The 55,542-nt window shown below is 40.2% G+C and overlaps 3 protein-coding genes across 5 annotated transcripts; 2 read left to right on the forward strand and 1 right to left on the reverse strand.

Moving 5' to 3' along the window:
* Nucleotides 1-600: 600 nt before the first annotated feature.
* LOC120733742 (cytokine receptor common subunit gamma-like) lies at nucleotides 601-22,753 on the reverse strand. Of its 3 annotated transcripts, none has more exons than XM_040032127.1 (12): nucleotides 22,675-22,753; nucleotides 14,681-14,771; nucleotides 12,327-12,493; nucleotides 11,992-12,134; nucleotides 11,724-11,889; nucleotides 5,622-5,712; nucleotides 4,829-4,995; nucleotides 4,494-4,636; nucleotides 4,233-4,398; nucleotides 3,838-3,934; nucleotides 1,952-2,012; nucleotides 601-1,487 (listed from the first exon to the last, which is right to left on the reverse strand). In XM_040032127.1, exons 1-12 carry the CDS (start codon nucleotides 22,739-22,741, stop codon nucleotides 1,245-1,247), a joined length of 1,602 nt encoding a protein of 533 aa, XP_039888061.1. In that variant the 5' UTR covers nucleotides 22,742-22,753; the 3' UTR covers nucleotides 601-1,244. The 3 variants fall into 3 exon arrangements, with proteins under 3 accessions (XP_039888061.1, XP_039888060.1, XP_039888059.1); XM_040032126.1 differs by lacking the exon at nucleotides 22,675-22,753 and adding an exon at nucleotides 15,838-16,002; XM_040032125.1 differs by lacking the exon at nucleotides 22,675-22,753 and adding an exon at nucleotides 14,881-15,806.
* Nucleotides 22,754-23,917: 1,164 nt separating this feature from the next.
* On the forward strand, nucleotides 23,918-36,894 carry LOC120733739 (sodium/hydrogen exchanger 6-like). The gene is made up of 16 exons (XM_040032117.1): nucleotides 23,918-24,348; nucleotides 24,773-24,972; nucleotides 25,128-25,205; nucleotides 25,366-25,442; nucleotides 26,048-26,160; nucleotides 26,271-26,376; nucleotides 27,626-27,767; nucleotides 27,920-28,025; nucleotides 28,985-29,073; nucleotides 30,410-30,523; nucleotides 30,820-30,931; nucleotides 32,042-32,195; nucleotides 32,290-32,320; nucleotides 32,412-32,500; nucleotides 32,860-32,965; nucleotides 34,469-36,894. The coding sequence occupies exons 1-16, from the start codon at nucleotides 24,072-24,074 to the stop codon at nucleotides 34,796-34,798; spliced, it is 2,124 nt and encodes a 707-aa protein (XP_039888051.1). The 5' UTR covers nucleotides 23,918-24,071; the 3' UTR covers nucleotides 34,799-36,894.
* Nucleotides 36,895-39,704: 2,810 nt separating this feature from the next.
* On the forward strand, nucleotides 39,705-54,668 carry LOC120733747 (four and a half LIM domains protein 1-like). Its single transcript, XM_040032132.1, has 6 exons — nucleotides 39,705-39,836; nucleotides 51,406-51,580; nucleotides 51,699-51,873; nucleotides 52,161-52,330; nucleotides 52,966-53,152; nucleotides 54,016-54,668. The coding sequence occupies exons 2-6, from the start codon at nucleotides 51,425-51,427 to the stop codon at nucleotides 54,165-54,167; spliced, it is 840 nt and encodes a 279-aa protein (XP_039888066.1). The 5' UTR covers nucleotides 39,705-39,836; nucleotides 51,406-51,424; the 3' UTR covers nucleotides 54,168-54,668.
* The last annotated feature ends 874 nt before the right edge of the window (nucleotides 54,669-55,542 follow it).

The raw sequence follows: 55,542 nt of genomic DNA on the forward strand, positions 1-55,542 counted from the left end.
TTTCTTAACAACTAGATGCCACGTTGCCATATCATTTTTGATTGGTTGACATGGTACTTTTTTGGACGAATAGGAAAGGCAGAGGGGAGTGGGGTTTGTTTTTGCTCACAGGTGGAGAGCGCTTTCGAGCCTTTTTTCTTATAAAACGCCGATTTAACCGTTTCTTCCTGCAGTAAATATAAACAATGACAGTATTCAGGAAGAAAACCAAACATTTCATATTTTTTTTTATCACAACTCTGGTTTTATGCGGCCTATCAACACAATTTAAAAACTGCTATAAAGTCCCCAATTTTTCCGTCAATTGTTCCGTCTGTCCTGCTCACATCTCCAATGGTTGTACACGTTGTCATTAACGTGGCTTCTCTCCACATCAGCCACGCCGCTTTGCTAGTTAAAACACCGGTGTCGGCACATAAGGACGCTGTCACAGCCTGTCAACCACGTTGATTGGCTGCGCATATACGCATTATTGGCTGGACTATGGGATAAGGTGGCATCGTTTCCATATGGGAGCAGCCAGTCACTTACTGACTAACACTGCGAAACAGAATTGCTAAAGTATTAATTTTAATTTCAATTCAGGTTAGATTTTTTTTGTGCCCAATGCAGAATTTCTGTGCGAAGAGACCGTGCCAGCAGTGCGCAATTGCGCATGTGCACAGCTTAGAGGGAACATTGCTGCTTAAGTTAAACTCCTTGGTTTTTTCTGAGTAAAGTTTGGCTTGTATGTATTAATATGTAATTACTTTCAGCCCAGTTTACAGGATACAATACTGCGTCTCTCCAAATTAACACTTCAACAATCGTTCTTGCTTTAAAAAGAAAACAAAAATTTAAAAAAAGATTTAAAAAAAAAAAACCCATTTGAGGGATTGGATATGAGAACAGTTCCTGGTGCTCATTTCGGAAGTCAACAAAGGATTATACGTACGTCAAAGCCTCAATTAGTCAAATATTTAGAGTCTAAACAATGTTTTCAAGAGTAACCATAAATTCTTCTGAGCTCAAGGATTTTAGAAACATATTAAAGTCTTTATGAACTTTATTAACTTCTAAAATTTAATCGGATGCTTTGGTTTTACCTGTATAATAGGCATTGTTCAAATTAAATTCCTGAACCAATTATTGGGGTTATTCTGATAGTAACTATTGGGCTACCATTTATTTGGTCAAATTAAGGTATCTCTTGCAGTCATGCAGGAGGTTTGTTGATTCATGTTTGTGAAATCCAAACATGGCTCCTAAACAGAAGCCTTTTGCACCTCCTCATATGAAACTGGGTTAGAGGGAAAGGGGGCGGACAGGTCTTCTGGATCGTGTTCGATGGAGCAGTCGGTTTGGTCGGTGGTGACAGAGCAGGTGGAGCCGTCGGAGCTCACCACATCAGACTGGGAGACATAGTTGTACTCACGCACAGGGCAGGCACGCTCGTTGTAGTCCGGTTTAAAATTGTCTTTCAGGCCTTTGGAGAACTGAAACCAATCCTTAAAAAAGAGAGAGAAAAAAACCTCACTTGTAACGAATAATTGCTTCCCCAGATTTTGATGACCAAAATCACTCAAACACAAGAGTATTTCTATTTTTAGCCATTAAGTGGCACTATTGTCAGACTTTTCGTCCAACTCTTGATCCAGCTCTTGATCCAGAGATATTAAAATCTGTTAAACTGACTGCCTGAACATCTACAGACATTCAAGGTATCCAGAAGATGTAAACCAAGCTGTTCTTTAGTCCAATCAATGACATAAATCAACAGCTACTGAACTAATTGTCATGAATCTTGATGTAAGTGTTAACATTAAAGCTACTAAAATCCATGTAGAAGCTCATCTGCCATTTAATTCTTCCAGTAACTTCAATAGCTTTCCAAATTCATATTAACAACTATATAAAACCCTTGTAAGACTGGGAATTTCAGGGAGTGGACAGAACTCTGGATGCCACTGACCTCGATGTTATGCAGGAATGGAGATGGCTTGGGAACCACAGGGACGAGAATGATTCTGAGCCTGTATGGGAGGTAAGGAAATCTTTAGCATTCACATTATCATCAAACAGCAACAACTGCATTAGACTTTGTTGGTTTCAGAGCTCCAACTGAGCGTGGCTGGCAGACAGCTTTTGACATTAAGGTCAGGATCATCCGATATAAAGGTGCAAAATGCTCCAGATCCAGTCCCCCCCATAGATGGATGATAACTGTGATCTTTAGAAATAAAATATTAATATCCCATAACACATACATAGCTTTTGATTAATTAACAATGCAATCTGTCTCTCCAACCATTGTTAAAAATAATTAATGGTAGTCATGTGGAAGCTAATAATCCCCCATACTTCACAAGTAATCGCCACAGCAGGGAGCTCTACGTGTTTGGCACATTTTTACACTGTGTCCTTACTGATGTAATGATATTCTGATGTTCTGACAGGCCTAAACAACAGAGTGGCCTCAGATCTAGTCAAATTGCTGATCTAAAATATTCTTTGAGTCTGCCGCTGTCCGTGTCACATATACTTTGGGAACTTTATGAATGAATGAAGTCAATTTGGAAAAGTTTCCAAAATGCACAGCGTGTAACACATTGCGTTATCTGTAAAGTCTGTTCTTTGATTGCTTTGCTGGTTAATTTGTTTCAGTGTTTCTGGAAGGAAACTTTGTGGGCTTAGCTTATTTCACAGGTGTGTTTAACATCAAGCATTTTCCTTTTCGTATTATTTGAAGGTTATTTAAGGTCAGACTTTTATAGATCAAATAACGAATGTGTAATTTTGAAGAAAGTAAGAGTTTCAAAGCTAGACCTTGGTTATCAGCATCCATATTATAAAATTTAGCCACAGTAAAGTTCCCTGTGTATGCATTTATTGTTGTAGGTATATATTGTTGTTAATTTGTTTAGAGAAGCAGTCATAGAGTTATAAAATACATCCAAATGATCTATGAGCTGATCCTAATACATCGTGGGATAACCAGGGGCGTGATGAAGGTGATTCAGGGTAGCAATTTATGATGAATGTATAGTGAATAATGTGTAATGGTTTGATGTCTGTACTGACAACTGAGAAAAATCTGGGTTACCATCAGCAATGGTAACAGTAATTAAAAAAGGAATGTTTGTAACTTTGCATGATTGCAGATCATTTAGAAGGGATCTTTGGTCAAAACACATCTTCCTGTACCAGAATTTAGTCTTGTAGGCATCTCTGTGTACTGTGGTCTTCTTCCTTCAGAAATGTTGTGTGTTTCCTGGGTTGTGTGAGATCTGTCAGATGTTGTGCAATGGAAACTTTCCACAAGACAACAAGCCTTTGATACCATCTAAAAACGATCTTTAATCTTTTCTTTGGGTCACTCGTTTGCACTCGTTTTGGACAAGTGATCTGCATTTGTGTTTGGTTGATGGTTTTTTTGCAGCCTAGATTTTATACACTAGTGCACAGTGGATATATTAATTGTTAATTATTTGTTTACATTTGCTGTACTGATACAGTAAGTCCGGGGTGTCAAACCTAAGGCTTGAGTGCCCGAATCGGCCAGGCAAAGGCTCCAATATGGCCCACTGGATGATTTTGAAAAATGTGAAGAAGGGCATACATTTTTGACTTTTAACTGTGTTTTCACAAGTTCAAAACAGATAAAAGATAAATATTTAAATGACAGAAAAGTAAGTATAAAAGTGCGTAGGTATATATAAAAGTATACAAGTTAACAACAACTTTATGTGCTATTGTACACTGCAATTATAGTCTGTGGCTGTCACAAAATCACATTGCACACCACCTGGATCTGTGATCTGATCATAGAGCAATCATTTGAGTTATGGAAAAACCCACCTGTCATGGTGCAGTAATATCATGGCCAGCAGGATGACAGTGATTACACCCACCACATATATCACCGGCGTCCACGGAGACATCAAATCTTTAGAGTCTTTGAAGAAGAAAAAAGAAGGAAGTTATTTGTATGAATGCTTAATTCTAATGATTTGTGCAGTGTGGAAGCAACATTAGAGCCACTTAAGTTTTAATAATTGTTTGAATCCCAGTTTGAAAGTTGTTGAATAAGAAACAAAATCTACCTATGATTTCTTTGCAGTGTTCAAACATTTTAACTGATCATTATTATTAGTGTTTTGTTGCAAAGCTAATTGTCCCCCCAAGATGACCCTATATTCACTGGCAGACATCGTTTCACCATGCCACTAAGAATATCTATGAAGTAGTTTTACATGTGCTGTTGTTGGATCCCCAGACCACAGGCTCACTCCAGTCACTCCAGAATATGGACTCTCCACAATAATCATCTATTCTGTTCCGCACTTGCAGCTCATATCGGGAACTGCTTGAGGGCAAGTTGATGCAGTATTTCTGTATCCCGGCGCTAACTTTAGAGAGCTGGAAAATCAGATGGAGTTGAGAAAACATTAGACTGGGAGAGAACAAAGAGAGATGAAAAAATAAATGAATTAAAAAGGATGAAAGAAACCTACATCCCAGTTATTGTTGTTTGTCCTGAAGCGGACCTCACCCTCCACACAGTGTAAGGGAGCAGGAGAAGTGTGGTTCCAGTAAAACCACAGATTAAAGTCCGACCCATTCAGGACAGTCAGGTTGGTTGGTGGGTTTAACTTGACTGGAGAAGTATACAAATAGGCAATAACATGAGGAGGCATGCCAATTTACTTTTATGACAGAACACTAACAGCAATTTTCCTTTAAGTTACTGTGTAAAGTGTAAAAAATGTCCCATTAATTCTAATAATGATCCCTTCATTAATTGATTTATTGTTTTAAACTCAAAGTTAATACCAGGTTATATGCATACCTTGTTTTTTAAGCTCGTGACCCTTCTCAAAATTTTCGCTCCCATTTGTCAGTCGAGTTCGAAATGTTTTGAATCTATCTCTCGAATCTACCTGCTGGTTACATCCAATGTTCATGTTGTTCTCTGTCAAATAGTGGTTGCATATTTTCCATTGGTCATTGCCCAACCTGTAGATGAATCAAAAACATAACTATTCCAACAAAGAAAAGCATGCAGACGTATCATATTTAGATACAATCAATATGATCTTAAATATGATGTAATCTAAAGTTTAATACTTTATTAGTTCTAGTTCTAATTGCTCAACAGTCCAAACTATTTGCCATATTTCTCATTTCATGATGTTCTAAATATTTTCAGTTGTTGAAAAGGTCTGGACTGCAGGCAGGCCGCTTCAACACCCGGACTCTTCTACTATGAACTTCTTTTATGCCTAATAAATATTCCAGGTCTGTTACCCAAGTAGTTGATATTTTTCTTAATAATTTCTTAATATTTTCTTAAAATGAAACTTTTTTCTCAGTTTTTTCTATGGTCTATTGTGAATAAAATATAGTGCTTATGAGACCACTCTATTCTGTTTTTCTTTTCATGTCACATACTGTAGCATCCCAACATTTTTGGAATTGGGGTTGTAGTTCAGAAAAGGTAGAAAATGTCTTCTACTGTTAATGCTGAGAGTAAAATAGATTTTCATCACATCTTTCACTCAAGTACAACATTTAATTATAGTCTGATTAATTTTAGAAGACATTACAAAGATGTGTTGGTGCTATTATCAACAACTACGCACTTGCTGTAGAAGGTGTAGTTGACCTCAGGAGTCCCAGTCTTATTCCATTTGCAGGAAACACAATCCAGATTCACCACCAAGCAATCCACATCTGTTAAAAAACATGATAGATTTGAGATCAATGAAAGATAAAACCTAAAACGATGAATGATGGTTAGGCATATATATGAAACCTACACAAAGGGCAACAGACTGATGGTAGTACAGTCATACACTCAAAGACAAGGAAGTAAGAGCCCCGTGCTCTGGAGGGGAAATTCTCACAAAACGTGCTTAATAAAGGAAGGCTCTGCATTAACCTGAATTTAATTCATTTTGATAGTGTTCATTCATATCTCAAGGTACAAATAACTTCTCAAATATACATTGAGTGATAGTGTTTGGGATATAAGTTAATATAATATAACAAAAGTAGAGCGATCGACTTTCAAAGATGTCGACACAGGTTTACGACACTTCCTACCGATGTTGCGAATGTCTTGTATTTTTTTTAAAACGTATTCGATCATCTTCATATGCTCTTACCTTGTGATTTTTTGGCAAATACGTGTCCAGTCAAATAAAGAAGTAGAAGTAATCTTGTCGACATCATGGCGAATAGAAACAGGATGTAAGCCCGCATCGACACTGAAATATCACCGTGTCTTGTGGGGTTTTTTTTTTTCTTCTCTTCCTGTCAATGTATTGGTGCCTGTAGCACGGCTATGTCACTATATGGCAGATACACAGTCTTCATACTTTCATAGTTCATAAAGTTAATAGTTAATAAACTCTAGTTAAGAGGTTAAATCAAGTTTTTGGATGTCATGATTACTTAATGTATATAAGCTGTCTTAATCATTTTAGCAGGAGAAAGACAAAGTAGAGAGAAGGTAAAATCTCTGTTAATATTTTTGTTTTTTTAAGGGTGTTTTTTATATCACAGGTATTATCTGTTGGATGTAAATGCAATAGCTTCAACTCAAAGACATCTGATGTTTTTTTACCACAATGAGACAAAAGTGAAAACAAACCCATTCTGGTCATTTAACACAGGTGTGACACTAAACTGTTGCAGTTTACTTTTATGTTCCTTCTTATTTGGACAAATCTGTCAATTATTAATACAAAAGAATATTAAAGAATCCCGACCCTTTTAACAGGTCAAATTAGCTGAATTACTACTCATCTGTAGCACGAGATGTCATAACATTCGATCAGTGTCACTTTCAGAGTTTTGTGGGTTTCCTGTCAGAGGAAACTGCTTTCAAAAATATAGACTGAAACTATGTACACTAGACTTGAAGTTGGACTTTTAATGTCCTGTAAAATAAGTACAACACACAGAGAAGGTTTTATGCAATCTTTATTGAATAGTTCAAGAAATAGTTCTGTTTTTAGTCAGCCAGTCTTACATTTTCTCTGCACTTCTACTATCATTTGCTGCCAAAGTGAGTTTAAGGTGGATCTTGTTGGTTTAGCTAAGATTTTCTATACAGTCTACGAGTCCTGTATGTATTCTTTTCTGATGAAAGAGAAATGATGGACAAATCAGAATCACATTGTGAAATGTAGTGTCCATGTTCATGCACAGCATAAACATAAACAATTTTATAATTTTAACCTGTTTAACCAAATGAGTTAATTTCTTACATTCATTTCATCAAACAGCAGCCGTCAACTCCCACATCTCAGATAAATATTTAAACTAACATTTGCTGTTTGAAGCCACAGACAACAGTTAGCTCAGCTTAGTTCATTTACAGCAAACTGGATCGGGGGCTTTCTGTGTAAATTGCTGTGGTTTTTTTTACTGCCGTATTCTGTTTTTTGGAGAGGAAACGCAGCGTTTTTAAGAACTGTGCTATCTCTGTTCTAACCACAGTTATAATGAAGTACAAATGTTCAGATAAAATACTTAACTTTAAACTCAACACACTCACACATAGCACCTTTCACTTGGTCGACGTCTGCGGGTTCACAAGTAGAGACCTTACAGTTCATTTTGACATTTTTTTGACAGCTGCAGCAGTGTGGCATTTACTGATTTGACTTTGTGTGTCTATGTCTGTGTGTCATAATGACACTATGTGGTTCTGTCTACACCTACTTTGACTGGAACTTATAACAAAGAGGAGTTTCAAGTTCTCTGGTCTGTGTTTATATGTTGTCTATCAAAACAGTGACGTCACCAGTGTACTTTCGGCATGGTACAATGAGTCCATATTTCCGTATCTGACAGAAATATATGAACTTTCCTGTTATTTCTGACCGTATGTTAAATAAATGTCTGCCAGATAAATGCAAAAATAAAAGCTCAATTGACAAAACTAGTTTAGAAAATGATTTTAGACCCTTGTGATTCTTATATTTTGGCACCTGTGTGCAGACAAAATGTACGTGTCCAAACCAGCCTCCCCTCTCTGATAGTCTCCAAATATTTACTGTGCAATAATCAATAATTGCACAGTGTCAAAGTATATCATGCATTGCAAACTGCACATACACAGCTTCACAGAATACAGGTAATACCTCGTTATACAGTGCGTGTAGATATGTTTGATGACCAAAAAACAAAAAAAACAAATTAGGATCAATATATAGGACCATAAAAATACACACACACACACACACACACACACACACACACACACACACACACACACACACACACACACACACACACACACACACACACACACACATAGCTCAAACAAACAAACTGAACCCAAAAATAAGACATCCCAGATCTGAATTAATGAAATATTCTTATTAAATACTTTGTTCTTGACATAGTTGAATTTTTTGACAACAACATCATACAAAAATTATCAATGGAAATCAAATGTAGCTACCCATGGAGGTCTGGATTTAGATTCATACAAAATTAAAGTGGAAAAACAGACTACAGGCTGATCCAGCTTTGATGTAATGTCCTTAAAACACGTCAAAATGAGGCTCAGTATTGTGTGTGGCCTCCATGTGCCTTTATGACCTCCCTACAACGCCTGGGCATGCTCCTGATGAGGTGGTGGATGGTCTCCCAAGGGATCTCCTTCCAGACCTGGACTAAAGCATCCGCCAACTCCTGGACAGTCTGTGGTGCAACGTGGCATTTGTGGATGGAGCGAGACATGATGTTCCAGATGTGTTCAATTGGACTCAGGTCTGGGCCGGCCAGTTCATAGCCTCAGTGCCTTTGTCTTGCAGGAACTGCTGACACACTCCAGCCACATGAGGTCTAGCATTGTCTTGCATTAGGAGGAACCCAGGGCCAACCGCACCAGCATATGGTCTCACAAGGGGTCTGAGGATCTCATCTTGGTATCTGGCGAGCACATGGAGGGCTGTGCGCCCCCCTCCCCAAAGAAATGCCACCCCACACCCTTACTGACCCACTGCCAAACCGGTAATGCTGGAGGATGTTGCAGACAGCAAAACGTTCTCTATGGTTTCTCCAGACTCTGTCACATGTGCTCAGTGTGAACCTGCTTTCATCTGTGAAGAGCACAGGGCGCCAGTGGCAAAGTTGGCAATCTTAGTGTTCTCTGGCAAATGCCAAACGTCTTGCACAGTGTGGGGCTGTAAGCACAACCCCCACCTGTGGACGTCGGGCCCTTATGCCACTCTCATGGAGTCTGTTTCTGACTGTTTGAGCAGAGACATGCACATTTGTGGTCTGCTGGAGGTCACTTTGCAGGGCTCTGGCAGTGATTTCACAAAAGTGTGATTGACTTGGAGCTTCATTGTGTTGTTTATCTGTTCCCTTTATTTATTTATTTATTTATTGAGCTGTGTATATAAAAACAGCCACATGGGTCAATACATAAGTGGGGCACAGAAAGGAATAGCCAGAGGAGCAAAACACCAGCTACTGGTAGACAGAGCAGTCACCTGAGACTGCAAGACTAAGATGACCAACCTGTGCACTGCTTGGATTGACTGCAAGAAGGCCTATGACTCGATGCCTCACACCTGGATCCTGCAATGCCTACAACTATACAAGATAAACAGGACCCTAAGAGAGTTTATCAGGAACTAAATGGGGATGTGGCGTAGAACACTAGAGATCAAATGGTAAATGGCCTGTATTTGTATAGCGCTTTACTAGTCCCTAAGGACCCCAAAGCGCTTTACACATTCAGTCATCCACCCATTCACACACACATTCACTCACTGGTGATGGCAAGCTACATTGTAGCCACAGCCACCCTGGGGCGCACTGACAACTACAAGCCCGTAGGCACAAGTCACCGTCAAGTGCGGGACCTACCAAGGAGATGTGCTGTCCCCACTGCTGTTCTGCATAGTCCTGAACCCCCTCAGTGAGATCGTTGACAGACTGGCTACAGATACCCACCAAAGAATGGAGCAATTGTCAATCACCTCCTCTACATGGATTACATCAAGCTGTATGCCAGGAGTCAACGAGACATTGATTCACTGATCCACACCACAGAATATACAGCAACAACATTGGAATGTCATTCGGATTGGAGAAGTGTAGTCGAATGGTAACGAAGAGATGGAAGGTCATCAGAACTGAGGGGATCGAACTACCAGAAGGCAACATTGCAGACATCGAAGACAGCTACAAGTACCTGGGGATCCCACAGGCAAATGGGAATTATGAAGAGGCAGCTAGCAAAGCTGCAATCACTAAGTTCCTGCAGAGGGTCAGGCAAATCCTGAGGAGTCAGTTGAACGGTAAGAACAAGATCCGAGCTATCAACACCTGTCCGTGATCAGGTACCCTGCTGAGATAATAAGCTGGCCAAAGGAGGAGCTCGAAGCCACTGACATCAAAACCAGAAAGCTCTTTGAGGGTTTCACCCCAAGTCCAGCACCAGCAGGCTGTATGCTAAGTGGAAGGAAGGAGGGTGAGGACTGGTAAGTGTCAGCATCACAATCCAGGATGAGCCAACAAACATCCACGAATACATCAGGTGATGCGGAGCGTCAATGTAACAGTGGCCCCAGTGGTAACTGGAGTGCTAGGTGAGTGGCTCCAGCAGATCCCAGAAACAACACTGGAGATCTCTGTCCCGAAGACCTCAGTCCTAGGAACAGCTAAGATACTGCGCAGGACCCTCAAGCTCCCAGGCATCTGAAACAGGACCTGTGCTTGAAGGATAAAGACCGCCGCTGGGGGTGAGAGTGGATTTTTTTTTTTTTTTAGAAAATATGTCACTGTAATGTAGACCAGGTATTCCATCACAATTCCCTGTATTTTTATTAGTTTATGAGGGACTAGTATTTCAAAAGCTAGATAAAAAAGGAACACACTGATGGTTTCACGATTCGTTATTAGGTTAATGGAGTTTGACATTTGACTAGTATTTAAATGACAGTGTGTGAAAGTTGAAGAAGGATGGGGGTGGGGGGATTAAAGTGTTTATAAAACTCTGGAAATATGTAAATTTGTCTTCTTTGTGTTATATTTTGGTTTGGTGTTTATTTATGTGGATGTTTGTTTTTTCCATTTCTTTTGTTACCCTCACACTTGGGTTATTCCAGATGCTCGCCTGAAGCAGGTAGAGTGTAAAAGGAAGCCAGTTGCTTTTAGAGTAGTTAGTTGGTGTGTGTTAGTGTCTTGCATCTAATAATAAACTCTACCATTTGATGGATACATTTTATTCCAGCCTCATGTCATTATTTTGAACCCATAAATGACCGGTGGCCAATGCTGAGGAGTTTTTTTTGTTTCCTGTTCTCATGCTGTCCTCCCATAGGTGCCCAGCGTGAGAAGAGGTCTCTTTTTTTCCTCTTGTACTTTTTCCCATTGTTGTGTAATTTTTCAGTGTTTTCTCTGCAACGCTGCCGATCTCCGACTGTATTCCCATGTGATGTCTTTGTTGTGTGTGTATGTCCTATTCCTCTGCGGGGCAACCTGCATATGGCCAATAAAGCATTCAATCAATCAATCAATCAATCAATCAATAAACTCTACCATTTGATGGATACATTTTATTCCAGCCTCATGACATTTGTTTGAACCCATAAATGACCGGTGGCCAAAGTGACAGTACATCAAATATAACATCTGCCATGTTTAAGCAGTCATTTAATGACTGTTTTGGAAAAAAATGACACCTTTTCTTCATGACTTGTACAATTTTTAACCTGTGCTGTTGTTGGATCCCCAGACCACAGGCTCACTCCAGTCACTCCAGAATATGGACTCTCCACAATAATCATCTATTCTGTTCCGCACTTGCAGCTCATATCGGGAACTGCTTGAGGGAAAGGTGATGCAGTATTTCTGTATCCCGGCGCTAACTTTAGAGAACTGGAAAATCAGATGGAGTTGGAAAAAAAACCCCATAAGAATGGAAGTTAACAAGGAGAGACAAAAGACATTAATGAATTAAAAAGGATGAAAGAAACCTACATCCCAGTTATTGTTGTTTGTCCTGAAGCGGACCTCACCCTCCACACAGTGTAAGGGAGCAGGAGAAGTGTGGTTCCAGTAAAACCACAGATTAAAGTCCGACCCATTCAGGACAGTCAGGTTGGTTGGTGGGTTTAACTTGACTGGAGAAGTATACAAATAGGCAATAACATGAGGAGGCATGCCAATTTACTTTTATGACAGAACACTAACAGCAATTTTCCTTTAAGTTACTGTGTAAAGTGTAAAAAATGTCCCATTAATTCTAATAATGATCCCTTCATTAATTGATTTATTGTTTTAAACTCAAAGTTAATACCAGGTTATATGCATACCTTGTTTTTTAAGCTCGTGACCCTTCTCAAAATTTTCGCTCCCATTTGTCAGTCGAGTTCGAAATGTTTTGAATCTATCTCTCGAATCTACCTGCTGGTTACATCCAATGTTCATGTTGTTCTCTGTCAAATAGTGGTTGCATATTTTCCATTGGTCATTGCCCAACCTGTAGATGAATCAAAAACATAACTATTCCAACAAAGAAAAGCATGCAGACGTATCATATTTAGATACAATCAATATGATCTTAAATATGATGTAATCTAAAGTTTAATACTGTTTCTTAGGAATAAACATAAAATAAATTAGTGATAGGAAAATGTAAGCCATATGCCATCTACACTTAATGAAGCTTGCGCAGCAGGCCTTTTTGTCATGATGTTCTTTGTTGGCAGGCAGGATGTAGGAGCCAAATGCAGGGCTCAGACACTGAATGATAAACTAAAGGCAGCAGCTTTATTGCTGGAGAAAAATCTTAACATGAAACACAGGAAAACTAAATTAGAAACGCAAACATGAAACTCAAACTAAAAAAAAAAAAAAGGGAAACAGAGACCCTGAACATTACCATAAACTCAGAGGAACCCCACAGCATGGTGAGGGTGTACAACATGACACAGAACAAAGAACACACAGAGCTTAAATACAAGAGGCAGTAACGAGGGAACGTGTCAGGATTTGGAGGTTTTACTGGAAAGTTCTATCAGGCACCTGAGTTCCTTGGTCTCCACCCCTGGGCGGAGCCATAAGCTCTCCTGCAGTCCTGCACACCTGAGACTGATTCTGGGTAATCAGGTTGCGGATTTAAGCTCCACTCAGACTCTCCTTCACTACCAGTTTGTCAATGACCTCATGTTGGTATTGGCACTAAGTTTTTTCATCTGCTTGTTACTTGTTGTTTACTTTGGTTTCCTGTGCCTCCTTTGCCATTGCCTTCTACGTCAGCCCTCCCCATATTATCTTCGCATTCTGGAAAAACACAAAGAACCTCACCTGCCTGCCCTCCAGCCACCACCTCAGACACAGCAGAAGTCAGGTCAGCCAGCCTTTGGCACTACTCAGATTCTCACCGCCTCTCCCTCAAAGCCAAGCTCGCCCCGACTATCAGTAAGCATTATCAGCCATTACTACCTCGGCTAAATATCCTGCGCCTGCCACCTTCTTAACCTCGTTCTCTTTTCTTCCCAGATGCACCCACTCCATCCCTGTTGCAACCTGCCAATTCTCCGTTCACCCCCCACTGACCCATGGCCGCATCATTAGTAACACTTTGCAACGAATTCACCTTTTGACTAATTAATAAAACACTGTAAAATGTACGAGCCGTCTCTGATGTGGATCTCTGCGTTTGAGTCCAATTTAGCTATCGGCCTGTGGCCACTGTGACAGAATGGGGAAGCAGGAGGGAACACTGCTGGGCCTAATCAGACATAACGAGACCGAGAGGAAGCAAAACTGAATATAGACTGTCAAAGTAAAACAGAAAACATGAGACGCTTCACAAAGATGCAGACTAAATATTGAGACCTGGAAACAGAGGGGAAAAAGAGGCACAGATATAAAAAGTAACCACATGTGGAACACAGAAGGTACAGAAAACCGAAACTAGAAGGTAGAAAAAACTAATTTAATATGAACAGAGAACCACCAAGACAGATCAAAACCATGAATAACAATAATCAAGGAATATAAATTAAACAAAAACACTAAATACTAGGTCGCAGACCCAGAGCTGTGACACTTATTTCCAAAAGGCTGGGAATTTGTGTAAAATGTAAATAAATGGGGCCACGTTGACCACTGTGTAGCATCTGCTCTTATTTTAACAACGGTCTATAAATGTGAAAGGTCTGGACTGCAGGCAGGCCACTTCAACACCCAGACCCCTCTATGTACTTCTTTTATACTCAATCATATTCCAGACCTGTTACCCAGTTAGCTGATCCAAATGTTACAGCAAATGTTTCTTTTCGGTACCATTTACTTTTCCAGCCTTTTGTTGCAACATCGCAATTTAGTTTTTAACTGTGCTGTTGCCATCAAACGATGAGCTAATATTTATCTTAAAATTAAACTTTTTTTTTCTCAGTCTGTTCTATGGTTTGTTGTGAATAAAATATAGGCTAATGAGACCATTGCAATCAGTTTTTATTTTCGTTTTACACAGCATCCCAACATTTTTGGAATTGGAGTTGTAGTTCAAAAAAATTAGAAAATGTCTTCAATTGTTAATGCTGAGAGCAAAATAAATTTTCATCACATCTTTCACTCAAGTACAACATTTAATTAAAGTCTGATTAATTTCAGAAGACATTACAAAGAAGGGTTGATGCTATTATCAACAGCTACGCACTTGCTGTAGAAGGTGTAGTTGACCTCAGGAGTCCCAGTCTTATTCCATGTGCAGGAAACATAATCCAGATTCACCACCAAGCAATCCACATCTGTTAAAAAACATGATAGATTTGAGAAAATTATTTTTAAAAAAATGATAAAGGTTAGACATATCAAATCTACCTTACAGCAATAACAGTACAGTCATATACTCACTACCTTGCTCACTAAACACTGAACGTTGGATAGACGTGTCGGTCCATGCCATCACCATTCCCTGTATTTTTATTAGTTTATGAGGGCCTGGCCTTTCAAAAGCTAGATAAAAAAGGAACACACTGATGGTTTCACGATTCGTTATTAGGTTAATGGAGTTTGACATTTGACTAGTATTTAAATGGCAGTTTGTGAAAGGTGAAGAAGGATGGGGGTGGGGGCATTAAAGTGTTTGTAAGACTCTGGAAATATGTAAATTTGTCTTCTTTGTGTTATATTTTGGTTTGGTGTTTATTTATGTGGATGTTTGTTTTTTCCATTTCTTTTGTTACCCTCACACTTGGGTTATTCCAGATGCTCGCCTGAAGCAGGTAGAGTGTAAAAGGAAGCCAGTTGCTTTTAGAGTAGTTAGTTGGTGTGTGTTAGTGTCTTGCATCTAATAATAAACTCTACCATTTGATGGATACATTTTATTCCAGCCTCATGTCATTATTTTGAACCCATAAATGACCAGTGGCCAGTGCACGCAGATTTTGGGGACATTTCTGCTCCAAATTCACCGTACAGCTGCTCACTTTTGTTTTAGCATCAAGAGTCCGCACCATCTTGGAGATGTCCGCTGATTACTCAGCATTTCTTCACACCTAGCTATTGTGATCTCGTCCCATTACAGAAGGAGGCATACTGTTCCAGATCATTTTCCCATAACTGATAACTAGAAACGAATACATAGGTGTAAATAGAGCTACAGAATAAATTAACTGGTAACCCGTATAAAACATATCCTCCACTATCTGGAAATGTGGGACTACGGAACCAGTATTAAAATTTGACATTGAAAAGTCGTCCAGAAAGACCACATTTGGACTATGTACGTCAACACTAGACAATCAGTAGACTTTAAAAAAAAAGGACATCACCTTATGTTACATTAAAAAAAACAACACCATAATAGCTTACCAGGGCTTTTTTTTTCAGCAAACACAGGTCCGATAAGACAGAGAAGTAGAAGCAGCCTGGCTGGCATCATGGCGCACTAAAACAGGATTTTAACAGTAGAGGTTCAAGTTTACCTTTAACTGTTGCTGTTTGGTATGGAGGACCAGAAGAGCCACACGCATCAAAATAAAGAATTTTGTCCTTCAATAATGAATTGTGCCATAAAATATTCATTAGTAAATTAATTTTTTCTTTATTTAATTGAAATATTACTAAAGTAATTTATTATTAAATAAACGAATTTAAAATAAAAAATATTTGTAAATCACTTTTTCACAGTTAATACTTCAAATTGATTTCGCAAAAAAGAATTTAACCCTTAATAAAAATGTAATTTAAAAATCATTTTCGAATTCCAAATAAAACAATAGATTTTTAAAACCTTTTTTAAAATGCAACTTTAAAAAGAGAAATAAGTCGATGTATTCCCAAAAAGTTGATTCTCTTCATCTGTGGGAGAAACGTTTCTTCCCTCATCCAAGTAACTCAGCTTCACTCATCTCAGCTGACTGCAGGTTTCCCCAATCTTATAAATTGAACATTTGCACAATGACTGAAACTAGCACCACCGGGCAGTGAGGTGAGTTTCTTGACCATTCATCAACAACCACTGATCAAAGACTGTTGATCAATAGCCAGGAGTGCCATTCAAGTTGGGGAATGGCTGCAATCACAGCATTGTAAGATGGAGAAAGATGTACCCTTAGGCCCCACCCTTGATTCAGAGATGGTCTTTTCCTTTTCACATAACCCCCAACTCCCTGTGTTTTAATTATTTTAACAGAAGAAAAACAAAGTAGAGGGAACGTAACATCTGTGTTAACGTTTTTAATATTTTTAAGGGTTTTTTGTAAGGGTGTCTTTTATATTACGGGTATATCTGTTGGATCCAAATGCAATGCTTCAAGTCAAAGACATCTGATGTTTTTTATCACAATGAGACAAAAGTGAAAACAAACTCTCATTTAGCACAGGTGTGACACTAAAAGGTTGCAGTTTACTTTGATGTTACTTCTTATTCTTCTTATGAAACTTCTTCTTATTTGGACAAGTCTGTCAATTATTTATGCAAAAGAATATTAAAGAATCCCGACCCTTTTAACAGGTCAAATTACTACTCATCCGTAGCACGAGATGTCATAACATCTCGTGCTATAGAGTTTTGTGGGTTTCCTGTCAGAGGAAACTGCTTTCAAAAATATAGACTGAAATGATGTACACTGACATTTGAAGTTGGACTTTTAATGTCCTGTAAAATAAGCATAGTAAAACACACAGACAAGGTTTTATGCAATCTTTATTGAATAATTCGCTGGGCACGGAGTGCGAATCCAGTTTACTCCGTCTCCATCACAGACAATTAGATGTGGAAGTAGTGATGTTTTAGTTTTGTGAAAATGTAAAAAATGGGTTCTGTTACATTACCATTCAATTTGAGGGTTACAACAGATAATATAATATATTTATTGTTCTCACGTGGTATTGGACGGGATTATTTTAACAAAGGACATTTTGCCTGATAATTATTTTTATCCTCCTGTAACTTTACTGTGTAAAGAGCGAAAACCTCCAAAGTTGCAGGAGTAGTTAGTCGCTATAAAGTTGGTTTGGAAGCATATTTGGCGATGCTTCAACCTCTGCTTTGCGTTTGTGTGGGAGCCCTTTTAAAAAACCTCTTTTTTCTAATTCATACTGCTGTCCTCCTAGGGGGCACGCCCCCCGCTTTGGGAACCACTGCTTTAAACTCACACATAGCACCTTTCACTTGGTCAGTGTCCGCGAGTTCACAAGTGGACCCACGTCAGAGGCTTTACCATCGATTTTGACATTTGTTTGCCAGCTGCAGCAGTGTGGCACTTACTGATTTCACTTTGTGAGTCTATGTCTGTGTTTCAAAATTATAATATGTGGTTCTGTTTAGACCTACTTTGACTGGAACCTAACACAAAGAGGAGTTTGAAGTGCTCTGGTCTGTGTTTATATGTCTGTCTATCAAAACAGTGACGTCACCAGCGTACTTTCAGCACGGTACAATGAGTCCACATTTCCTTATCTGACAGAAATCTATGAACTTTCTGTTATTTCTGAACTTTTGTTAAGTAAATGGCTGCCAGATAAATACAAAAATGACAAAATTAGTTTGCAAAGGGATTTTAGACACTTGTGATTCTTCTTTGGGGACAGACAAAATGTACATGTTCAAACCAGCCTCCCCTCTCTGACTTTGTCTCCAAATATTAACTCTGCAACGATCAGTAGTCGCACAGTGTCAAAGTGTATCATGCAATGCAAGCTTCAAGTACACAGCTTCACAGAATACAGGTAATGCCTTATTATAAAGTGTGTGTAGACATGTGTGATGTTTTATTTAAAAAACAAAAACAAAACTAGCCAAAATCATGGGATTTATTTTCCAACCTAACACATTAAAAGTCAATAAATACAATGCAATAATATACAACAACTTAAATAAGTGCTCGCGAATGAGCTAAAAGGTTTTCCAAGACCTTATGTAAAAAAATAAAAAATAAAAATAATGGAAATGATTAACAGTAGAATGTGCTGCAGTTAAAATCACTGAAATACACCAAACGGAAGCATTTTTCACAATTTGTGTTCTTCTGGGGGAGTAGTGCAAACATCAGTTTGATTTTTGATATGCTGAGGAAATTCAAAAACGTACATCATGGAAGCAGAGAGCTGATCGCTGCACCCTGATTAATACTCAAGAATGCATATCATCTAAAGTATGTTTTCAAGAGTAACTTTGTCAGCACTTTATACCACCTGTCTTAACAAAAAGGAAAAGCCTTTTATTAAGATGGAGTACTATGTATCTGTGAGGTTAAAGATTTCAAACAGATATTAAGGTCAAGTTTATTAAACTAAAATCTGTAGTCTGAGGTTTTATTTAAAAGGCTAAGCTCGGGTGTAACTGATTAAATACCTCCAGCAAATATTGGGTTTCTTCACACTGGGAATTGTTGTAAACCCTTCTAATAATCACTGTCACCAAGCAGGAGATGCATCAGTGTAACAAAGTCCCGATAGTTTGGCTCAGGCAAACCTAACCCTGGTTCACGACCTGCTTAGTCAGAAACCTGCTGCACCTCCTCAGATGGAACTTGGGAGCTGGAAGAGGACAAGGGGACGTACAGATCTTCTGGATTGTTCACATCGATGGACACAGAGCAGTGGGTTTGGTTGGTGCTGACAGAGGAGGTGGAGTCGTCAGAGTTCATGCTGTCAGACTGGGAGACGTAGTTGTACTCACGCACAGGGCAGACCTGCTCATTGTAGCTTGCTTTAAAATTCTCTTTCAGACCTTTGGAGAGCTGAAACCAGTCCTTAAAGAAGTGGGGAAAAAAATCTTTACATTAATTTGACAAATAAATGCAACAAACTGGATTTTTGAGTTACAATTGTTTAATGGGTAACTCCTTCCCCAGAGCTCTACGCTGAAAAATCATTTGAACACAAGAGTATTTATATTTTTAGCCATTAAGTGGTGCTGTTCTCCGTCTACTGGTTCACCTCTTGATCTGAACAATTTAATGACTATTAAACTGCTGCCAGGACTTCTACAGACATTTAAGGTTCCCAGAAGATGTGAACTAATGCTTTGGTGCTCTTTTCTACTAATACTGAATGGACTATCATGAATCGTGGCGTTATCATTAACATCAAAGCACTGTGATACCCAATACGGTCTCATACAGCCACTAACATGCATATTTATTACTCTTCATTTTATTCTTTTAGTATCTTACTTAGTTTTCTAGCTTTAGAAATCTAGTAAGAAATCGTGTGTGACTGGAAATTGGAAGGATAAGACAGACCTCTGGAGGTTACTAACCTCAATGTCATGAAGAATCGGGGATGGTTTGGGAACTGCAGGGATCAGGATGATTTTGAGCCTGTATGGGAGGTAGGGACACTGTTACTCTCGGTTTTTCATAACAAGAATATTTGCATTCACTTTGTTCACGCTAACACCTCAGCACTGTAACTGAGTGGGGCTGAGCTTTCTGGATCAGGAATCCGAATGCATGATGCAGGACATCCAGTAAAAGTCAAATTTGCATTCAGAGTTCGTACATGGATTGGTAGCACACAGAACAAAAAACTCAGGCAAAGAGCAAAGAAAACAGATGACAAGAACTTAAAAGATCAATCAACAAAAGAGCAAGCTGGGGCAAAACGCAATGAAGAGGGAAAAGAATGCATTCGGGAAAGCTCGAAACACCAATGTTTGGGAACCCTGACTACAGTAACAACCTGGAAACAATAAGCAGACTGGATACTTTAGCTGAGGTAAAACAGGAAAAAAAACAGGAAGTTAAAACAACTAAGACACAAATAATAGGTGATGTCTAGGATGGATAAGGGGGAAGTGTTGCTGTGACTAAGCTTATGTCAGCCATCTGGGGTTTTTAAGCCTCGGGCAGAAAAGCCTGTCTGCATGTCTTACAGGTGATAAACCACATTCCTCTCTAAGACGTGTGCCAGTGGTCCAATGGTCCACTCACCAGAGGCCCACCAGCACTGTTTGTGTTGAACCCGTTTGGGACCTAACTGAAGGTAGAGGCTTACAAGTAGCCATGGCATGGCGACCCTAACCCTAGTTTTGGTGATTACTCAGTATCCTAAGTAAATTCCACAGAATTTGAGGGAAAAAAAATCTTGTGCAAACACTTTTTAAGGTCATGAACACAGTGGACATTTGGGTTGCCGTCATATGCTGGTTCCAATTCTAATCTACGGTCACAAAATCGCATGGCACACCTAAACTGACTTCGTGGCACATCAGTTGGATCTGTGATCTGATCACAGATCAATCATCTGATTTATGGAAGAACCCACCTTTCACGTTGCAGTAACATCACCACCAGCAGGATGAGGGTGATGGCACCCACCACATAGAGCAATGTCATCCACAGAGGCACTGAGTCAGAGTCTGTGAGGAAGAAAAAAGAAGAATATTCATTGTATAAATCTTTTAGCTCTAAATATTGGGGCACGCATTGTTAGGAAGCATAATTCTGAATTTTAACCAAGCATGTTGGGGTCAAACAGTAACTGAAATAAATCTAAAGTTCTATACGAACATAATTTTTTATTTCTGAAAACTACAGAAAAGAAGTCAGCTATACATAAGAAAAAAACATCTGCCGTGTTTAAGCAGTCATTCAATTACATTTTTGGGGAAAAAACGACATCTTTTCTTCATAACATGTAGAATTTTTAACCTATGCTGCTGTTGGATCCCCAGAACACAGGTTCACTCCAATCACTCCAGAAGTCAGACAATCCACAGCCTTCATCTATTCTGTTCCGCACTTGCAGCTCATATCGAGAACTTCCCGAGGGCGAGTTGATGCAGTACTTCTGTATCTCGGGGCTAACTTTAGAGAACTGGAAAATCAGATGGATTTTAGAAAACACAAGAATGGAAGAGAACAAGAAGAGGCAAAAAAAGAGCAATAATTAAAAAGGATGAGAGAAACTCTTTTCCTACCTCCCAGTTATTGTTGTTTGTCCTGAAGCGGACCTCACTCTCCACACAATGTAGACGAGCAGGAGAAGTGTGGTTCCAGTAAAACCACAAGTTAAAGTCTGATCCATTGAGAACAGTCAGGTTGGTTGGTGGATTTAACTTGACTGAAAAGATACAGACGTGTAATAACATGAACAAACATGCCAGTATACATTATATTTTAAGGCCTCTTTCATGTCAGAATACCCACAATTTTCTTGGAAATTTTTTTAGATTTAAGCAACAGTGTAAATAAAAAAAATCCCAATAATTACACTAATTTTTCCATCATTATTTTATTTGTTCTTTTAAATACAGTTATGTTCCAGGCCAGGGTAAATACATACCTCGGTTTTTAAGTCCATGTGTCTCCTTAAATCTATCCTTGCCATGTACCAGCCTGGTGTTAAAAGTCATGAATTTGTCGCCAGACTCACATGGCTGGATGCATCCAATGTTCATGTTGTTCTCTGTCAAATACTGTGGGCAGCTTTTTTCTTTCTTATTGAAGAAACTGTGGAGAAATAATAATAAAAACAATCACGCAAAGTACAGAGCCATATCTACTTTAGTATTCATCATGACCAATGATATGTTAATGGTATGTTCATCATTTATTCAAAAATGTGTTGTTGTTGTTTTATTTGTTAGGGCCTAGCAATTAAATATGTTTAACTGTTAAGTTTATCAGAAAAATAGAAGAATTTTCATTACATCTTCCACTGAAGCACAACCAGCCTAATTCTAATCTGATGAATTCAGAAGACGTCACTGAGATGTCCCACTGCTGTTATCAGCGGTTACCCACCTACTATAGAAGGTGTAGTTGACCTTTGGTGTCCCCTTCTTATTCCAGGTACAGGAAACATTTTTCAAATTGATAATCAAGCAATCCACATCTGTTAAAAATATGACCAATTTGAGAAAATGATTTTCAAAAACTGATAAAGGTTAGACATATAAATTCTACATAACAGTAGAGTCATACACCCATGACCTTAAACTGATTTTAATTAATTTAGATAGCAATTATTTTTTATATCAAGGTACAACAACTCAGGTCCTTTCTTCATAACTGAGTCGCTGTTTTAAGGAGGCTGATCAAATACATATTGAATGCTAGCCGCGCAGGAGATAATATATGTAGATCTGCCAAAAACAGACTCACTGACTATTCAGACACTTGTACTCAACCTAAAAAAAAAAATGTCATCAGTAGACTATAATTTGTAATAACTTCGATCGTGTTTAATTGATCTTACCAGGGGCTTCTGTGGCAAACACAGGTCCGATCAGACAGAGAAGTAGAAGCAGTCTCGTCGGCATCATGGCGCACTAAAACAGGATGTTAAGAGTACTTTTGCAACGTTACAACTCTGACTGTTGCTGTTTGTCTGACGTAACTGAGCCGACTTTTGCGGTGTTGTTTCTCATCAGTTCCTGTAGTTAGACCAAACACTGCGATGATTTATCACTTCCTTGTAACATAATTAAAGTTGACCTCAGACAAACAGGAACAACAATATTCAGAAACTAAAATATATTGTAGGCCTGTTGTATGTAACCTACACTTAGAACTTACTTAGCTGAGAACTTACAAAAAATAAACGAATAAATAAAATAGTAACCTATAATGCAATAATGAAATATGAATCAAGTTTTGGCTATTGTTTGTAATAGCCATCTATTATCTATCTTAGCCTTTTAACAGAAATAAAGACCAAGTAGCGATAAGACTTGTGTCTTACAGGTGTTGTCTGAAAAATGTCCAAACAAAGGCAAAAAAAGTTACTGAACAAAGTTATCTAGTACGTGTCTCAAACTACATGAAAAACACATTTCTGACCGACTCTGTGGTGACATGGTGAAGTGATATAAATACAGCAGGGCTATATTTACTCATATTCAGAGCGAGGGTGTCAGCATTCAATAGTAAGAGAATTAATCTGAAAACTCTGACTTGGATCTACGGGCTATTTAAGCAGTGCTAATCTGCTTTGCAGCACCTGTTAGGCTTTGCTGCGAACGTGGCGCCATGTGTGAGTGTGGAAGTGCTGTGAGAGAGAATGAGTAAGCCTTAACTTACTTCTTTTAAATAATTTAAATAATTTAAGCATCTTTTTTTTTTTTTTACTGGGGGGCGGTGATCTGCTCAGCCTCTTGAAAAAATAGCCTTTGAAAAAAGTAATAAAAAGAGAGCAACGGTTACTTTTTAAAGTGCGGAACTTGAAAGAATTTACTAAAATATTAACAGGCCACACATGTTTGTGTTAATATTCACCCCTCCTCCTTTAAGTAGGTATAAATTATTGTGACTTTATACTGCTTTAATATAAATTCACTATAATTTACAAGTTTCTTACTTTTTTAAACGACGCTATCAGTTTCCATTTTTTTCATGTCTATTTTTAGTGTATTTTATGAGTGGATTGATTGTGCAACCTTCACGCGTTTATGTGTAACTTTGCCCTTCACACTGCTTAAGCAACGTGACGAGCTTTTATTTTGAAGAGCCGGAAGTCCCAGTGTTTTGGTAACGGCAAGGAAGGACCTGTCATTTACCCTGGTCCAGCTAATTTCTAATCTAATCAGCTGTTTCCCGGCAAAAAAAACAGCACTAATTTAACAACAAATGTAACTGTTTGGACACAGAGACAAAATGGGATTCACACGCAGTCGCTTTCTTGGCGGTAAGCCGTCGAAAGCGCCGCTGCTGCTGCCTTTTCTGCTCACAGTCCTGCTCGTCGGGAGCCAAGGCGACGGCGGTGCGATGGACAACGGCGCAACTGAGAGGATAGCAGAGGAAAGCCACCGACAGGACAGTGCCTACCTACTGATATTCATAATGCTCTTGACGCTCACCATACTAACCATATGGCTTTTCAAACACCGCCGATTCAGGTTCCTGCACGAAACAGGGCTTGCCATGATCTATGGTAAGGACACCGAGCTAGCTCTCATATCAGTCCATTAAACGTAGCTTTAATGCTAGCTGAATAATTTGACAGGTAAATCTCACGTATCTTAGGGCAGCATACTTCTAATCAGAGTGATACCCTTAATAAAAAAAACTGTTGCAACAGAATACACGATAATGGGTAGTGTATTGCAACAATAAATGGCAAACAAATGACTAGAGATGGGCCCTATAATTCCTATTTATAGCTATTAAAGTATCCTTTCCTTTCAAAATAATAAAGCTCACTTCTGTAAGAATAATTCTCCTATCAGTATTGGTTGATTCAACAGTTTTAAATGCAATCTCAGCCTAATTTCCTCCTCAAATAATAGTTAACTTCAAATCCTGTCCTGCCTGTTCTGATTTCACTTGCTCTTTTCTCTTTTTCCACTTTCCCAAAGGACTGTTGGTGGGTGTGATCCTGCGGTTTGGCATCCACGCCCCCCAAAGCATGAGCGACGTGATTCTCGGCTGTGCCGTTAACGGCAGTCCTGCCACTCTCTTGGTCAATGTCAGCGGACGGTTCTATGAGTACACTCTGAAGGGGGAAGTCGGACAGGGCAAAGGTCACCAAGTGCAGGACGATGAGATGCTGAGAAAGGCAAGGGAACAGATGGTGGAGGGTTGAAGTATTGGCCGTTTAGTGTGCATGTCTCACACTAAACAGTCTGTTAAGCGAGACATGTATGTCTCATAATGTAATGAAAATGGATGGATGGCAATTAAGTGCCTAACTAATCTTACTGCTTTCCTCAGGTGACCTTTGACCCAGAGGTGTTTTTCAACATTTTGCTGCCTCCCATTATTTTCCATGCAGGTTACAGTCTGAAAAGGGTAAGAGTGTCAAAAGGTTTTATATAAAGATTTATGTAAGTATGTGTTATTAAATATATAGCTGTAAGGGTTTATATTTGTCTTTAATGTTTTCTTTTTAAGATTATTCATTTGTTTGTAGCCTCTTTCTTAAAATAAACACCTGCTCTGTCTTTCTCAGAGACACTTTTTCAGGAACATCGGTTCCATCCTCGCCTATGCTTTCATCGGAACAGTTATATCCTGCTTTGTTATCGGGTAAGTCAAGTAAACATCTCTGAAGTTAGCTCAGAATAGGCCAGAAAATAGTGCCATGCAACGATAATATTGACAATAGTAACTTAGATTTATATAGCTGGTTCCAAGGTTTGTGTAGCGGAGGAAAAGGTCAGATAAATACTGGGAAGCAAGAGCATGTAGGCAAGGAGATAGATCTTTTAGGAAATATGAGACTTTCCCAGGAGCTGGTGTGGGTGATGTGTTACTGGGACTTTGTACAAGTAAGAACTCTAGGAGCTGATTTCTGAAGATACAGTAGTCCAGGCGGGAGGTGATGAAAGCATGAATGAGGGTTTTAGCTGCAAAGTCTGAGAGTACTGGCCACAGTCTGGAGATGTTCTTCAGGTGGTAGATGGCAAATTCAGAGACGGATTTAATATATGATGTGAATGAGAGGGTGGAGTCCAGGATCACATCCAGGTTGCAGACCTCTGAAGATGGTGAGGGTGAGAGAGAGTATCCACCCACCTTAAGGTGCAGATCGGCCCGGTACATACCACACTGCAGACCTTGCATTCCTACATGTGATCAGATTGTTGCTGAATAGTAGTGGTTTGAGTGTTTGTTTGTTTTTTCTCTCCTAGGCTGATCATGTATGGCTTTGTGTCCTTCATGAAAGTCGTGGGGCAGCTTGGTGGAGATTTTTACTTTACTGATTGCCTCTTCTTTGGGGCCATCGTTTCAGCAACAGACCCTGGTAGGTACCCACATCCAAAATTAACAGAGAAGATAAGCATCTGATTCCATTTTCAACAGCTTTCCTGTTATTAATTAGATGTTTTATACTCTTTATTTCCTGTGTCTCAGTGACAGTCCTCGCCATCTTCAATGAGCTAAAGGTAGACGTGGACCTCTACGCTTTACTGTTTGGGGAGAGCGTCCTCAACGATGCCGTCGCCATCGTCCTCTCCTCGTACGTATTACTGACGCACTGAAGCATCGGTGCCACATTAACGAACAATTTTTAATGCCCGTCACAAAACAATAAGTGCTTTTTAAGAGATATTAGTTGATATAATTGGTGCAATGTTTCTTTCTGAAGCTGTAGCAGTTTAGGCTCAATCAGCTGGGGCTTTTTGCTAAAGTAATTACATTTAGGTGAACAATTCAGCTCAAACTGTTGGAACCTGAGTTAAATCTGAGTTATTAATTTTTATGCAGAAGAAAAAATGTTAATTTTGTGTTTGATTCCTTCAGTTGGGCTCCCAATAGTGCCAGTTTTTTCATATTCATTACAGACAGAAAGAACAGATACAGTTGTAATTATAATTTCTAGTTCTTTTCTAATTAGTCCCATAAAACCTGTGCTTGCATTGAGCTAACTGTGGCAGAAATGGCTTTTTTTGTATTGTACACACATTAATCATACTAACATCAGTCCCTGTCATTTCACTGCTTACCTGTCTCCACCCATCTGTGTCATTCATCGCCTTGCCCGTACGTACGTATGTATGTAGTGTTCTCCTCCGCTTCGAAAAGCTGGGAAGGCATGGTGCTGGAGCTGTGCGCTCCGCAAGAAACGAGAGCTCACTGTTACCTGAGGTGTCCGAGGAATGGCTGGGAGAAAACCAGACAGTGACTCCTCGGTGGGTGGGTTGGTCAGGGGGACTGCGTGGTTTTTGCTTTTGTTAATATTTTAGAACCTCAGACATTAGAAGGTAGGCTTCAGGATCATCCTTCATCACCCTCCCGTTCATTCCTGAGACGCTGCAGCCCTTTCATATCCATTCCTACTTTGATTTTGGATTTTTAGATCACCCACCATTTCTAGAATCACCAGGAAACCCTTTATTCTTATGAAGTTTTTAGTCATTTAGGCTCATTAAAGGTTATTGCAGAATATTAACCTGATAGAGTTCAAATGAAGCATGCAAGACCTTTTATTTTTTCATTTATGACTGTAAAACCCAACTCCACATATTTGAAGTCTTTGCAGATATGTCCAAATCATAACCAAGTTCATTGGAATTAATGATGAGACTGGTAAGAGAAGCCATTCTTGGAGTTGGGTTGCTGCATTTGTGATTTCATTCCTGACGCTATTTTGTGAGCATGTGTTTGACCAGCTTCCCTTTCCTTAGTGAGGCCTTTTTTGTAGTAAAGCCCCACTTCCTTTTTTCTTCTAAATGGTTTTGCGTGCATGCTCTCTGTCTTCCCTGCAGCTCCATTGTGGCGTACCAGCCTGCAGGCGACAACAGCCACAGCTTTGAGGCCATGGCCATGTTGAAGTCCTTCGGCGTCTTTCTGGGCGTCTTCAGCGGCTCTTTTGCTCTCGGGGTTGTTACAGGAGTTGTGACCGCCCTCATATCCTTTCACTTGTTTCTTACCATGACATATTTTACATCTACATTCACAGGTGTGTGCAAGAGGTAAATGAATAACGATACAGTTTCTCCCTGTTTCCAGTGTATTAAAGTTGCCACGCCTCCTTGTTTGGTCCCTTAACTTTCCATCACGTCACCAAGTTCACTAAGCTGCGGGACTTCCCCTTGTTGGAGACGGCGCTCTTTTTCCTGATGTCCTGGAGCACCTTTCTCTTGGCGGAGGCCTGCGGGTTCACAGGTAGACCTGCAACAAAGTCTCCTGCATGCAGTTGTAACAACACTGCCTTCCGTATTTGATTAGCAGCTGCAGCAGTGTGGGAGATAGTGGTTTCACCTTGTGAGTCTGTGCGTGTGTATGTGCACAGGCTTGGTGACACATGCTTTCACTGGAAACTACCCTGAAGGAGTCATTTAAGTGCTCTGTGGAGGCACAGAGTCTGTGTCAGCTTATCTGTGTGTTTCTTAGGTATTTCTCTGTGTAGTATTTGGCAAAGATAGGTCAGGTCTGAGAAGTCATTGGTCTTCACAAGAAGACATCTGATATCGATCTTGTGTTAGTCTGAAGCTTCATTTAAAACGCAGTTGCTGGTCTACTAAGTAAAACTGACTGTTTTACTGTCTTTTCTGGGGAGCGTGTGGCATGCTGCGATATGATGGATTCGAAGGAATTTTATCACTTGCTGTTCAAGCATTTGCATTAACAACAAAAGGTTACAAATATGTGTTTGGACACTAATAATAACATTTAGAAGTTTTGTTCTCCTAAACAGGAAGATTTAGATAAGGACACAGGCTTTGTTTGCCTTCTCATGGTGCCAGTTATCCAGTGTCTAACTGAAGAATTCATTTTTGTCCTGTCAAATGACAAAACAGCAGCAACAACAATGTCTATTTAGTCTGTCTCTCAGTAGATTCCTACCCATCTGTGCTGACTGTGGCTCTCAGCTCAGTTCTCTCGATAGTGAGTAAAAATAAATATATACAGTAAGTAAAATAAATGCCCAGTTTTCTAAAACTGCAACTTACTGCGGACAGTTTGTGGGCTTAAGATACAATTACTGATGAAGAAACATGTCAACAAATACACGATACACACACACACACACACACACACACACACACACACACACACACACAGTGCTTGGTAATCGTTGGATTTTCCGATTGCTGATGTGGGATGACTGTGTGTTCTTTCAGGTGTCGTTGCTGTGCTGTTCTGTGGGATCACTCAGGCCCACTACACCTACAACAATCTCTCACCAGACTCTCAAGACAGGACCAAACAGGTGAAATGCAGTATAACTTATATAATGTGCTTGATCCCATTGTTTTAAATTCATTTTCGAGCAGCAGTTGTTGCTGCGCTGTTGCATTTAAAGATCTGGTTTGCAAAGAATTACATCTGTGAAATATCTTGAAAGGAAGGATGATTTACAGCTTCTCTGCTTCTTGGGCATTAGCGCAAGCTTGGTTATACCTTTTGCCAAATTTGCAGAAAGTTCTGAGAAATCCACGAGCTGCTATCATTTATTCACAGAAACAGTGAGCTGATGGAGCTGATGTGGCCGACTGCTCCGTGTCCTACAAACTCAAAGCTCTGTGTCTTCTGTTGAAGCTAGGACGTCACAAAGCTGCACGTTCATATCAACTAAATGTTAATAACCAGTTACTACAATCATCAGTATCAGTTCATGATAATGCAGGATGTTTGTGGATATGAGTTTATCATAGTTATGTGTTTCTGATGAGTTAAAGGTGATATGACACGCAGAAACTTGTGGTCACCCGACTCAAAAGCAGCACTGAGATAGAGATATGACAAAAAAAGTGTCTAAGAAGCAAATGTGGGAAATGGCTTTCAAGTGTCTGAAAACCAGCTTAAAATATTTACGTCGGCTTTGAAATGTTTAGTTTGTGCTGGTAAGGCACAGCTTTTACTTTGAAGGTCTCTTTTCACGACTGCACGGGCAGCAGCTGCAAAGTATTTGCAGAAAATCTGCATCTTCCATGCAAACTACAGTGAACTGCGCGAATCTGTCCAGAGCGAGCACAAGGAGGTTTTTGGTGCCAACAACCTCCATTAATCATTCGCCAACTGGACAGTGAGTACATATTTTCCCTAGTGACTAAAGATTGCCAGTGGGTCACCAACCAGCCTATAGTCCTGCGTGACTAAGCCTAGGGGAAGACATGTCCAAAACATCAGATGATTCGCAACTACATGCACACCCCCGGTCTCATGCACAGTCAAAGTTAATTAAAAGCTGACGCTTCATTGTAGTGTGCGAGCTGGAAGAATGTTTATGAGGGGACTCTGTAATACAGGTTATTGATTTTCACTGCATTCTGTCATTGACAAGCATGTTCTGTTGGTGTAGTGGTTAACATGTTTGATTGGCAAGCCCCTGCAGAACAGGCGCATCAAATGTAGCTTCATTAGAAAATGTGACAAGCATTTTTTAAATGACCTCTCCCGAACTCTGGGTCTTCCAGAGTCGTCATTTTATGGTGCGCAAGAATATTTTGGAAATTTTTAACTGTTTCAAATAGAAGGAAGGGTAAAAACTGGGGAAGTAGCATATATAAATGAAATTCAATATCCGCTTTTCTCATCCCCTTCAGTTGTTTGAGCTGCTGAACTTCCTGGCAGAGAACTTCATCTTCTCCTACATGGGTCTGACGCTCTTCTCCTTCCAGTCGCACGTCTTCAACCCTCTCTTCATTGTCGGAGCCTTCGTATCCTTTACTCTGCTGGTGGTTAAGGAGTCAGTGGCTCTGCGGTGCATCAGGATATATGATAAAAACCTTTTGTTTCATGTGCCTTGAAAAATATTTTGATATATATTTATACCATTACAATTGAGCATTTATTTCATGTTTAACCAAGGCCAAAAATAACATCACGGACACAAACAAATCAGCATATCAAAGCTTAGTCACCGCCGAGCTGGTGTTTACGTCTACGTGTGATTATTTTCCATTCCAGTGTTAGAGTTCCTGTGTTGTGTCCTTGACTTTCCTGCGCTGTGTAGGTGGCAGTGTTTCTGGGCAGGGCTGCAAACATCTACCCTCTGTCCTTCCTCCTCAACCTGGGCCGCAAGAACAAGATCGGATACAACTTTCAGCACGTTATGATGTTTGCAGGTACATTAGTATAAAGCCGTTTATCAGGCTTGGACTCAAACCATGTTTCTCCTCTTAAACCTTCAGTTATGTATGTCAACGGTTCATTAAGTACGCTGAGAAAACTTTTGGAACTGCTCGTTAGCATTGCTACATATACCAGCAGTCGGAGAAGCAAAAACACCCACACCATCGCACAGCACATGAGCTTGCCAGGAAATAACTGAAGTAGTTAAGCCAAGAACAGGATGCATTTATTATTAACTTTTATTAAGTTAATAATAAACAGACAAAATGCACGCTGCCGCACTTTAATGAGGAATGCGCACAGGAAGAGACCAGCAAAGAGGAACGTTAATAAAGTTCAGTGACTTGTAGAGCTGTTATAGTTAATATTCATTAGGTGTGGTTTCAGTTTGAGTGTCAAGGCTGTGATGGTTTGCACATGTGCAGAGGAGCAATGGTGGATATATTGGACAAAGCTATGTTAAAGATGGGGCTTCCAGACTTCAAGACAATGTAGTGAAGGAGGACATGGAGAGGGTCGATGTGACAGAGGGGGATGCTAGAGATAGGGAGAGGCAACTAGTGTGCGGTGGCAACCCCTAAAAAGAAGGAGGATTTTTCATTTGTTTCCACAGTGGGTGTACATGTTTCAGTTTTGATTTTATCGTCTAGAAGAATTCAGTTGAAGTTTCATTTTCATTAGTCTGAGTGGGAGTTGTGTATTTTATTAGCATATTGTTGGTGAAAGTTCAAAGGGTAAACGGCTCACATTCACAGAGAGGCTGTAGTTATTTACACCAAAGCCTCTTTAGACTTAATGAAAGTGACAAAGACTGAAACCAAACTTTTTTTAATACTTGACGTCGGTCACCTGCACATCTGGAGCCTGAAATGAAACCAACGATCAGCTACACATCACTTAATATGTGAAAGATGCTCTGGTTTTTCCAGTTGTTTTCACACTACAGGGCACCTGCTTTGTTTCCCGCAGACTTAACTTAAACCTGACCGCAAACGGTCTTCTCAGAATGATTATTTGCTTACATATGCCTATGTATCCACAACATGAGCAATAATTAATAAAACGTTTTCACCCGTCCTTGTTTTATTTTTCGTCTCCTCTAGGTCTGCGTGGGGCGATGACCTTTGCACTTTCCATTCGAGACACAGCGACTTACGCCCGTCAGATGATGTTTTCAACCACGCTCCTGATCGTTTTCTTCACTGTGTGGATCTGTGGTGGTGGCACCACACCCATGCTATCTTTCATGAGCATACCGTAAGCCGGCCTCCGTGTATCTTACTGTCTGTGCTGCATCACCTCCGCTGAACTTTGTCAAAGTACATGTTTTTGTTTTGTTTTGTTTTTTTAGGGTGGGTGTGGACTCTGATCAAGACAACGCTGTGAGTTGGTGTTGAGCGCCGTATTGATTTGTCTGATTTTGTGATGAAATAAAAATGCACGCCATGTCATTATCATCCTTCTGCTGAACAGAATTCAGGCGCGTTGGATGGGTCACAGCGGAGGAGCACCAAACACGAGAGCGCCTGGCCTTTTAGGATATGGTACAACTTTGACCACAAGTATCCTTTGAGCCTGATGCGTTCACCTGTGGCCACCAGAGGGCGCTCTTTACAAACGTCTAGCACATAACAACACAGGAGGTTCAGAGATAGAGTGATGATATTTATTTTACTATGTTTTATATCGTGCTTTTCACAAAGGTGTTTGTAAAATGTTAAACCTTTTACTTGAACATTTCAGCTAAAGAATTATAGAAAACCATAAAATGTGTTTTAAGTTTCACAGTGATGTTGTGAAACAGAAATATTCCTTTACTTGCTGCGGTTGAAAACCTGGTTGAGTCATTATTGTTACAGCTGAACCAGACTGCTTTAAAATGGTTATATTGTGCACTCCTTGACACGAGCTTGTTCACCAGCTACCTGAAACCCCTCCTGACACACAGCGGCCCGCCTCTCACTGCTACTCTGCCTGCATGCTGTGGACCACTGGCTCGATGCCTCACCAGCCCACAGGCCTATGAGGTTTGGACATGAAAAAGAATTATGAGTTATTCAGATTTACAGGACTGTAAAAGTCTTCAGCCACCTCTCATTTATTTATATTTTCCTTCTAAGGAGCCAGGCTTTCTTGTAACTTTTTTTTTCTTTGAAGTGCTCTTTGAGAAAATAGTTCTCCAGACTTTCTGAAGGCTTCTCAAAGTTTTTCTTTTGACATTGGCTGCTTTTTCACTCCCTTTTTTTCCAATGAAGTCCATGTTCCTGACCCTTTTCAGAGGAATGTTTTTGTAGTTGTTCTTTGTTTTTTAGTACACTTAAAAATTATCTATGAATTATTCAAGCAGAACAAACTTACCTAAACTAAGAAAACTTGGCAAACAAAAAGATTTTAAATTGTATCTTTAGGCAGTCTGTCACAAAAAACACTATTTGTTTTTTTTTTTTTTTTAGTTTAATCTATAGAAAAAGCCATGTGACAGGAATAAACTAGTATTTCTGTGCCATGTCCTTTAAAAAATATCAGAGGATACTGAAAATTTGAGGATTAAAGAAGAAGCGTTAACTCTAAAAGAAACATCTAAAGCAGATGCGTAGTATCTGATAATCATTTTTAGGACATAGAAAAGAAATCAATAAAGACCTGACTCAGGACCTGAGACATCCATCTGGACCTTCATTTGATCATTGAAGGCTCATCAGTAATGGTCTCAGTGGAAGGGTGCCTGACAAGAAGCCCTTCTTAAGGAAGAGTGACAAGGAGAAAAGGCTGAGTTATGCCAATTACACAAGAACTGGACTCGAAATCAATGGCAACAGCTCTGATGGATTGAGGAATCCAAGTTTGCAAACTTCTGTTTTAACAATGTGTACAGAGGAGGTCAGGAGACGGGTACAACAGTGAGTGCTTACGGCCGCCTTTAAAGCACGGTGGAGGCTCTGTCATGGTTTGGGGCTACATTTCAGCCAGTGGTGTTGGGGATCTTATCAAAATTGATTGATTGAATTATGAAAGCAGGTCAGATTTTGATCTACGGGCAACAACTTCATTTGTCAGCATGACAATGATCCCAAACGCACTGCCAATGGAGTAAAAAAACACAATAAAACACTTTCAGTCATGGATTGGCCTCCCCAGAGCCCAGACCTCAACATTATTGAAGCCGTGTGGGATCATGTTGTCCTTCAGGAAGCCTGGAGAACTGTTCCTAAAGACTATAAAGAAATAACAGGAAAGCTTCTTAGAGTTCAGGCTGTGTTGAAGAATAAAGGTGGTCACACCAAATATTGACTTACTCACTTACTTTACTTCACGCACTTTGTTTCCATGCATGTTTTCACATGTTTCAGTAAATCGCTGCACCTATTTCCCATTTTCCCAACAAAACATAAAGAAATAAGGCATGACTCACGACTTTTGCACAGTGCTGTACATGCAAACTTACTCATACTGATCGAGGATAATTCTTGATTTTGATTAAGTTTCGTGTAGAAGCATTCACGGCCGCCTCTTCTCTTCCCGCTCACCAGAATGAAGGTCAGCTCCATGACGACGACTCTGACTTCATCCTGAACGATGCCAGCGTGAGCTCCATGTACGCCGACGTCACCGTCAGCACGGACGCGTCCGGATCCCGCACCGTCAACCCCAAGCACTCCTCGACCGCCCGCGCCGGGGGTGGTGTAGGTTCTTTCGATGAAGGTCTGGATCACGAGCTCTCCGTGGCAGAACACGAAGTGGCGATCCGGGGAACGCGGCTGGTCTTGCCCATGGATGACCCCGTGGAGGCCCCGACTACCGTCACCCTGCCTCCACCACCCTCCCCCCCGCGCTCTGAACCTCACAGGCACAGACTGTAAGAAAGCTGCCGCTCTGAGGACGCAGTTTGTTGTTTCCAACTTAAAATAAAAAAATACACACCATACATACAACTGATCAAAATAATGACATATTTAAAAAAACAAAACAAATGAATTCTTCGGGATTTTCAATCAGAAAGCACAGATTGATTTTCTCACCACCAATCTATCTAACATGCAGTTTTAAAATAGTTTGAGCTTGATTTAAATCGGGATAACTGTGACACTGAATGTGACGTGAGGGACTTTTAAATCAAGAGCTTCTCGATTTTATAGGTTACATTTCACCCCGTATGAGGAGGCTTCATTTGCTCCTGTGTTTATCCCACACTGGTGATATGGCAGCGCTCTCTATAAACCTAGCTGTATACACAGTTCACATTTTTCCAGCTCCTTTTGTGTGCTTCTACCTAAAGATAAGCACCACGCATAACACTGAAGGGCGTTAAAGCCCATCTACACTACAGTTTGGTAACGAATCCCACTAACATATCCACAGACTGGCTCACTTTAACACTAGTTATTGTTCCCAGAGTTCATCAGCAGTTCAAGCATGTGATTAGGAGATTATCAAAGGAGGAAACAAACAAAGACCTGAGCAGAATAAACAGGCAGGTACTGATTAAAGAGAACGAACTGCATCCACACCAGTGCCCAGGAGCATCTCCACCATCTTAGATTTTAGCACTGCCTCTAAATCAGTCTGTTTGATTTATTTATTTAACATTGATTTCTTTAACAAAATGATTTATTTATATACTGATTCATTTAGTTTATTTATTATCTATTTATTTGTATTTTTGTGTGAGATTTCTTTTTGGTGAAAGGCTCCTATTGCGACTTTTTTCCAAGGGGTGGAGGGCGTAATAAAAGCGCTACAGATTTCTTCACAGGTGGAGGCGATTATTCCTTCCTGGACTGTATGCATGTTTAAAAAAATGTCTCCTTTCTGTACTGTAGCAGAAGCTGTAACTTTATATTTGGAAACTAGAGCTTCCCTGTGTGTGTATTTTACGTGTGTGTGTGTGCGTGTGTGTGTGTGTGGGGCAGTCTGGCCAAGTATACTGATGTGGTTATTAGGGCTAATATTAGTTTATTTCTGGATTTTCTGCCTCCATCTGGTTGAGTTTAAAAAAACAAAACAAGCTTCTATGTGTTTGTGATGTCTCATCAAAGAATACTGACAGCTGGCTGAACTGTTATGAATTAAAGTGCCTATTCAGAAGCTCATTTACTTAATGTAGATTTGTACATATTTTGATTTGCTAACATGCAGTAAGGTGATTTTTTTTTTTTTTTAATTTAATTTAATTTTTTTGTATGATGTAAAATCTTTTCGACTGATTAGGCCATTCATTGACTGCCTGTGGTGTAACTCAGTACATTCGGTCCTAAAGAGCCCAAAAGAGTGCAAATGATATAATAAATAATGTTGTGCTTGCATTAATGGATAGAAACACACATATTTTTCAAACGTAGGCATTCTGTGATCAAAGTTCCTAAGTGAAATTTATCAAAACGCTTATGTGACGTGTGAAAATGAAGTAACAATGAGCGGATTCTGAATGTTGAGGGGACGTTACTCGAGCTCCCGGATGGTGTTGTTCCCTTATTTGGGAACCAGGCTCATCAAATATGTTCTGACCTCACTGGGAGATGTCTCCTCAGATAATCCACACCCTTGTTTGTGCTCACCAGGCACGTCTCACATAGCTACAACTATTTTGATGCCTAAAGAGAAAGTCGGTCAAAATTAGACCTCGTAAAAAAATACATGGGTTTTAATTGTGCCGAGCTCCAAATGTGTTGTCTTTTTGATCTTCGAGCAGTATTGAGGTTTGAGATTCTTACACAAATGTGGACATGCACCTCTTTGAATATTTGAAATATAAAAATTTGCTTGTGGAAACTGTGTATGTGAATGTTACACCTGCAATGGGTTGATAAGTGGATGTTTTAAAAATGTTGGAGATCATAATTTCAGAGGAAATTAATTTTTTCCCTGTTTAGTCCTAAAGTTATTAACAGTGTGTTTTCAGTCTGACAACTTGTGAGTTCTACTGAAATTAAATAAAAATACTTTTAGTGATATTAAATGGAATGGATTTTTCTGCTTTTATATATACACACACACACACACACACACAGAGTCATGTGAAAACTTTGTTTTTCACATGACTGTGTGCAGTCCTGTTACTGAGTCATGGGCTGTACTTGGAACCACCTTTAGCACCAATAACTTGAAGTAATTGTTTTCATTCTCTCACGTCACTGTGGAGGAATTCTGGCTCGTCTTCTTTACAATGGTGCTTCAGTTCATTGGGATTTTTGGGAGCATTCATTTATGCACAGCTCTCTTTATGCACAGCATTTCAATCAGGTGGAGGTCTGGGCTTTGACTGGGCCATTCCAGCCCTGAATCTTTTCTTTTCCAGTCATTTTGCTGTAGATTTGTTGGTGTGCTTGGATCTTTTTCTTATTGCTTGACCCAGCTTGGCCCAAGCTTTAGCTGTCAGACAGATGGCCTCTCATCTGGCATACAGAGGAGTTCATGGTGGACCTCAAAGTGCTAGAGCCTGTGGCTAAAGCAAGCACAGATTGTTACCCCTGAGCAGTGCCTGGCTGCGACTTACTTTTCAAGTTTCTATGGAAGCAGGAAGGCTGTTCTTAGTTTTTCCACAGCATTTCTGTTCACATGACTGATGTACAGTATATACAGTGGGGCAAAAAAGTATTTAGTCAGCCACCGATTGTGCAAGTTCCCCCACTTAAAATGATGACAGAGGTCAGTAATTTGCACCAGACGTACACTTCAACTGTGAGAGACAGAATGTGAAAGAAAAATCCATGAATCCACATGGTAGGATTTGTAAAGAATTTATTTGTAAATTAGGGTGGAAAATAAGTATTTGGTCACCTCAAACAAGGAAAATCTCTGGCTCTCACAGACCTGTAACGTCTTCTGTAAGAAGCTTTTCTGTCCCCCACTCGTTACCTGTATGAATGGCACCTGTTTGAACTCATCATCTGTATAAAAGACACCTGTCCACAGCCTCAAACAGTCAGACTCCAAACACCGCCATGGCCAAGACCAAAGAGCTTTCGAAGGACACCAGGAAAAGTATTGTAGACTTGCACCAGACTGGGAAGAGTGAATCTACAATAGGCAAGCAGCTTGGTGTGAAAAAATCAACTGTGGGAGCAATCATCAGAAAATGGAAGACATACAAGACCACTGATAATCTCCCTCGATCTGGGGCTCCACGCAAGATCTCATCCCGTGGGGTCAAAATGATCATGAGAACGGTGAGCAAAGATCCCAGAACCACACGGGGGGACCTGGTGAATGACCTGCAGAGAGCTGGGACCAAAGTAACAAAGGTCACCATCAGTAACACACTACAACGGCAGGGAATCAAATCCCGCAGTGCCAGACGTGTTCCGCTGCTGAAGCCAGTGCATGTCCAGGCCCGTCTGAAGTTTGCCAGAGAGCACATGGATGATACAGCAGAGGATTGGGAGAATGTCATGTGGTCAGATGAAACCAAAGTAGAACTTTTTGGTATAAACTCAACTCGTCGTGTTTGGAGGAAGAAGAATACTGAGTTGCATCCCAAGAACACCATACCTACTGTGAAGCATGGGGGTGGAAACATCATGCTATGGGGCTGTTTTTCTGCCAAGGGGACAGGACGACTGATCCGTGTTAAGGACAGAATGAATGGGGCCATGTATCGTGAGATTTTGAGCCAAAACCTCCTTCCATCAGTGAGAACTTTGAAGATGAAACGAGGCTGGGTCTTCCAACATGACAATGATCCAAAACACACCGCCCGGGCAACAAAGGAGTGGCTCCGTAAGAAGCATTTGAAAGTCCTGGAGTGGCCTAGCCAGTCTCCAGACCTCAACCCCATAGAAAATCTGTGGCGGGAGTTGAAAGTCCGTGTTGCTCGGCGACAGCCCCAAAACATCACTGCTCTCGAGAAGATCTGCATGGAGGGATGGGCCAAAATACCAGCTACTGTGTGTGCAAACCTGGTAAAGACCTATAGTAAACGTTTGACCTCTGTTATTGCCAACAAAGGTTATGTTACAAAGTATTGAGTTGTATTTTTGTTATTGACCAAATACTTATTTTCCACCCTGATTTACGAATAAATTCTTTATAAATCCTACCATGTGGATTCATTTTTTTTTTCATATTCTGTCTCTCACAGTTGAAGTGTACCTCTGGTGCAAATTACTGACCTCTGTCATCATTTTAGGTGGGGGAACTTGCACAATCGGTGGCTGACTAAATACTTTTTTGCCCCACTGTATGTGCATGTAGCAAGATTTATATTCTCAGTCCTCAGCTATATGAAGAGCAGGATGGGACACCAAGTATGTTTAATATATATATATATATATATATATATATATATATATATGGACAAATCAAAATGAGATGATTGAGAAATTGTATCTTTTTGATCTTTACAGTGTGTTTAGATTATGTTTATAGAGCTGAAACCAAGTTTTTGTGTGTATTGCAAAATCTATGTAGCGTGGCTATGTAACTCTCACTTATCACTGTCCTTAAAAAAAAAAAAGCATGTAATGTACTGAGGAGTTCCTGACGAGCTCCGTGTGTTGTTCGGCTGTGGAGTATTTGAAATAATCTCTACCGTGCAAAGTTTTTTTGCATTTATATATTATATTTATAAAATGTTGGCGCCATCATTTAACTAGGTCGTGGACTTTGAATATTAATTAGATACAAATTGCGCATAAAGGTATAATATTTCTGAGTGAAAGCCTGCTGACTGAACTTCATATTTACTTTTATTTTGAAAACCCACTCTTCTTTTCGAGGCTTCGCGTGGGCTCTTATTGTGAAGGCTGAGCTCTGCGCCTCGGTGTGAGGTGTGGGTGTTTGGCTGGAGTTGATGCGGCCACAGGCTGCAGTATTTATAACACGTGAAGCCGTCGCTGAAGCGGAGTTCCGCTGCTTCCAGAGAGCCGCTCATCCACCGCTGCAGACCTCACTCTGATCCCGGTAAGCCGACCGATGAGCACCGCTGTTAGTTAACCCTCTGTACCGGACCACCCCAGCCTCTTCTCATAAAAGCTGGATTTTAAACGGGACCGAGTAGCTGCTGCGGGGTTATTTTGTATTTAAGTATTCCAGTTATTAGTCTTTAATAAGTATTGCAGATTTTTAGTTACTTATTTACTTTATTTAATAATAAATAAACACGCAAACTCAGAGCAGGTTACATTTTGGTTCCTGTAGCTCTCTTCCTCTCTTACACTTGCAATGATTTCATTTACACTTAATCTGCAAAGCAGCATTTTGATATCCGGAGAGGAAACTAGGCTTAAAGTTGTCCGGGGCGTTGGCTGTCTGTGTAATGTGTGTGTGTGTGTTAGTGTCAGTGTGAGTGTGTGTGAGCTACAGTTACATGCTGACTTGTGAAAGCCTGAGCTGCTCCTGAAATCTGTTTCCAGTTAGGAAGTCTGACTTTTTTTTTTTTGTTTTTTTCGTCCAATGATGGAACCTATGAGGCCAAAAAATGCCTCTCAGAGGTCAATTAAAATTCTTGTACTGCTATTTTTCATTGTCCAACGTTTATGCGTGTGCGTGTAGCCATGTAATTGATGCATTTGCTCTACCAGCTGGATTCAAGCTCCCCAGACTTTTTTCTTTGATACTGGTGTGTTAACAGATGTATCAAAAATGCACATGAAAGCTTCAGTTCTAAAAATAAAGCTGAAATACTGGCACATGGTTAAATAAACAGTCACAATGTTATGTTGGTATGGGGAAATGATGCCTTTTGTTGCTGGATGATGGAGTACAACATCACTCCCTATTGTGAGCAAACACACAGACAGTGTGTAAAACCAAATCCTACCTTCCACTGCCTCACACCCACACACACACACACACACACACACACACACACACACACACACACACACACACACACACACACACACACACACACAACTGTGGGGAGTTTTCAGTTGGATTCTAAGCATGTTAAAGAAATTAGAGTGAGCTCAGTCCCATTAAAGACATCCCAGCCCAATAAAACTTTATGCTGCTGGTCTTCCTTCACGTCATGGTAACTCCCTGTTGTGTTTTGCCTGTTGTGATTTTAATAGGATTGAATGTAAATAGGTGCAGACACTGTGGTCTTCTGTTTTTATTGATCCCCAATGGTCACGTGAACACTAGAGTTGAGTTTTTAATAGAGATTTCCAATGGATAGCATGGTAGAAACAGAAAGCTTCCTGTGTGTGTGTGTGTGTGTGTGTGTTGCCTTTTGTCCTGCAGCCAGTAAAACCTGTTGTGTTGTGTTTGGGTGTGCTGACATTGATCAGGGGGTGTGGAAACTTGTCTCATGCGAAAGGAAGAGGGCCACTTTATTAGTTACAAATTTCCCAAGTTTTCAATAGTAAATTGATGGTTTCTTAACAGAATTGGTTTTCCACTCCACTTGAGCACTCACCAAGTGCTTTAGACAACATGTGTCAATCTAACATTCACACTCCAATGAACACATCAGGACCAGCTTGGGTTTCAGTATCAAACCACCAACTGTCTGATTATTATTTAACCTGCTCTACCTCCTGAGGCACAGCCATCCCAACTGCACCTTAACACAAATATCTAATCTGCCAATCACATGGCAGCATCTTAGTGCAGTTAGGCAGGTAGCTGTGGTCCAGACAATAACTTAAATTGCTTAGATCGCTTGTTATGCCGAAGAGCATCTCTGAATGCACAACACATAGAACCACAAAGCAGATGGGCTACAGCAGCAGAAGACAACACTTGGGTGCCACTCCTAAGAACAGGAAACTGAGACTACAATTCACGCAGGCTCACCAGCATTGGAGAGCCTGTCTAACCCTGTCTTAAACTAGTCTAAGGAGCTTGGAAGAAAAAGCAGTTCTGTAGGGAATATTTCCCAGCTGGTACTAACTAGCAAGGTGTACCCAATAAAGTAAGGATATCTTAAGGAAAAGGGGAAGCAGTCTTCCCACTTATCATTAAGTTAGAGTGGCACCACTCTCATTCATACATTTTCTGTTGAATAAAAAGCTAGGAGCCAGGAGGTTTTAGCTTAGCCATAAAGACCAGAAGCAGGGAAAGGACAACTTTCAGCTGCTCCCTTTAGTGCTCACCACAGTGGAGCATCTGCTTATATCTCACTCTAGTGTGGATCTGGTTTAGGGGGAAAAAAAGAAAGAAAAATCAACCATCGTCCCCTCTGATGCTCACTAATGACTGCACAGTTGTTAAAGTCAATCAACAAGCGTACAGTACAGTATTCCTAACTCCGTGCAGTCGGCATCTAACATCACATCCTATAGATAGAATTGACTTTTTTATTTAAGGATCAGTTAGATTATGCGTATAAAAATGTTTTTTTATTTATTATTTTTTTATTTGTTATTTATATAACAGCGGCTCCACATCCGGAGTGGATGCACCGAAAATGTTGCCAAATCAAACATGCAGTGACCCTTTGTGAATATTGTTAAAGCATGTTGTGGGTTACTCATTTATGCTCTCCCTGACTATGGTTGTTTTAACCTAGAGGGAAGCTGCACAGCGCCCTCTGGTGGACAAAGTATACACTGTCAACACTAATAACACATTTGAAGGGTGTTTCTTCCTTTTTTATCTTTACTTTTTAAATTGTCATTTATAAGCTGTCTAAATATCAGATATCAACAATTACATAATATTGACAGATATATTGGCCATACCAATATATCAACTGGGTTGTAACTTTGGTGAGTTCACTGTAGCTTATTTAATTTTAACGTAGTTATTTTTCATTTAGTTTTTTTAAGCAGTAGAAAGAGCCATGCTAGTTGTTTCCCCTTTCTTGCGGTCTTTATGCTAAGTTATGCTAATCCTGGTTTCCGACAGACAAGAGACTCGAAGTATTTCAAAAAATAAATATTCAAAATATTCCTTTATCTAATATTCTCCAGGCTAGAAAATTAATTTAAAAAAATCTGAATGAAGACATGGAGAAATATAGCAAACAGCAGTTGAACTGTTGAACTTATACAGGAACTGTTTGGACGTTTAAAAATGGCTCGACTCATGTGGGGAGTGGCTGGAGTAAGAATCTGGAAAAATGGTTAGAAACGGAGATTTGCAGGGATTTTCTTGGTTGGAGATTTATGAGGGTAGACTGGAACAGTTTGGAGACAGGAGAACCCCTGAGACACCATGAGATAATTTAAATTTTTACCAGTAACTTGGAAGTCTTCCCAGCAGGACTGCTCTGGTGCCAGAGTGGAGAGGGTCTTACTGTCACACACACATGGAAAATGTCATGAAAACTGGTCAGACGTATTTTAGCTCCTGATTTAAAGGTCTTCTCGGTTACTGAGTGGAGAAATGAGTGCAGAAAGTGGAGTGTGTAACTCAAGACAAAGCGAGGTGGGTTAAGTGGATCTAACCAGAAGCTTCTGGTAAAGCCATCATGCCTGTCTTGTAGTAGCGGGACATGCTGTTTCTTTGACCTCACTCAGATCTGTTGTATCAGCTTTATCCCACTGTCTGGAATGCAGCTCTCAGCCGGGCCAGGTAAAACAGTCATTCAAGTTTTTCTTTGTGGCCCGCGCTAGAATACAAATGTTTAGCTGAACTTGCTGCCCAGCTTTAATCACTAATATGTTTCTTTTTCAGCCAGAATGATTGGGATCAGTGGTGGGAACACTCTAACTGCAGTGTTGTTAGGCCACGATAAGGCTATAGTGTGATCGTTAAAGGTGCTCTAAGAAATATTTTGCTTGGTGAATATAGCAGAGGAAATGAATCCAGTGAGGCATCTGCCAAATGTGTAAACTCACTGAAAGAAAGCACTTCTTTTGCAAGAGAAACCATCTGAACAACAATATATGGTAATATGGTTACCAAGGTAGTTGTATATGTATGTAGTTTATAAAGCAAACCAGTTTGTGAACATTGCATCCTAATGAGGGCAGCTTCTGGTCACGGTGCTGCGATGCATTCTTTTTGTCTGTTGATTTTGTTGGTTTCAGACACGGACACACCTCTTTTATATGGTAATCCAAAGGACTTTAACCAAGTCTTTAGAACAACCACCTAACTGACAAAGGCACCAATCACATTGTTATCTCTTGTTTTCTTTAGTCAGCCAGAGACTTGTTGCCACTTAAACTTGATACAAGGTCTTTCAGATATCGCAGATCAGATTGCCAAATCCTTTTTCATCTTCTTTAAATCATTTTATTACTGTTGTAATATGTTGTAATGTGTTATTACCTGTGCAGATGGTTGTTAACGTCAACTCTCTCCATGAAAATGAAGAAACTTTAAGAAACTTTTAATAAGTGACCAGTAACTTTTGAATTTCCATATTTTCACACTACAGGTGTTAAATTCTAAGTATTACTGTTTGCTTGTTACTATTGTTGCCATTAAAATAACACAACTGTGAAAAGTGTTCTGCAATCTGTAAATGGAGACATTTTCCCTTCAAAGTAAATGTGTTGGTTGCAACAACGAGCACATTTACTTTGGTTTCTCAAAAAGAGTTTTACTATCATGCAGCTGGTAAGCATCTGCAGGTAAGTTGGTGTCTTCCATGCAAACTATATGCAACCCGGGCAATCTGCTCGTGACCAAAGCAATCGCACGGAAACTTTTGGTGCAGCATTCTCTTTTAGACCTACCTAGAAACATACAGCAAGCTACACCAACCTCTTGCCAACAAGTTGGGGAATGCAATTTTTTCTTTAGCAAGGTAAAACTGAAAACTAACTAAGCCTGTGTGACTGAGCCCACAGCTAGCTAATCTGCTTTAATGCTGAGGTTTAATATAAAAATGAACATATTGTGAAGATAGGGGGAAAAACTAGAACTCATGGAAAAAAAAACCCCCACATGGAACCACAGGGATAAATTCCACATATAAAGGTTTAAACCCAGAATCCTCTGTTCCTCATAGTTTATTCATCGTCAGGCCGTTATCACTGTTAATGTAGACGTAAGAAACAAGATTGCTTAAATGCCTTTATAGGTTAATGCTGTGGACATTTGCAGTCTCAAAAATTTCACTTCCTGCTTATGCAGAGGTTAAAACATATTTTTCTAAGCAAACTTGCACGATGAATTCAGACTTGAGGCCCCTGCAGGCAGTTATTTTGTGTTAACTAAAAAAGTGTCACAATGATGCGAAACACATCAGTTTGCTTGTGTTTTGGGTAGATTTAACTTTTAATGCAAAGCAAAATGTTACCCAACTTTTCCCCCCCCATGAAGTTAGTCATTAAATTGCTAAACTTTTAGACTTCCACATTTTAAAGGTCTCAAGCTTCTCAACAGCTGCAACATCATTAAGTCATCATTCATGCCTCGCCTTGACATTTAAACAGTGAGTGACTCCTTATCAATACTCAGTTTTTTTCCTGCTGTGCAACCAGAGGAAAGTCTCATTTCTGAATCCAAGTGTATGATAAGAATTTGTTATCTATTCCATCACTAAAATCTGCATAGCAATGCCACAATAGGAGGAAATTGGAACAACAGACATGTTAAGGTTAGCAGAGCTATCTGCAGGCTGCAGAGAAGTACTGGCTGCCTTGCTAAGTCTGTGATTAAAGAGATTTTTTAAAGAAAAGTCAGCGCTGAGGTCACACCTGCAGCACATACTGAGCGACGTAAGTTTGAGCCAGGGTCTGTGGAATCTGCATTAATGACATATGAGTTTAACACAGTCAGTCTGTATGGACGAGCATATTAACAGTTCACTCAGTGTGTGTGTGTGTGTGTGGCTGAACTGTGCCAGCTTCACAGTTCTGATGGAGACTTCCTGTTTCTCATTTTTCCACTACATTCTTGAGCGATAAGCTCATGCCAACACACACACACACACACACACACGGCTGGTACACACTCTAAAATAATCCACACTATGTCATGTTTGCACTGGCAGATTTCTTGTCTGTCTCTGCTTCTTTATTGCGCACTCGCTGTCTCTTTCACATCCCCACACGTTTGCCTGATTTTCTCCTCGTCCACATGACATGATGTCACCTTTCCGCGCTCTGTGCTTACACAGTGTGGAAGGCTCGGGTTGGAGGAAGTGCTTCGACTTGTAACCGTTACACTAAGGTGGCTGAAACTTTAACCGAAAGAGGGGAAAAGATTCAGGCTGATTTAAAACTAATGCAGCCGAAGTCCACTCCCACTTCTCTTTATTCCCTGAACACTCGGTCCATGAAGGATTAAGGATGACACTCTTCTTATTGTTAACAACTGCCATAAAAAGACCAAAACCAACAATGAACCGTTTCTACGAACATGCCTGGTTATCTTAACCCCGTCATACTTTATTTTACAGCACCAATATTTTTAGAAACTACTAAAAGTGAGACAAACCATGGGCCCTGTCGTTCCTCTGACTCAATCCCACACACACAATCCTGCATTTATCTGTCTTTAAATAGTTCCCAAGAACACATAATTTACTCTGATTTATTGTCAATAAGAAAAATAAAGACTCACACAAGCCTTTACCACCAGTGCCTTATGCCAATGCCAACTAAAAGTCTTAAAAAATAAAATTTACCAAGTGTGGACAAACTAATGTCACTCCATGGAGAGCTCCACATTCCCACAATGAGCTTTCTTTGGCTGCAGCACTGCCCTCAACTCTGCCTTTAGCCGTGCCTGCGTGACACAGCCTAATTTTTCCGTGGTGATCTGACTGAGTTTCGTATTGGCCGCTTTAGCTGGAAGAAAACCATGTGTATGTGCTGCAGTGTTGTTACACAGCGCTATTTATTGCTGGAAAACAAAGAAAAGACGTGCAGCAACAGTGTACTCGGAGCTGCCTGATGTCAGTTACACCTCATTTGTTTTAGTCCTGGCTTCCTGTCAGCCGTTGTTTAGCTACCATCAGATAACAATTTCACGGTGCTCATAGCCAAGCATCAATACTGCCTTCTATGCGGTTACTGAGCAGAGTTCTGTGTCTTTGCAAAGTTCGACTCTGCAGGTGAAAGCAAAAATGAGAAACGGAGCAGGATAGAGAGCACTGGAAATCTTAGCTGAATCCTTATTAGTTTGGGAAGAGAAGGAATTAAAATGTCAAGAAGCGTGGAGGGAAAACAGGAGGTAACAGGTAAATGCCAGACCTCGCCTTTATCTGACAGGACTTGCTTTCTTCCAGTGGAGATGGATGAGTAACCTCTTCACACCCAGTCACCAAATAAACCAGACAGCTGCTGGTTGCTCCATTGAGTAATGATTGAGGCGGCCACCGAGGGGAAGATATATGTCCAGCTCCACAGTTCGGAGCTTTATTGTCTGTTAAGGAGATGAGACCACAAAGAAGTTATTTAATCAACTTTATTAACCACAGCACCTTTAACCTCTGCCTCATACGTCTGTCAAAAAGCAGCCTGAGACTGGATATTCAATTAAAATCGGGTTTCCTTCCAGACTTTGTGAAAATGTTCATCTGCTTGTATTTGAGACTTTGAATTATGCCATAAAAATGTGCTTTCATGAGCATTCCCAGTCTGAGGAAAACAAAAAGACTTGTGTTGAAGGTTTAAATCACTTGCAAACAAACGAGCTGAAACACATTAAAAATCATTTTGATCAGTTTCGATTATGTCTCACTGACACTAACAGCTCATCCAGATCCATCGCAGTTCAGCGGGTATTCTAATGTGTGAAGTTCACAAAGAAAGCGTTTAGTTTGCTTGTCATTGCTTAGATTTATTGCACAAAATAATGACTTCTTAATAGATTCTAATTTTCAAGAAGGCTGGCAAACCGTTCTCTCCACGACAAGTTCATCCAGAACACCACCCAATCAAAGTGCTCCAGCATTCACTGCGTCCATAAAAGGCATGAACATCATCGTTTCACAGGATACACACAGTGTGACGACACCATATTTCAAGCTGTCGCATCGTTTTGTATCTTCTGATGTTTGATCTTCATCAGCAGTAAGAATCTGATGGGTGGTTTCAGTTCAACTTCGTTCACTACACCAGGAGCAAAATTAGGTGTAACTGAATAATTCAAAGCATGAGAGTTATGTTTTGAAATGAAAAGAGAAAAATAAAATGACAAATGTTATCTTGAACATATTTGGGTGAAGACCCATCGTATGTGAGTTTGATTAAATTCTGGTTCTCGTCAGTTGCGGATGGACGACGGGCGCTTCGCCATGGCACGAGCTGATGAGTCTGCCAGATGAGCTAAAGAACAGATGTTTGAATGAGGAGGTCAAGTTATTCAAAAGTGGTATTTTAGCCATGATGAAAGTGTGGCCTCTGTGGAAGTGAAATGATAGTCTATACTATTTTTGCACAGACTCTCGAGGTCCTACGGGATGATCGTTTTTTATGATTTTGTATGAGATGTCTGCTGATGGCTTTGTTAACCATTCCCTTTGGCACCATCGTTGGGCAAAAACGTCACTTTTTCCTGTATAACCACTAATTTAGCTGTGTTTAGAGACATTTAGCAAAACATGTTAGTGTTATACTCGCTAAACATCAGCATGTTACCATGGTAACATTACTGTTGAGCTAAAAGCACTATTGTAATTAAGTAGAATGTTAAAAAAAACTGCTCATTTTATCCCAATTTGAAATGTTTTCAAGTTGCAAACAGTTTTTCTTGTGATGGCCACTACACACTCAATGATGGCTATTCAGCCAATCACATGGCAGCAACTTAATGCACTTACGTATGTAGACATGGTCAAGACGACCCGGTGAAGTTCAAACCAAGCATTAGAGTGAGGAAGAAATTTATTTTGGTGGCTTTGTTGTTGCTGCCTGACAGGCTTGTTTGAGTATTTCAGAAACTGCTGATCTACTAGGATTTTCCCACACAGCCATCTCTAGGGTTTACAGAGAATGATCTGAGAAACAGAAAATATTCATTGAGCAGCAGTTCTCTGGGGTAAAATGTTAATGTCAAAGGTCAGACGAGAAGGTCCAGACAGCTCCAAGCCGATAAGAAGGCAACACAACTCGTTACAACAAAGGTATGCAGACGAGCATCTCTGAGTGCACAACACCTCAAACCTCGAAGTAGATGGAATACAGTAGCAGAAGGTCACCCAGGGTGATACTCCTGTAAGCTAAGAACAGGAAACGAAGACTATAATTTACACAGGCTTGCCAAATTTGGACCATATAAGACCAGAAAAGTGTTGTCTTGATTCCTGCTGAACATGCCAGACCCAGGCTCAGCCATACACACACTCACATGTACGCACAGCACTCATTTATGGTGGTGTCAGCCCCCCGAGATGTCAGCGAGCAGATGCCTCCCCGAACTAGCACCGAACCGAACGGGGTCCAACCTAGAGGCACATAATAAAGTGACTAGTAACTGTACATATAACAGTTGCACAACAGTTAAATGACCTTTACATTTGATGCACTACAGAAATGGCTGGTGGACAGACTGGGAAAGGAGTTTCCTAAAATGAGAACTTCCTCGTGAATGTGTGCCGACATGTCGCTCCATACAGGAGGTGAACACTATAGTTTGTGGTTTCTAAGGGAGTGGTTCATTTAAGAAGTGGAGTGTGTGTGTGTCTGTGTGTGTTGTCATAAGGATGTCAGCGTTCCTGATCTCACCACATTAGTCATGCCAGGCATTCCTTCATGCGTTCACCACACTGTGCAGACACACATGGACACACACACTTGTCTCACAGCAGTTTGTGAGAATTCCTCGTGGTCAGGCAGCATGAACCTGATGTGGGAAATAAGTGAGTGAACAGACTGTAGCGATCGCTCCTCTTCCATATTTCCGTGCCTTTGTGTAGCTGTGATTAAAAAAAAATACATTTTTAACCAACATGTTGTTTATTATTTACCGTCTGAACTTCTGGCCCTGTAATCACAGCTCTGTGATCAGATTTATGCTGGTCAACGTGGTGATTTGGGTTCTATGTTTAGGGCGTTTATGTGTCCTGTATTTTAGGGAGAGTGAATTCTGGATTCTGTAGTGTGAGAAATCAAGTGTGCCAACGTTTGCGGTGCTGCTCGTCAGCATGATTAAACAAGAACTAGCAAACAGAATTTCAGAAAGCTTGGTGCAGATATGACGCACGGGCAAATGAAGAACCCATTAGGATTTGATATGGATCTAGATACGTTTCCTTAGAGACGGGGCACTGACTCATAGAGCTTCTACTCTCCTAATGACCTTCTTGGTTTCCTCATTCTCCATTAAAGTAACAAATGTTGGTCCAAGTGTCCTCTGGAAGGCTACAATTGTGAGATTCTACTAATATTACTAACATTAATATTTGCAATTAATAATAATAGAATAATAGATAATTAGATAGGTTTCACTTGGCTGAAAGGGTTGCCAGGAGAAAGACTCTTCTCTCTAAAAAGATCATAGCAGCATAATGTAGGTTTTCAAATTTGCATCTAAATAAACCACAAAACGTCTGGAATAAGATCCTTAGGACAGACGACAACAAAGTGAAGCCATCTGGCCACAATGCACAGCACCACATCTGGAGAAAACCAAACACAAACAAACTGGGTCATGCAACAGGACAATGATGGCTGAAAAAGAAAAGAATCGGTGTTTGGCTTTATAATGCATGGCATGGAGTGCAATACATGCATCTAAAATATTGTGGAGTACAAGAAAGTAGTATTACACAATACAAGTACCAACTCAAACCCTCACATCTGGACACGTCCCTGAAACAGGGCAGGTATACGGCCTGGGAATACAAAGATGAGGATGGATAGATTACTAGAGGAAGGAAGAGGAAGTCAAGAGCAAATAAAAGCCTAATTCATCTGCCTCCCGAATCAGCTGTAAAATTTGCTGTCAAACTTATCAGTTAGGAGCTGCTTTAACAGGAAGAGATAAGATGCATAAATGGAGAGGAAGCGAGCGCACCGCACAACCACTGTAAACACAGGTACACAGAAACACTGACAGATACGTCATTGTGCATCCAAGAAATCAGCTCGAATAACACACAGCTCACACGCAGCTGTGAGCTGACAGAATCCCAGTTCAGCCTCTGATTTCCTCTTTGATGGTGCCTTAGTTTCACCAGCTGCTCAAACATCCCACAGAGCTGAGCCGCGGTGAATAGTTATGGTCTATGTGCTCTGTGGAGAAATTTCAGCTCCGAGCAATCCGTGTAATCATTTTTGTCTCTAACTTTTTTATGTTTTTCAAAGATTTTTGCACACAGAACATAAGAAGAAAATAACCTGATGGTTTGAAGAAGTGGCGGAAAATGGCAGTTGCTTCCAGAACTGTTAGAAAGAAATTATTTGATTAATGAAGCACATGATCAGGAGGCTCATCCATAATGAGAATAAATAATTGCAGCTGGATTGTTTAAAATGAGCTCATGCTTAAAAATTTTGTGATTGGTTTTAAAGATGTGCTGTTTGGTGAGGACCAAAAGTTCTTTAAACAACTAAAATCCATTTTGACCCACGAATCATAAAATATGAACCGTTATCTGTTGTCATAAAACCAGCGTGGTGTTTACCGCCGTTGCTGGGCAGAGCTTTTACTTCCTCCCTCCGTTCTGTTCTTGCTGCAGGTGGGACTGTTTCCTGACGATGGCGGAAAGCTCGCAGTGTTTCTACTGCCGCGAGGACCTCGGGGGGAAGAGGTTCGTCCGTAACGAGGGGAGGCCGGTGTGCGTTCGCTGCCACACAAAGTTCTGCGCCAACTCCTGCGCCGAGTGCCACCGTCCCATCTCCGTGGAAACAAAGGTGTCTTATCGAGCTGCATTTCTCTGTGTGGACTTAGAAGTTTTGGTATTTCCTGCCACCTGCGTCCAGCTGTCATCCAAAAAAACCCCCAAAAAATCTCTCCGTTTTCCTCCATCAGGAGCTCAGCCACAAGGGCCGATACTGGCACGAGGAGTGTTTCCGCTGCGCAAAGTGTTACAAGCCTCTGGCTAAGGAGCCCTTCAGCACCAAAGATGACCGCATCATGTGTGGGAAGTGCTGCTCCAGAGAGGATGCTCCACGCTGCCACGGCTGTTATAAACCCATACTGGCGGGTACGACTGATCACATTCACACCAATGCTCTGTAGAAGGTGGCCCACTGATCTGCTTGTCTTGTGTGATTAAAAAACCAAAGAGTTAGCTGGAAAAAGTCATTTTCAAAAGAGTTTCTTCATCAGAACATCTAAATATATACATGATTTAGGGCAGTAAGGGCGTACTGACTATTATAGTGTCAAACTATTGTTAAATAAAAGGACTTATGCAGGCCTAAAAATGTCCTCTGTACTACTGTATTTATTCAGCATTAGCAGTAATAATCCTTCTCCTCTCCCCTGCAGGAACAGAGAGCGTGGAGTACAAAGGGAACTCGTGGCACGACGAGTGTTTCACCTGTTACAGCTGTAAACGACCAATAGGATCACAGAATTTTCTCTCCAAAGGAAGTGACATTTACTGCAGCCCCTGCTATGATGACAAATTCGCTAAACACTGCGTGAGCTGCAAGAAGGTAATTTCTCTCACACAGGGAACCAGGCCACCCTCATATCACCAAGATCACTTTGAAGTCACATTTTTATAGCAATTTTAGGCACGCTGCCATTTACATGTTTAATTGTGTTCATTGTTTTATTTTTATTTGCTTTGACATGTCAAAATTCCTTTAATAAGCAGGCTGTAATAGTGCAATAATTCATAAAATCTTAATCTTTGGATACTTAGGATAATTTTTTTTCTGTCGGGGAAATCTGCAGCCTAATTGCATTTTAGCCTTTTACCCCATTACACTAATGACTGACCAGATTATTAATAAATTATTGCTTCATTTGTACTTTTAACTCGACTATTTAATTCATACCAAACTATGCTAAATGTAACAAATGTGGGAGCCACTGTATCTCACTTGGTTGAGCAGGCGAACCATGCAGTATGTCATGGTGCTACTGCAGAGGCTGCTTACCGCAACCTGCTTGTTCTCTTAAGTTTCCTGCCTTCTCTCCACTGTCGTCTCTAAATCAAGGCTAAAATAAACCCAAGGAAAATATTTAAACAAATCTCGGATGGAGATGTTATTTTGACAGTAATTAAACTACTCAAAGATTATTTTAATTGGATGGTAAAACATCCCTTAACTTCTATCTCCAGCCTATAACCTCTGGAGGAGTGAACTACCAGGACCAGCCGTGGCACAGCCACTGTTTCGTGTGCAGCTCCTGCGCAAAGCCTCTGGCAGGGACGAGTTTCACCAACCACCAGGAGCAGGTCTTCTGTGTCGACTGCTACAAGACCTCCGTGGCCAAGAAGTGCAGCGGCTGCCAGAACCCCATCACAGGTTAGCTTTATACCTGAATTCCTTCTAAACACCAGCGCTTTCACAATGAGAGCATGTTCTCACTCGTTAGTCTAAGTCTTAATACAACATGGTGTTTGTTTTGTAAGTGATGGCTCTATTAGAGTCAAAAGGAGGTTAAAGCAGGTGGCACTTTACCATTCGAATGACATGTTAGCTGGTGTAGTGCGCAGTATCTGCTGTGTCCATAAAAACTCAGCTAAAGTGTTTGCAACAAATATTATTGCATCACAGTGGCTACAGCTACATCCTTCTTTCATATGCAGTCTGTGATATTGCAGCATGAAAGACTGGACCGACTAACAAGTAAACACAGATCTCAGCTGAGATCTGAGTTCTTAGTTAAACTTGTGGCATTAAAATAAACACAACAGGTAAATGGAAGCTGTACCAGAACCATAACTATGACTGAGTGCACTCAGCTACCAGTTAAGTAAGAAAGAAAGGGAAGTTTGTCTTTATAGCACTTTTCCAGAGAAAGAATAGTTAAATGCACATGCCAAAAGCAACATAGGCACACAAACACTACGCAAACACCTGCATGAACAGATGAGTTTTAAGCTGCTTTTTAAAGGATGACACAGAGAGTCAAAGGTGCAAAGAGAGGTGTAGGTGGGGGGGACCTCACACCATGATGTTAAAAAAAACCTAATAACTATTTGAAGATAAAAATCAAATCTTTAGATGATTTTAAGGTGTTTTGTAACTTTTCATATGACGGATCCAGATGTGCTTTAAGGCAATTCAAATACAGCTGATGTCTTTACTGATTAAGACCAGCAGGTGGCACACAAAGGTAGACCAAAGACACGGTCTAACTCCCCTCTGCTCTTCTCTCCTCTCAGGTTTTGGTAAAGGGGTGAATGTGGTGAACTATGAGGGCAGCTCCTGGCATGAATACTGCTTCAACTGTAAGAGGTGCTCCCTCAGTTTGTCCAACAAGCGTTTCGTAGCCAAGGGAAAAGACATCCTCTGCACCGACTGCAGCAACAAGTAGAGACGGACGACTTTATGCCCGTTTCAAAATGATGTAAACCTATTCCCCTGCATTCTTCTCCTTTCTATCACCAAGCTGGCCTTCACTCCCTGTCCGCTCCGGCATTATATCCACTCTGATAATAATGTGAATAATGAAATAAAATAAAGTAAATAAATAAGGTGACAGAGAGTCTACAGTGCTCCCCTTGGTAAAGCAAATGTGTTTGGCGAAACAAAGCACTCAGACCATGACTCTGCTGGAGGACGGGTTATTAAAATAATAATAATAATTTAAAAAAAGAATAAAAGGATGTAACCTTACCTGTTTGTTTTTGTTTTTGTTTTGTTTTTACATGCAAACATGCATCTTATTTCAATATTCTGTTTATTATCCAGCTGAAATCTTGGAAGATTAATTGATGTGAGTACTGTAACCTGCTCTGATGTTAAGTGACGTCTACGTCTGAAAATGAGAAACTCTGAGTCCGGCAGCGGCACGTGTCAGACTTGTATTACATTAAAATGTGTGAGCTGGTGTTTTGAACCACTAGTAACAAGTTTTCACAGGAGGTGACAGGAGTCTTTTCTCTCTGTCCAAATGTAAGAGAACAGTATTTTTACCAACAGCTGCCCGACTCTGTTGTTAGAGCTGCATCATTCATTCTTATTCTGCTAAAGCTAACCTTCATTAAATAATGAATAAATAATTAAGTAAATGATAAAAAAAATAAAAAATCTAAGGTTGCTTAAATTGCAGCGTTTAATTGTTCATGTGTCCGTATTTAAGTTTTAACTGCTAATTGATATTTGCTTGTTGTATTTTTTACATAAATAAAATTTGTAACCCTTTCACTTCTAAATAAAGATAAAATCTGAATAAATGTTGCATGTTTCTGTCAAGATCAAAGCTCAAATAAACTTTCTACAAAACTGAGAATGACTTTTTCTCTTTTTGATTCAATTTCTCAGTTTATTTTTAATGAATTTGTTTTTTTGTTTTTTTAACTTTACGTTTTAAACGGATGATTTTGTTGCACACAGGGACAGATACCAACCTACTGAAGGCCATGCATGTAGTCTTGAAAGAGTAATTAGGTCTTCATGTTCAGGTAGTGTTGACAGAAAGCAGTGCATGTTTGTCAGAGCTAATTACCGTTTCACGTATGCTTTTGTGTGGCCGTGATTTTTTTTCCTCCTACACTTTTATAGATTGACTTTTTGTCCCACCTGCACACACATAATAGCACGAGCCGACCAATCACAGCCAGACAACAGCATTACCTGCTTCACGGTCACAGAGAAAGGTTTGTGACTTGATTTTTATGCATCGTCTCAGAGCTTGTTTGAAACCAGTGAGCTGAGACTTTGCAGGATGAAGTGTAGTTGCTGAGATT

Source organism: Simochromis diagramma, unplaced genomic scaffold (assembly GCF_900408965.1).
Source record: "Simochromis diagramma unplaced genomic scaffold, fSimDia1.1 OVJJ01000216.1, whole genome shotgun sequence".
Lineage (NCBI taxonomy): Eukaryota > Metazoa > Chordata > Actinopteri > Cichliformes > Cichlidae > Simochromis > Simochromis diagramma.

Bases quoted from the DNA above. Each gene is read 5' to 3' on its own strand.
- LOC120733742 (XM_040032125.1), bottom strand. From the start codon at position 15,043: ATGTCAAACTCCATTAACCTAATAACGAATCGTGAAACCATCAGTGTG. The intron at 4,637-4,828 runs GTATGCATATAA...ATACTTCTCCAG, and splicing joins TCACGAGCTTAAAAAACAAG to TCAAGTTAAACCCACCAACC. The intron at 3,935-4,232 runs GTAAAACTACTT...TCTTCTTCAAAG, and splicing joins GGGATCCAACAACAGCACAT to ACTCTAAAGATTTGATGTCT.
- LOC120733739 (XM_040032117.1), top strand. From the start codon at position 24,072: ATGGGATTCACACGCAGTCGCTTTCTTGGCGGTAAGCCGTCGAAAGCG. The intron at 28,026-28,984 runs GTAGACCTGCAA...GTGTTCTTTCAG, and splicing joins GGAGGCCTGCGGGTTCACAG to GTGTCGTTGCTGTGCTGTTC. The intron at 32,501-32,859 runs GTATCCTTTGAG...CTTGTTCACCAG, and splicing joins TGGTACAACTTTGACCACAA to CTACCTGAAACCCCTCCTGA.
- LOC120733747 (XM_040032132.1), top strand. From the start codon at position 51,425: ATGGCGGAAAGCTCGCAGTGTTTCTACTGCCGCGAGGACCTCGGGGGG. The intron at 51,874-52,160 runs GTACGACTGATC...TCTCCCCTGCAG, and splicing joins TTATAAACCCATACTGGCGG to GAACAGAGAGCGTGGAGTAC. The intron at 52,331-52,965 runs GTAATTTCTCTC...TTCTATCTCCAG, and splicing joins ACTGCGTGAGCTGCAAGAAG to CCTATAACCTCTGGAGGAGT.